At 39.0% G+C, this 72,089-nt stretch overlaps 1 protein-coding gene across 2 annotated transcripts; it reads left to right on the forward strand.

Annotated features, from left to right (window-relative positions):
* The first annotated feature begins 19,943 nt into the window (after nucleotides 1-19,943).
* LOC149011238 (Rrp15p protein) lies at nucleotides 19,944-47,665 on the forward strand. 2 transcript variants are annotated; one of them, XM_089163911.1, is made up of 9 exons: nucleotides 19,944-20,301; nucleotides 22,517-22,995; nucleotides 23,084-23,185; nucleotides 23,737-23,818; nucleotides 23,925-23,944; nucleotides 24,041-24,101; nucleotides 30,148-30,215; nucleotides 46,575-46,667; nucleotides 46,770-47,665. In XM_089163911.1, the coding sequence occupies exons 2-9, from the start codon at nucleotides 22,558-22,560 to the stop codon at nucleotides 46,830-46,832; spliced, it is 927 nt and encodes a 308-aa protein (XP_089020037.1). In that variant the 5' UTR covers nucleotides 19,944-20,301; nucleotides 22,517-22,557; the 3' UTR covers nucleotides 46,833-47,665. The 2 variants fall into 2 exon arrangements, with proteins under 2 accessions (XP_089020037.1, XP_089020036.1); XM_089163910.1 differs by having other exon boundaries at nucleotides 19,948-20,301; nucleotides 22,513-22,995.
* Nucleotides 47,666-72,089: the final 24,424 nt, after the last annotated feature.

Consider the following 72,089-nt stretch of genomic DNA (forward strand, 5'->3'; position numbering starts at 1 on the left):
GGACTCTTTAACTTTACTCATGCATCATACTCATATTATGATTATATGACAGTGTGAGATTCAATGTCTATTTCACGGAATTGTGAACATATCTTACAACCCTAATACTTTCTGGGATTATATTAACGTTTGCTTTCTCAAAGAACATAACCTCCACATGAAGCTATGTAAGGCATCACCGACTATTTCACGGGCCGTGCTTCAAAGGGGCTTATTTCTAAGTTACTCATCAAATATTATTTTATAATACTAGCCGTCACCAACAGCAGAGGCACGACTATGGGCATGCTTTATGGTTATCTAGTCCGAAGGAAAGAAAGAAAAATTATAAAAAATTTCATACTTGATATTTTACTCTAGGTCCATCCCTAAACTTAAATGGAAAAACTTACAGTGGAGGACGAGAGTGTTCTCCTTATCTTGTATTGATACGCTTCAGAATTTAGAGGTCGAAAGGAAGAAACATCAAGAGATTTTTCTTTGAAAGAGATTTTATTGCATTCAGTCATTCTACTTCTAACACAAGCAAAGGCTCGTTTATATAGACGAACAAAAGCGAACCTAAATACAGATGCAAATTAAAGTTAAATTCAAATTTACATCCTGTGGCTAACAGGCTCCTGCCTAAATCTTGTTTCCTTTATGTCGCCATCACAAAGGTTGACACGTCAAGAGCGTGTTGGGAAATCTTATCGAATCCTTAGTGATAAGGATCAAGTCACATCATGCAATATACAGTATGCTCTGACGTTATCCTGGAAGTTATCTCCTGAAGTATCTGGTGACGCCATCTTCTTCAAAAAGAGAGACCAATCTTTGCATAGCATCTTCACCGACTTCTGAGAGGAGAGAGGTGCATCCATATCTTTCTCGGGCAGCAAACTTATTGTTTATCTTTTTCTTGGTTTTTACCAAGCATCTTTTAAGTGGATGTACAACTTCCTTTAGTTTTGATTTTGGAGGCTTTCTTCTAGGAAGCTCCAATCTTACTTGAAACTGTATGGCATTCCTTGTTCAGATGAGGAGGGTCCACCATCTTCTGCCATTATCTTCTTCATATCTTCGAGCATAGTATCAATGGATTTGACATATGCTTCCATCTTTGAATAACCTTGTAGCTGAGCCTAGACAAATTGTTGGGCTGGATCTTGGGTTTTGTGATTCTTTTTTCGAAAGCTTTGTGGATCTATGCTTCATTCATCTGAAGTAAATCCTTTGCCTTGAGAAGACATGCCAAAGTGTCATGTTTTTCTCTCTCAAGCTGTGATATCTTGATTCTGGATGAATTAACCTCTTCAACTAATCTGGAACAATGCGCTCTACTTGTAGAGAGACTCTGGACTAAGTCTTGCATCTCCATTTTTGTAACAGAACATTCATCGCAAGCGACAAGTGCTCCCTTAAAATCTTTCTGATCTTATTTTTCAATCTTGGGATCTTTGTAGAAATTAATTCTGACTATTCTACGGGCACAGTCAAAAGCCTGTCCCAAATCTATAAATCCTTGGTATAAAGGATTCTTAAAATCTTTAATACACATAGCAACATCTGACCATGATGTATAAACACCAGGTAATTTCCCTTTTATAACCACATAATAGCGGTATCTTGAGGATGATCTGGATTGAGACACATTCATCTGATAGCAAGCTATTCATTGCCGAAGCAAAATGATGTCTTCTATTTTTATCAGCTAGGTTTTGGATCACCTGATGGTGTGATACCCAGAGATTGTCTAAAACAACTTTATCTTCTTGACCAACTTCAAGTAAGTTCTTGAATTGGAATCTAGGGTTGATGGTAAACAAATAATTCTGCCCAAATCGACATCTTCTTGGAACATGTTTCTCTTTTAGATTAGGAGAACCAATTTTTACGACCTTTTTATATTTAGTGGTGTGTCCCACTGTATCTTTTGTTGCTTCATCGAGCAGCTTTTCTTTCGTCCTTGGAGACGAATCTCTTTTATCTGTTGGATCAGTCCTCTAAATCACAATCAAAAGATAGTCAGGATCATAGAATAAAACATGTTCTTCAACTGCAATATTTTGAGAACATGTTATTCTGGATAAATAATCTGCAATAAAATTGTCAGTTCCTTTAACATGTTCAAATTTAATATTGAATCCTTTGTTAACTATTATATCTCGAAAAACAAGCCCTCTTCTTTGGGAAATCTTGTTTTCGTTTCAATTTTCATAGAATTTAACTATGACTTCACAATCAGTGCGAACTAAAAACTTCTTATTCTGTAGAAAGAACTCAAAAGCTTCAAGTCCTTTCATTACTGATTCTACTTCAAAATCTATTGCAGCAAGGGTTTTATTTTTATATAACCCTAATGCATATCTACATAGAACTTCAGCATTCTTGGTAGAATACTCATTAGGCCTAATTTTGAGGATCGCTCCCAATCCATCTTGAGATCCATCAGTTTCAACAATATGAAACCAATCTTCTTTAGGATATCTCATAGGTTGTACTTTAGAGATCAGTTCTTTTATCTTCTTAACTAGAGCAATATCTTGTTGGTTAAATCTTTTTGCGAGGTTTTCGCATAGAGTGGTCTAAGTATTTTTCCGAGATCTCTAATAAAATCTCTGGCTTGGTTAACTAATCCAATAAAGGATCTTATTGGGGTAACTCCTTCAAGTTTATCTGGAAATTCAAGGGCTTTTCTGACAATATAGTTTTGTAAGGACACAGTTTCTTTTCCAAAATTTAAGCTTAAGAATTTGATTTCATCTTTCCCTATTTCCATTTTCTTTTTTGGAAATAACTAAACCATGGTCTTTAAATAATCTAAATACAGGCAGCAAATGTTGAAAGTGATCTTTCTCATTCTGGGAATATACCAGAATGTCATCTATGTAAACAACTACAAATTTTCTATATGGTAAGAAAATCTGGTCCATTCTGCGCTGAAATACTGAAGGGGCATTTTTCAGGCCAAATGGCATAACTAGCCACTCATAATGTCCTCTACTTGTGACAAAAGCTGTCCAAGGAATGGAATCTTTATGTACCATAATCTGATGAAAACCTAACTTTAAGTCAAATTTACTAAAAATTTTGGCTTTATCAATATGAGCTATAAGAAAATCTCTTCTAGAAATATTATAAGCATCATCAACGGTGTTGTCATTTAGACGCTTATAGTTTATCACCATTATGCTTTTACCTCTTTTCTTTTCAGATTCTTTATAAACAATAAAAGCAGCTAATCTATGTAAGTCAAACTCTTCATCGTCTTTAGGAGTACCTGTAACAATCCTAAGATCTGTGTTTTTTTATTTCAAGTTTAATATGAGGCTTATCTTTATCCCAATATTCAAGGGGATTTATATCTTGAATAACCTTTGCCTTTTCAAGTTTTTCAACAATCTGTTTTTTTATTATTATCAATTGAGATATTTAATCTTCTAAAATCTACATAGTCTGAATCAAGCTAGTAACAAGATTCATTTTCATATTCCTCAAAATCTAAGATTTATTGTCTGAGGTAATTTTCAGAGAAATCTGTATCTTTGGAACATCTCGAAATTTTACAAGATCCAGGGATCTTGCATTTACAATCTTTTGGCAAAACTTGATACTTCATCACGTTTCACTCGAAACTCTGATGAGAAGGTAGAGTGGGTATAATCACACTCTGTCTAGTAAGCTGGACACAATGTTTATTGATGGTTAAAGCTCCATCCATCGCTAAAATAAAACTAAGGCCAATGAGTAGATCCCATGGCGAATCTCTGACAAGAATAGTTCCTAATTGTAACCATTGGCTCTGGCCACAATTAGTTTGGAAGCTAATAAGAGGATTTTTTTTTTAGCTTTTTAGTAACTGAATAACCTATATTACCTATTCCTCTAGTAACTATTGGGGTATTTTCAACTAAATCAGATGGATCAGTAAACCATTTAGTATTAATGGTAGATACTGAACATTTTGTATCTATAATTCCTTTAAGGTTACGGACTTTATTTCTTACTCGTAATTGGCAAGCAATCTCAAGTTCTTTTAGATCTGGTTTTAGTTGGAATAACTGAACTTGGTATGTTTTAGCTATTCCAACTTCTAGTTAGAAGTAGTCGGGATATCTGTATTGGTGGATCCGAATCCTCTTTTTCTCTGTATATCTAGGCCAGGTTCATAATTTGGGATAATAATGAACTGGGCAGTCTTTTCTCCTATGGTAATAGGTATGTCTTGATCTGAACGATTAAAGAAGAATATTTTAATTGGATCATCAAAATCTGCATCAATAACTCCTCCAATAATAGCAATTCCTTGACTAGCAAAGGAATATCTTTCGTTAATTAATATTCCAAATCTTGGGTTAATCTGAAATGTTAAATAGGTATCTACTTGAGTCATTGATCTAGCGGCTAAGATATGGTCAATTGGACTGAAGATATCATATTCTAGACTATACTTAGTTGATTTTTTGGGTAGCATTGTTGTGAAACCTGGCCCTAACCTTGACCCAGATACTCTTTTGTCTGTAGGTCCGAAGACCCGAAGTAGAAGTGATAGTCAACTATGGGCCATATTGGTAGAAGACATAGTGTTTGACTCTGAACCTATGGAGATTGAAGATGATGCCCCATACTTGAAGACAGTGTTGGGTATAAAGAAGAGACTACGCCTTGATGAAGAGAAGATTGGTTGATGACCTTAGAGCTTGGTGGGATATGATTTAAAGCCATTTTTTCATGCTAGGTAAGTTATAGAATATGTGTTTAAAGTTTCGTTTGATTCCAAGTAGTGGAAGACCCTCAAATCCCTGTCTTTGGATTTGTTGTCTGCCTTGGTCGACTGGGCCAGGCTACCCAGCCAATCGACCCAGAGATGCTGAACTCGAGCAGAATCTTCTATTTAGGTTATGTTGCTATATATACCCCATGACTTCGTGATTTTAGTATCCCTAGCCTCCAAAGCACTTAGAGAACCAAGGGAAACCATCTCCAAGCCTCCATAAGTGTAGAAGAAGATCTAATCTTGCAACCTTGCTAGTTCTCTCTCTTGTTCTTCAACAAATGTTAGTATTCAATCTTTTGTGTTCTTGATTCATTCTTTCCATGATCACTGTCATCTTTGAACTGAAATTATGATGAAGATGCTGCAACCTTGTAGTCATATCTTTACAATCTCTTTTCATTCTCTTATGCCATGATCATCTCATTCATTCTTAACATGATTTTTATGATTTCTTCTTAAACTATGATCATATTCCTATTTTGATTCATTCTAGCATTGTAGATGCCTCTCTATGATTATTCATACCTCTGATCTACTGTGTTCTTGTACTAGAATGAGATCTTATCATCTCTAGTTCATCTCTTTCGTTCATAGCATGTTTCCAATGAAAACCATGATTTTTACCAAAATAGAAACTATGATTTCAAATTAGTAAATAATGGTTTTAATGGTTGTTTGATGTCCAAATTATGCTTTTAAGTCTTAGACTACTGTGTTAGACATTCTCTCCAAGTTTCGTCGCATTCCGGATTGTGTAGCATAGGTTTCGGATCAAGATTCTCTTTTTGGATTCGGATTTTCTCTTGGGCAGACTACCTGGGTCGACTGACTCAGTCAACCCAGCCAATCAACCCGCAAGAACAGAATCTGATTTCCTCGTCCGTTTCGATTCGATTGATGCTTATTCTTTTAGGACTACTTCCTAATGATTGTGTGATGCTATTCTAGGGTTTGTTTGCTAACTTTGGATTCATCCTCTTGTCCGTCTGGAATATATTCAAATCTATTTAAGGTAAGGAAAGTTGTTACCATATTAACATAGATTGCATAGATTTAGTTTCTAATTTGGAAACTACTTAGATTTTCTATTGTTATGTTAGTTTCTATTATGATATGAATGCTGTAAGTACAGTAGGATCTTATTTCCTTATTTACTTTATGTACTTGGATCATGTATGAATACTTATTCATGTATGTTTATTCATTTAATCTTTTCTTATTATACTCTTTCATATGATGAGATATTTGTCGTGGATGATATGACTGAATTATGATTGTGATTGTTTAGGTATGATTTGGGATTGGGGAATGTCCTTTTGACATTTCTGTCCTTGGACCTCATTGGGAGTAGTATGGGATATTTCCAATGTTGCCCTTTGACACTTTCGCGGATTATTGGTTTTCATACCTAGGACTTGTCTAGCAGTGTTTGGCTAGGATATTCTCTGTTATATCAGACCCGATTCGGAAGGGTATTGAGACCGAATGACCTGTGGTAGCAATGGGGATTTATGGGCGCTCAAGACCGGTAACCAACCCGTGAGGGGACATGAATCACATTGTGGGGGCCATGTATGGGTAGAGTTGCATATGGATAGACTTGGGCTCATGAGCGTTCAAGACCGGTAACCAACCCATGAGAAGACATGAGAGCTTCCCGTTTACTATATGTGGATGACCTATAGGGTTGATGAGTCCGTAGTCTGGGACTATGCTGACTCTAGTGTGAATGATACCGGAAAGGATCGCCAGGGGCGAGGAATGGACGTATCTGGATCTGAATTGATGTAACTAAGTAGAAGACTTGCATTGGTCTAGGCTTTACCCTGACATGCGCCAATACTTAGACCAATGGTGATGTGAGAGAGAGGTGACCTAAACCCCTAACCAAGGAATGTCCAAGAGGGATGCAAGACCCAACTACCACCGGCAGACCCAAGATGCCAAGATGGCTGAGGGGGAGTGATTGACCTTCCTAAAGAAGTATGGTGCTATGACTTAAAGCATGTCTTCCTATAGAGACCAGCATACATAGAGTTAGACTCATACATGCATTGTCTGTCTCATATCATATCACATTATGCTTTGCTTATGTTATTATGTTATATATGCTATTATGGAATAACTTGCCTTGCTGAGTTTCTTTTGAAACTCACTCCTTTTTGTACAACATCTTTTGTTAGATTATTCTGCAGGCCTTGATGACTATGAAGCAAAATATGAAGAAGCGCAAGATGAAGAAGCGTATCATATGCAAGGTGTTGGCAACTATGAAGATTACATTGAGGATTCCTCAAGTGATCTCTCTTGTTACCAAGATTAGTCCTACTATGGAGTGGGAGCGTCTAAGCGTGATTGATGAAGTCTATGTTTACGAAGACGTTCTTTACAAATTAGAATAGACTTAGCTTAGTTAGATTATATCTTTCTTTCTTGTCTTTAGAATCAGTTGTAATCTCCTTTGACTTTCGAACTACATTCCGCTGTACTCGTGGAGTGAGATTCCGCCTCACTCTACATTTGATTTTATGTATCTATTGGTATCATTTCCGCACTCTGATGATTATCTCATTACTTTACTTTGATTCATTTGAATAATATTGTTAACCTTGATTTAGTCTTGTTCATGATTATATTGTTGTGAATGTGGGAGGTTGATTTTACTAACTACTGGATCTTGTGGACTGTGGATCACACACTCGGGTATGCCAGATAGGGTACCGGCTGGGTGGATGTGACAATTGCTATTTCAGAAAACCATCAAATATCTAGATTTATGTCAATATCCTCAGTTTTTGCATTAAGGATATCAATCTGGTCTTGTAAAAGTTCAATCTTAGTAGAATCTCTTTTAGTTTTAAGTTCTGTAATTCAAACATTTTTTTCTCTTTGTTCAACAAGAATTACAGAATTATCTAAGCACTTATTGCATCTTTCTTCCAGCAAGTTCTGCATTGGTATCTAACATCTAATCCTGGATATAATTGGCATACTACACATCTAATATGGAAACTTCATGCCCTATGTTTCCAAGTATGCTTATCCTTCTCACAACTTGATTTCATCATAGCAATATTTACTAATTGATGAAATAAATCTGTTAAATCTTCTTCTTAAGGACTCTCTGTATCTTCACAAGGTACATTTTTTGAGACAATACTATAGACTAACTCATTATCTGACATTTCCTTATCTACAACAATTAAGTATTCATTGGTATTTTCTACAACTACTGCTCTTTTGCTAGAACTATTAACTAGTTTAGAACAATCCTTTACTAGGTGATCTAAAGATTCACAATTATAACAAGCTAACCTATTTTAATAACTTCTTTGTGGATTATATCTTCTTGCATGTCTATCTAGATTAAGGAAAGGTTTCTTTCTTTTTGATCTCCTCATGTACCATTCCTTTCTTGGTATTTTTGATGTATCATGAAATCTTTCCTGATCATATTCATATTTATACCTCCTTGGTGGTTTTTTCTGACCAGTGAATCTTTTGTATTGTCTTCTAGATCTTCTTCTGTCAATATCTTGTTCTCCATATACCTGAGATGTGAAAACATCTTTGCAAAATCCAAAGTTGTTTTTCTGGAACTGCTGCTGAATCTGTATGAAAGTGCATTCTTCCATAAGCTTATTCATGATATGTGTTATTCTAATTGACACATTATCACGAATGGGTTCATTGGGTATTGGTTCCCAAGAATCTTTGATGTCCTAAAGGTCCTAGTAGCTTTTGGAATAATTTATCCATAATAACTTGACTAAAAATATTACCACTTTGGCTTGCATAGTAGTAAGATTCTCTTAGGAATCTTTTAATACATCTGTAATCATTGAGACTTAACTGTTCAAAACTAGCTAAAGCTCTAAGCTGTAACTTGGTCTGCATGCTATTTGGATCTTGTCCAATACATAGCATGTATATGAGACTAGTAAAATTATAGGGTTTTGTTCCTAAATCTAATAAATCCTTAAACTTATTAGGAAATTCAACTTTAAATCTTTCCCAATTAGCTCTAACTGTGTCACCAAGAAATGTTTCAAGATATCTATACATTTCGTCAACATTCCATGTCTTTTGTTCTTTAAAGAACTCATTGATCACGCCCTGTTTCCAGACTTCAAGGGTGGAATCCCACATCTAAGGATCATGAAATCCTAAATTTAAGAGTCTACCATTTTGTGTAGCAAACCCTAACTGTACTGGTGGTTCAATAGGCATTGGTTTTCCTCTTGGCCTAATTCTAGCACTAGGTTCCATGTCTTCTAACTAGTAATCTACTTGTTCAACCTTAAGACGAGGTCTATCTCCCCATCTCATATCTGAATTTGCTGGACCATAAGGCTAGTTAGGATCATAAGGTCTTCCTTGTGTATTCATCGTAACATCTTCAAAATTTATCTTTGAAGGGAAGTCATCAAATTAGGCTGATTCATCCTTATTCTGGCTAATTCTATTAGAGTTATCTGGTCTTCTGTATCATCTATGAATTCTGTTTTATCCTTATAGGATTCTTCTCCAATTTTATTTACTGATTTCACAAATTCTTCAAGAAATTTGTTAAATCTATCAAGGTCTCCTGAAGATATATCACACGTTTGGATTTCTGTGATAAGACCCTTCTTCTCCTATTGGACATATTCTTTCATTTCACATTTTTCAGGGGGAATATCCTTAAAACTTACTCCATAGAATATAAAATCTTTTCAGTTGCTTTAATCATCTGTCCATCTTGCCTAGATATGGCTCTTTCTCTTATCTGTCTAAACCTGAGTTCTGATATCATTAGGTTCTCTGATCAAGTTCTTCTCTAATACTTGATTCGGCATCATCTTCCTCAATCTGATCTTTATCATGGTTCTGCATATAATTATGAAATCTAAGAAGTGTATTACCACTCATATCTTTATAAAGGGTATTTTCTTGAGGAATAATAATCTTGTTATCCTTTTGGTGCACTAATTGAGTTACATCCCATTCTAGCTGCTAGCTTAATAGGATCAACCATAACTGGTTTTTGTAACTGACTATATCTAGATGCTATCCCTTGGATTACATCATTAATCTTAACTCTAAAATTTATAGTAGAATTATTGGATGATTTTCCCATAAATCGTATACAAACTAGGATATTATTTCCTTTATAATCTTCATAACCTTTAGTTAAGATCTTGATTTTTATCTTATGGATATCTTTGATTTCTTTCATGAAATTCGGAGCAATATAGAACAATCATAAATTATTGTTCATATCTATTTCAGTGACAGTCATAATGGCATTCTGGGGATCCATCCAACCATCATATGTAATGGCAACCAATACTTTGGTTCCCAACCCTTTTTTGGTCAAACCTTTAACCCCTATAACGATTATGCCTAGATGTAAAAGGTTCATTTTTCTTGATCTAATCAGGTCTTGTACTGATCTATCAGAAAGTAAGTTGATGCATCCAACTTGTCTTCCTACAACTTCAAGTGCCTGTTCATGATATGCTTGAATTAGGATTGTATCACAAACAAATCTATTATGAGCATACAACTCTTGAGGACGTAATAAGTTCAACCTTCTATTTATGAAGTTATCGATATTTTGGTCAACATCTATAACTTCTTCTAAGAACACACTATGGTCGTTAAGCGGTCTAATCATTCTGCGGAACATATTCCAACAAAAGATTTTCTTCCAAAGGAATCATAGCCTCTATTTCTTGAGATTGATCTTTCAAGAGTATCTGATCTTCTAGTAAATGGTCTGGTGATACTCATTTTTTTAAACCTATCTTGTAACCTTTTGTAGGTTGATAATCTACAAAATTTCCCTTTAGTGTTCTATCTTCATTAACCTTTAAGTTTATGAGGGAAGCATTTAAGGCATCTAACTAGCTACTCAAGTTTGTAGGCAACTGGTTAGGTGCACTAGTACTTGTGGTAGGAATCTTTGAAATTTTTTCTGAAATTATTTTTAATAATTCAAGAATAATATTATTTTGGGTAATAATTATCCTATTTGGCAATCCTGCAGCAATATATTTGGTAATTCCCACATTATCTGCAGTAAGCTGGGCAGTATAATCTTACAATATTTCAATTGCAGTGGTATAATCTCTATTGGGTGCAGGAGTATCTCCACTCATAATCCAAACAATCTTTTAGTCAAAGCTTAAAGTTGATCTATTTTAGAATCAATGATTTTAATTTTTTGTTTAAAATCTTCTTATTATTTTTCCCTTTGGAGACTTATCTTTTTAGCTTCATTTTCTAATTTTTTCAAATTAGATAATGTTTGTTTTTCAATATCTTTTGGTTCTTTTATCTTTAACCGAGTAATTAATTCTCTAATTTCTTCTTTTGAAGGTATTTTAGATAAATTAATCACTGATATTTTGTTTTTATAATCTTCAATCTTTTGATTAATATAATCTAGATTTCTTATAATCTGTGAGTTATCATCTTTTAAACTTAATCTATGTTCAATATATTTTAGTATGAGATTTTTCTCACCTCTATTGGCAAAAATTCTAAGTGTTGGAATTTATTAATATGATTAATAAATTAAATGCCCAAGGGCAATATTGGAAACTCACTAATAGGGCGGTTACAAAATAGGGTTATATATTTTGGTAACCACCGCATAAGTGAGTAAGTGTGTGATTCATTTGTACGAGATTTATCTCTAAGAAACGGCGGCTCCATCTCTCTCTCTCTCTCTCTCTCTCTCTCTCTTAGAATCGCAGGCTAGGAAATTTTTTCCTTTCCTCGCTTTTGATCTTCATTCCATTAATCCACGACATTTGGGTTGTGGATATCATTCCCTTTCCTAATGATTGTGGAATCGCCCTGGTAGAGCTTTGGTGGTTGAACGAGAACGTAGATCTAGACTTCCGCTGCGAATACTTCATAAAAGGGAAAGCGAATCCAGGTAAGGAATCTTTCCCCCGTCAATTAAACAATATTGATATATATGGAGTATTACCAACATTGGCATCAGAGCCATTGGTTCCCACGGTTCTTTGTTCCTACGGTTCTTTGTTCCTCCCCATTGTTTAATTTTATTGTATGGATCCAATGGGAGGATCAAGGGTTTAATATAAAACCCTTGGGAGAATTGATGGGGTTTTATGGAAACCCTTATTTTTGTTCGGGATCCGAGTGGGAGATTCTTGAGAATTTCCTTTGTAAATTTTTGCATGAATTGATTACCCATGATAATTAATTTTGTTTAAAATTTATTTATGGTTTTTTTTTTCATGTATTTTTGGATGATTTTTTTGGGTGAAAAAAACGTGTTTTACCGTTTTAAAAAAAAATCGTTCATAAAAAAATTGAGAAAAAAAGCTGTTTTCTGGTCACAGAATGCCAGACGGAATTTCCGTCTGGGAGACGGTCGTCCGTCTGGTCACAGAATGCCAAACGGAATTTCCGTTTGGGAGACGGTCGTCCGTCTAGTCACAGAATGCCAGACGGAATTTCCGTCTGGGCAGACGGTCATCCGTCTGGGCATAAAAGGTAGACGGAATTCCGTCTGAGCAAACGGCAGTTCGTCTGGGAGATGGATTTTTTTGGATATTGGTCTGTCCAGTTCAGAATGTGTTTCTAACTTACTGGACACCAATGGCCCGACAATCTGTGTGATGTTTGGGCATTGAGGGCCTAATGGGGCCTAGTGGGAGCTAATGAGGTAGAAGTGTTCTGTGTGAACCACCTCATAGCACTAACATGATTGCATGTTTGTTTTATTTTAATAAAACTTTTTTTTTTCTGGTCTATCAATCATGTTTCTTGCACAGAATGAAACTAGTGTATAAGTCTATGTGGTTTGCATGAGAATTTGATTGAATGTTTTTTAAGCATCTCTTTTGGTTTAAGTGCTTATCCCATAGGTTGACTATGCTAGTGTGATTTGTTGTTGCATGAGTTGTGTTTTATGCTAGATTTATTGAACTCATTCTTGTATGTAATATCTCTAGAATAAATGGCTGCTACCAAGAGCATTGTTGCTAACTTCGCGAAAGGAGATAAACTAAATGAGAGGTATTATGACCTTTAACACCGAAAGGTGCAGTATCTCCTAGAAGAATAGAACATGCTGGAAACCGTAAACTAGACCATGTCCCCACCTGAGGAAGGTACCACTGCACAGTATAGCAGGAACCTTGAGCTTTACAATGCCTAGAAGAGGAAAGACTGGGTAGCTAGGATTAGAATCCTAAGCTCCATGAGGGATGACCTGGTGCTTCGATTTGAGAAGCATAGGACTGCAAAGTCTTTGTGGGAGGCTGTGAAGTTCCAGTATGGAGGGACTTCCACCACAAGAGGCCGCCAGCTCGGACTCACCTTTGACGGTTATAAGATGCGCCAGGGTCACACCATGAGGCAGCATATAACCATCATGTCTAACATGATTAGTGAGTTGAGCACATGTGGGCGCCAGAAGACTGATGAAGAGCAAGTCTCTGCGTCATCAGGTCATTGCCTAAATCTTGGGAGCAAATGAAGATCTTCTTGACTCATGTTGATGAGGTCAAGACATTTGATCAAGCTGCCAAGCACCTTGAGCTAGAGGAGGATCGGATGTTGGCCGATGTCCCTCACACTGAAGTAGTTGCTGCTGAAGCAAGCACTGGTAAGGGTGCAGGCTTCAAGCGCAAGAAGGAGAGAGCTCAACCTCAGTGGTCTAGCCAAAGTAACAGAGGTGGGAACAGAAACAAGAGTGGTTTATGAGACATGGTTTTAGAGTTCTATTTGAAAACAATTCTTTGGTTTTGTATCTTGGTGATACAGTTTATGGTTATGGTTTTCTTAATAATGGTTTCATTGTATTGGATACAATTGATTATTCATTTAATTCTAGTAGTGCTTTTGTTTGCCAAATACTGTGTGTATTGATTCTAATTTGTGGCATGCTAGACTAGGACATATTGGCTTAGATAGGATGAACAAGTTGGCAAGAGAAGGTCTCTTAGGCCAAGGTTCACTATTTGATTTGCCAACCTGTGAGTCATGTCTAGCAGGAAAAGCAACTAGAAAACCATTTAAAAAAGCTTTGAGAGCCTCTCTTCCTTTAGAACTTATCCATTCAGATGTGTGTGGACCCATGAATGTGCATACTAGAAAAGGACAGTCTTATTTCATCACATTCATAGATGACTATACAAGGTATGGTCACATTTATCTAATTTCTCATAAGTCAGAAGCTCTGGAATGTTTTAAGAAATTCATGAGCTTAGTTGAGAATCAGTTAGATAAAAGGATTAAAACTCTTAAAACGGATAGAGGTAGAGAGTATCTCTCCGATATGTTCAAAGGGTTATGTGATGAAAAGGGGATATCTAGACAACTTACTATTCCGGGACTCCACAGACAAAATGGGGTTCTTTGAGAGGAGGAATAGAACCTTGCTAGACATGGTGAGATCCATGATGGCGCAGGCAAATCTACCCATCTCTTATTGGGGAGATACTTTGCTGACTGCGGCATATATCCTCAACAGAGTTCCAACCAAATCGGTTCCTTCAACACCATATGAGTTGTGGACCGGAAGGAAGCCAGATTTGAGTTACTTGCGCGCATAGGGATGTGCAGCATATGTTCACTCTAATTCTCACCAATATGGAAAGCTTGGACCCAGTGGAAAAAAGTGTATCTTTGTGAGATATTATGAACCCTCAAAGGCCATGTCTTCATTGGACTAGATGAGAGTGAGAGGAGAACGGAACTTGAATCTAGGGATGCAACATTCTTGGAGAATGATTTTCCATCTCTTTCAGGAGTTAACAAAGAATCATCGGAATTCTTTGAGATACAAGATAGTGGTCTTGTCACTCCAGGGATTCAAATTCTGGATAATGAACTTGGGGTTCATCCAGAAGATCCTAGTGGGAGTGGGAGTGCAGATGTGATAGTTACCTTAGACGGTGAGCAATCTGACATGCACTTGCGCCGTAATGGGAGCGGGCTAGTTCCTCGTCGACGTTTCGACATAGAGGATGAAGCCTACATGGTAACTCCTGAAGAGATCGACTGTGAGATGACTTCGGTCGATGAGCATGAACCAAAGAGTGTGCAGGAAGCTCTTGCGGGGTCAAGCTCAAAGGAATGGTTGAAAGCAATAAAGGAAGAGTTGGAGTCGATGAAAGTTAATCATGTCTGAGACTTGGTCGACTTGCCGCCAGGCCGAAAGGCAATTGGGAACAAGTGGGTTCTCAAGATCAAAAGAAAGGCGGATGGATCTATTGAGAGATTCAAGGCTCGTTTAGTGGCTAGGGCTACACCCAACGAGAGGGCGTTGATTATGAGGAAACTTTTTCCCCTGTGGTTAGGTTTGCCTCAATTCGCCTCATACTTGCTATTGTTGCTCAATTGGGAAGACCACTGTGTTTACACTAAGAGATCTGATAGTAATTATGTCATTCGACACCTGTACGTAGATGACATGCTTATGGCTAGCAATAGCAAGGAGCTATTGGAAACCATTAAGAAATGGTTGTCCTCCTCCGTATTTGATATGAAGGACATGGGTGAAGCAAGCTATGTGCTTGGTGTCAAAATTGTCAGAAATAGGCAAAAGAGATTACTGGGTTTATCTCAAGAGACCTATATTGACAATGTCATGACGAGATACCAGATGCATAACTGCAAACCAATTGATACTCCAGTGGAGAAGGGTTTGCATTTGAGCATTGATATGGGTCCTAAGACTCCAGAAGAGAAAACCAAGATGGAAAGAGTTCCATATTCCAGTGCAGTGGGTAGCCTTATGTACGCTATGATGTGTACTAGGCCGGATATTTGTTATGCAGTGGGTTTGGTTAGTCGATACCAATCAAACCTAGACATAGAGCATTGGAAAGCAGTCAAGAGGATATTGAGATATCTCAGAGGAACGAGTAATTGCATGGTGTGTTACCAAGGAATGGATTTGCGCTTAGTTGGCTATAGTGATGCCAACTAGGCTAGAGACATTGATGAGCGCAAATCAACCTCTGGATGTGCTTTCTTGCTGAATGGCGGGGCCATTTCGTGGTGTAGCAAGAAGCAGACTTGTATATCCCTCTCGACCATGGAAGCAGAGTATGTGGCATGCTCAGCTGAGGTTCAAGAGGCTGTTTGGTTGAGGAGATTCTTCGACATATTGGGATTGTGATGACATCCAAAGAGGCTGCCCTTGTCTACTATGATAGTACGACAGCTCTTAGCTATGTCAAGGACCCCAAGTATCATGGGAAGACCAAACATACACAGTTGAGATATCACTTTATTAAAGACATTACATCAAGGAAGAAAGTTGTACTTAAGCATATATCTACTAGTTTGATGGTAGCTGACCCTCTTACCAAACCTATAGCCAAGGATGTTTTTATTTCTCATGAAAAATCCTTGGGCTTGCGTAGATTGTGACTTATTTTTGTACTGAGACTTTCTTATTATTGAGTAATATGAGTTCATTCTAGCATTTATTTTATTCACTTTATGTGTGATTGTGTTCTTATAGCATAAAACAAGATATGTCAATATGCAAGAGAATGGCTCACTCACACGAGCATTCGCCTCTGGCGCCTTGGAGGCGAGCAGAGATGAGACGGATTGTGAATGACTTTGTGTATGTCAATTCATAATCATGATGTCGCCTTGATTTGGAATCAAGATGAGTTTCTCTATTGTGAAGAGAATCGACATGAATGCTCCCACTATTCATGTTGCCTATAGGAGCCAGGTGCGAGTACTTTATGTGGCGCTAGGGTGGCGACAATAAAGAAACTTGGGTTAGGTGCAAGGGGTTGCGACTGGACTAAAACCTGTATGGTGTTTAGATGGACATACGTTCTATTGTATATAAAATGCTCCACCATATCACGTATATCATACTATGTGTGCTTAGCGATCATTGGAAATGAGAGGATGGATCCCAGCTCCTCTCATTGTGTGAGTCCTGGACCTTATGGTCCATTAGTGTTCTTAGTGACTTTCGACGACATCATGAAACGAAGGGTTGATGTGGCTACTTTGGGGTGTTACCCATGGTCATGATTGATTTGACCTAAAGGGGCACTACCGGGAAAGGAGTCAATCCTAAATGTAGTGATGGTCTGGGGCGAAAGGAAATGTTTGATTCAACTGCACCCTAAAAAGTGTTTGCTGGCGCCAACTGTATGTGTTACAGTAGTGAACATTTTAAGGACAAGAAGGTGATCTCTAAGAGGGATCGAGATACCTTTAGTCTGGTGAGTTTGAATAAACCTAGGATACTGTGTTATACTAATGCTTATTTGATTTGTTCTTTGAGTGATGTGTCATTCTAGCCTTTTGGGAAGGTTTCTAGTTTGAGGCTCACGCGTGCTGGTATATCACCGGTCGCACAACCCATTTTGCCAGTATGACTTGTGGATGTTAGTGTCTGGGACACAGGTGGTCTATGTATCTGGGATACATAGCGAAGAGATCAATATATATGTATATCTGGGATATACATGTGTGTGTGGGACACATTGAGAGATTAACACTTGCCTTTGTGCAAGTGGGAGCTGTTGGAATTTATTAATATGATTAATAAATTAAATGCCCAAGGGCAATATTGGAAACTCACTAATAGGACGGTTACAAAATATGGTTATATATTTTGGTAACCACCGCATAAGTGAGTAAGTGTGTGATTCATTCGTACGAGATTTATCTCTGAGAAACGACGGCTCCATCTCTCTCTCTCTCTCTTAGAATCGCAGGCTAGGAAATTTTTTCCTTTCCTCGCTTTTGATCTTTCATTCCATTAATCCACGGCATTTGGGTTGTGGATATCATTTCCTTTCCTAGTGATTGTGGAATCGCCCCGGTAGAGCTTTGGTGGTTGAACGAGAACGTGGATCTAGACTTCCGCTGCGAATACTTCATAAAAGGGAAAGCGAATACAGTTAAGGAATCTTTCCCCCGTCAATTAAACAATATTGATATATATGGAGTATTACCAACCCTAAGAATCTTTTTAACTATTTCCCAATCTTTCTTTACATTTTCTGATAAACTTATCAAAAGATCAATCAAACAGTATATCTGATTAGGAATATCTTCATGCTTGTTACTATGCAGTTTATGCCTAAAATGCATAGAACGGAAATGACATGTAATCTTATATTTATCTAAAGAGGTAATCTTTACACCAATTGTATCTCAAGACCAAGATATTGTAATTTCTTTAATTCAGACATTAAAGATACTATAATGTTTTTGGTAGAATCTTTGCATATGTGCATATGTAATAGGTAAACTGTAAGTAAATTTCTCTATATAGTTATCAATGATTTTATCAAAATCTAGATAAATATCTCCATAAGAGATATAGCTTTTTCATAAATAAAATTTTTAATATGCAGAGGTAAAATGTGCAAATCTAATAAACTATCATAAACAATATATCTGCAATAATCATTAAAAATATCATGAAGACAATCTGGTTTTGGCAAGTGTTTGTACAGTAATTATCCTAAATGTTTGGTAAGCAAGGGTTTGTTTGCGGTGCCAAAATTCAAGTCTATCAAGCTCACACAATGTCTCTCGCTACAGATTGAAGAGTAGTAGCCTCTTCTTCTTCAACTGTCCTTCCGGTGACTTCTTCTACAGTGGTAAGTAGTATCCTCCTCTTGCTACTCGGCTGCTACAGCTATCGCCAACGTTCAACTATAGAAGCCCATTTCAGGGTTTCCTCCAGATATCTTCAGGTGAAACTTGAAATTGCAGTCATATATATGCATTATTTGTAGTACTAATTTGAATTTTTGTTCAGGCTATAATATTGTTTACGACTCGAGTTCCTGCTTTTAATGTCATACGTATTTTGGAGTTTTATTGTCGTTCTTTTCCCTGTTTCAGTCCATCAATTGGTATAGTCAATTTTATGGGTTTTTGAAAACCAATAGCAAATGGATATTTAATTGTGATAGACCAGTAAAGAAACTAACTATGGGCTAAAACCAATTGTACCAATAGTTGATTGGTTAAGCCATGTATAGGGTGGTGGAGAATAAAAAGGAGTATTTTTGCGGGGCACTAGTTACTGTTGTTGATTACCTGGGAAGTGTTTCCACTGCTCTTGAAGTTGGGCTTTCAAAGAGTTATGTGGTTCTAGAGGCAAAACTTCAGATTGATTGTTTATAACAGGTTTGTGTCATCTATCTACTGAAAAATGATCATTTACTCACTACATGTTAAAAAGGGGGAAACACCTTAAAGATGGCTAATTACTTCAAAAGCTCCATTACTTTTTTGAATTGAAAAAACCACTGCAGAAGTGTTCATTATTACAATCTTGGTTGCTTTAACTTGTCAGTGAACTTGAATGAATGTGTTTGTTTAGAATAAATCTTTCATAAGTATATGAATAAAATATGATCTAAAGAGGTGTCATGTCTTCTTGGTGGTTATGAATTACACATGTTTAAACAATAGGTGCTTGATAAAATGATTATTTATTAGCTACATGATAGGACCCCTGGTATTATACTTCATTAATTCTTATCAAGAATGCAGAAGAACAAACCACTACCTACTGGTTATGATTCTAGGATAACAGTAACAGTAAATACAGTTAGAACAACAATGGAGCAGCAGCTACATTCATTAAGCATTGTAAAAAATGCAAATACTGAATAACACAAGCTGATTCTACTAACTGATACTTAATCTGAGAAAACAACAAAGCAAACTAATATCATCTGATAACCAAAACAACTCCAACTTCAGAGCTCCTCCGAGAGGTCTTCCCTCTCCCACAAGCCTCGCTTGTTACTTCTTTTCTCCTCCCCCCTTTCCTCTTCTCCTCCTCCCTTACATACTCCCTCAATTCTCACAAACTCCTACGCATAACAAACTCTTACACAATCAGCCACTTATCTGTTGCCACCTGAATTGTTCCTTCTGCTCTCTGTTTACAATAGGTTAGGGGTTGTATGGTAAAGATTCTGACGAACTTATTTTGTGCCATTTGCCCATTTTGGCATAGAAATCAGCAGAAGTTTGTATGACAAACCAGCTTGAATTTTGTGTACTAGTTCAGCAAAATATGCTGAACTAGGTGTTTGACATACAAATTATGTGACTTGTTTGACATAAAATTGCTTCTGGTGAAAACGCGCGGGCATATCACAAGAGTTGACGGTGATCAAAGGACATCGACGTAATTTCAGTCGACTTCAAACAAAACCCTAAGGTCTCTCGTCTCTCTTAAGTCTCTCGTCTCTCTCAACTCTCTCAGCTCTCCTCTCGAATCTCTCTCGTCTCTCACTAGTCTCTCTCGAATCTCTCTCGTCTCTCTAGTCTCTGTCGTGTCTCTCGTCTGTCTGAAGCCTAAGCAAGCGCAAGAGGTCGAGGTCGCAAGCTCTCTGCAATTGATCTCTCTGTTTGGAATTTTCTCTGCAACCGATCTGTCTACCAGAAGCCGAAGCCCTCTTGTGAAAGCGAAGCCCTGTCTCTGCAACCGATCTATCTTCAACCGAAGCCGTGTCTGCAACCCACTTATTCATTTCGTCAATTGCTTCTGATTCGAGGTATTTTCCACTTCCTTATGCATATTTTGGGTAGTTCCACTTCCTTATGCATATTTATTAGTCCTGCGTTCAGAGGCTATTCGGGATTTCTTCACATTTTTTATCATTGAAAATGGGTTGTTTACAAATCATTCATCTCCTAAACTCATGCCTAAAATGATTATGGGTTGAGATTGTTTGGTGGGATTCTGGGTTCCTAACGATATAATGCCTAAAATGATTATGAATTTGTTTTTTATTTCTTTAACTGAGTATGCTTGGATGAAGACCCGACTGTGGAAGCTGGATGCATATGTCAACATTCAATCCTGACTCGACATTGATCCTAGTCTAACACCATCCAGACCTGATCCCGACCCGCCCTCGACATTGCATATTTTATCATTGGAGTATTTAGTTTTCCTGTTTGGAGTTCTGTTTGAATTTGTTTTAACAGAATACTACTTAATATTTGGCTTTCTTGAGAAGTTCTTTTTGATGTTGCCGCTGGAGGCTGCGTTCTTATCCTTCTTTGAGAAGTTGCTAAGAAAGTACTAGCCTTTTTGTTAAATGCTTTTGACATTGTTGTTGCAAATATGATATTGTGGATTGCATTTGATATTCATTACCACCTATTTTAATTATTTTTTGTTAAATTTTTGTTTGTCATGAAGATCATTCTAGCTTTCCTTGGAGTTTGATTGAGTTTTCAGATGTCAAAACTGACTAAAATACAATCTCAGTTCTGTATTGCAAATGTCTTTCTAGAATTTCTCAGTCTCAGTCTCAGTGATAAGTCGTGAGCACAGTCAGGTCCTTAGATGTTATTTGAATTTTTCTGCCTTTGCTGTCCGTAAATGAATTTTTGGTCATGGTCTTTCTTTTTCTTTGAACTTCTATCTATAACTTTGTCTGTTAGGCTCTTACTTTGATGAAAAATAAAAATATCGAGGATTGGGTTTGTCTTTGCTCCTGAATGGTCCCAGCACTCAAAAGGTTCCTTTTTTTTCTTCTCTCAGTGCTAATTCCCTCACCACCTTTGTTCAGGTTAGACTCTTTTGTAACTAAGCATGATGTGCCAGCTAATGCATGAGCAGATTACTCTATTAATCTGCTGCATGAACAAGTAAATGTTGCAAAATTATAGGCATTTAGAAGATGAGGGGAAGCTGAAGGTCTAAGTTAAAGTGTAGTCAGAAACAAATTCTCTGCATTGGGAATTCAATCTGAGTCAATCGAGGAGAGATGAAGACTGATTACAAACTCCAGTTCCCTTTTTTTTTTTTTTTTTAATTTTTTTTTATTATTAGTTTTTATTAAAAAAAAGTGCCCATTTTGGCACATAAGTTTTACATACCATACAAGATTCTGTGCCAATTTTGCCAGAGAAACGTGCCCATTTGTGTCAAACCATACAAGATTTCAGTACAGATTCTGTGCCAAATTTACCCAATTCGGCACAGAAGCATAAAAAGTGCATTCTTTGCCGAATTGGGAAATTTGACACAGAATCATTGCCATTTGCTTCTCCTCATTTGGATCCCTGTAGCAGCTGTAGGTGATATTGCGTACTCCAACTTATTCCTTCCCTTGGTTATGAGGGGCTTGTCACTACATCTGTTATTTTTTAAATTACTATTTTCTTATATATTTTGATAATTTCCATTCAAATCCACACCCCATCTATACATATCTACCATACGGTACAATATGAAGCAAACCATCTCTTTAAAATCACCCGACCGATACTTTAAACCTTGAGTCCACCCATTAGCAATCCCTCAAACTACAACAATCTTTTGTTTTACTTACTGGCTGCCAAATGCATTTCAGCATGAATACAAATTGTGCCAGAAGTAGCATCTCATTATGCACCTGCTGCCAACAGATCTCATATTAGGTTGTGAATGCCTGTTATATAGGTCCATATTTTTGCTTATAGAGTGAGCAGTCATTAAACATTCATAAAACATGTATGTATAATGCACTGGATTTTTGAAAAGTGTTATTGTCATCCAGCCATTTAATTGCGATATGTATGTTTGAGCTGTATGATTGCCGTTCCCAAACATACTAACTAGGCACCCTACTCTCAAGTCACAACACCACCATCACCTCCATTAACTCTCTCGTTACCTATAGCCATGTAATAATACCATGTTGAGATATTATTCTTCTATTTTACAAAATTACTCTTGTGGTTGAATTAATTTATTCTAATATTTTTTGTAGACAGATAAAACGAGATTTTATTTGGTCTTTTGAGTTCTATAGGCCATGGCTGAAGCAAGCCATCTGCAAGAGATAACGGATGGCTCTAAAAAGAGGAAGGCTAGGAAAAGTAAGGGTCGTAAGGCGAAAAAAAGAGTGAAATCATTTCCAAGTACTGGAGAAAGAGTTAAAATAGACAAGAAGATGCAAAAGCTGTTCCGCAGAAGGGCAAAAGAGTATAATTCTGATGATGAGAACGATGAGCAGCCCACCTCAAAAGTGGGAGAAGCAAGTAATAGGGATCTTGATCAAAAGGAGATTTCGGATGGGAATTCCAGTGGAGATGAAGAAGAGAATGGTCCAGGTGGTAGTGGAAACGAGGGCTCTTCTGAAGACGATGGAGATAGAAATCAGACAGGAATTATGAAGTTTGTGGAAGGCTGTAGAGCATTCCGAATAGCTTTTTTGAAGATTACGAAGAAGAACTTGCCAGCTAATCCCCTGGTAAATGAAAATAGCCCGAGTTGTTTGCCTCCTTCTATATTAACCTTTAATAAATGAATCATCTAACGTTCAATGAATATCTTTGCAGGGTCCTATCCTGTCGGCACAGAAAAAGCTTGTTGCAAAGAAGCTTGCTGATGAGGATGCTGAACTGAAGATTAAAGGGGATGCCAAGAAGGAGAAGCAGTTGGTAGTTTGTTATTAGTCAATATTGTGCTTTGCATATACTCTATACAATTTACTGTTGCTAGATTTCTTCTATTTCAAAATGCAAAAGTTATTCTAGGCTGGGAAGGTCGATGGTATTCTGAAAACTATCCTGGATTTGCCACATGGAAGGTTGATCTGGAAATTTAAACCAGATAGATGTATAGGCCTGTATAATTTAGCCTCTTTGAACTTTAGACTCAGATCTAATCATCAACGGGATTGTTTGTAGTTGCATCATTCCTTGGTTCAGTGGGTCAATTTTTTGTTGTTTGAGTTATGTTTCTGAACTGGAATTTCAATGATTCATTTTGTGACTTGGCCAACTCTGTTTTTACTTGGCTTGTGAGCAGTTCTGGGGTTCTACCTGTTCATCAAATCTTGGATCTACTCAATCTGCCATGTGGCAAATATTTGTGCCCGATCTAGACTTGCTGGACTAGACAAACCTTCTACCCAAAAGTAAATAAATTCAGAAAGTTTATTTTGGCATCCAATTCATTATGTTCATATTTTCATCTTCTGAAAATCCAGGTGGCAGAGAAGGGGCATGTGAAACCTGCTAGTTTCTTGGATTCACATGAAAAGTTTCTTCTGGGGGTTGCTACAAAAGGAGGTATTATTATATTTAATTTTGTTTAACATGAATTCCGTGTTTGCATCAGATTCAGTTTTGCCCTTGTCTAACTCCATTTGCCTCTCGTTTTTATGCTGGAGCTCAGTTGTTAAGTTATTCAATGCTGTAAGTTGGTTACTTATTTTATTTCCCTTATTTTCATGTTCTCTCACAATTTGTAACAATTGGCTAATCAACTCATGTGGGTGAAATGCTGCACAGGTCAACAAGGCGCAAAATGCTCAGAAAGGATTTAATGCTTCTAGATTTAAAGACGCTAAAGGTATGCTAGATTGCTTATTGAAATGGGAAATATAAATTAAAAATTAAAAATTTATTTGTTTTATATCATTGTTCTTGTAGTTGAGTTCAGAATCATTACTCTGAGAAATGTTATAATCTTGAGAATTGGTGCTTAGAATGGTTCATTTTGTGATTATTTATTTATTTTTTGTTTTTCTGTTTGCTTTTTAAGAAGAATTGTTTAATTGACACGTGGTATTGAACTTCTTTACCCCTTTCAAAAGAATATGTTTATTTCATGTTGATAAGAGAGAGAAAGAAGGGGGTGGGGGGGCCTAATAAGGGAAAAAAGGGATAAGGGATTGAGGACACTGTACCGTATGATGTTGTCTTTGACCTCAAGAAAACCAGCAATAGTTTGATCTAGCTTCAATTGAATGAGAGCCAGCTACTGAGATCTACGACAGATCTAGCTTCAGTCTCATTCAGGTCTCTTTTGAGAATGCATCGGTTAGGGTATACAGGTGTTTTTGGGCTATAATTTGGATCTAACTTAAAGCTTCTTCCCCAGGAGATGCTCATGAAGGTTGGTTGATTTCCAATGCTCCAGCTTGGTAGATCCATTTATAGATGATTTACAGAGGTTGCTTGGCAAGGTTGCAATGAGCATTAGAATGGTTTGCCTAGCCATGGTGATGCAACCCAGGGTCTAGGGTTGGATGTCCAGGACCCTCTTTAATAAGAACCAGTACTGGCTAGGATTTCAAGGTGTTTAGGTTAGGGTTTTTAAAGGTTCTAATACTGTTTGGATGTGCTGGAATTGAAGTTACAGATCTAAATTTGTATTAGAGCTTCAAATCCAGATTTGAAAAGTCAATCCTAGACCAGGTAGGAATAGGAATAAGAATAGGTTTCGGTCAAGGCTGGGAAAGGGCCTAGTGTTGAATGTGGGTGGAGACTGAACTGGAAACAACTCTGGCTTTTAATTTCAGAAGTTATCCTACAGTTTTAAGGGTTGAAATTTGAGGTATAAGAAATTCAGAAAATCTCACAAAATTCTGCAGCTTCCTCATGAAAGAGATGAAGTGCAGGTTTTCCTTAACTCCAGAAATAGGGTTGTAATGGGTAAACCGGAGTTAGAAGTCAATCCTATAGGCTAGGGCGACTCCATTGAGGGTGTGTTGAGAAAGTCGATTGTGGTAGAATGGCTTATCAATCAATGATCTCAAGCCCTCTATTTATAATTAAGTGGAAAATATACTATTACAAGGAATAGAATTTTACATGAATACAAACTCTAATTGAACTCTTAGTAGAATCCAACACTCCCCCTCAAGTTGAGACATAGATATTAGTCATGTCCAACTTGCCTACATAGGAATGAATCTCTTTCTTTTAAACCCTTAGTGAAAACATCTGCTACTTGGTTTTCAGATCTTATAAAAGGCATGCAGATAAGCCCTTGTTCCAACTTTCCTTTGACAAAAAACTTGTCAATTTCAATGTGCTTAGTTCGATCATGTTGCACCGGATTATTACCAATACTAATAGCAGCATTTTTGTCACAATATAACATCATAGGGTTGGAACTTGGACTCCAATATCTTGCAGCAAGCCTTTCAACCATAGTAGCTCACAAACTCCACGAACCATCACCCTATATTCAGCTTCGGTAGTAGATAAAGCTACCACATTCTGTTTCTTACTTCTCCAAGTAACTAGATTTCCTCCAACAAAGGTACAGTAATCTGAAATTAACTTCCTGTTTGGAGATCTAGCCTAGTCTGCATCAGTGTATGCTTCTACTTTTAGATTATCAGTGGGTGACAAAAGAATTCCTTTACCAGGAGTTCCCTTCAAGTATTGGTAACAACCTTCATATGAGCTAAATATGGATCATGCATGAATTGGCTCACTATCCTTATAGCATAAGCGATGTCTGGCCTGGTGTAGGACAAGTAAATAAGCTTCCGTACCAGCCTTTGGTATCTTCCTTTGTCCACTGGTTCTCCCTCTTTTTCTTTAAGTTTGGCTCCAGCTTCAATAGGGGTATCAACTCCTTTACACCCCAACATTCCCACTTCTGATAATAAATCTAGGACATACTTTCTTTGGGATAGGAATATACCTTTCTTTGATCGAGCCACCTCAATCCCTAAGAAATACTATAACTTCCCTAGATCTTTAATTTCAAACTCTCTGCCAAGAAAGTCCTTCAACTTTTGAATTTCTTCACCGTCATTCCCTGTGATGACACTATCGTCTACATAGACAATGAGAAGTGTGATGTTAGTATCTGACTTCTTGACAAATAGTGTATGATTAGCATTGTTTTGCTTGTACCCAATAAAAGTCATTGCCTTCAAGAGGCGTCCAAACCAACATCTAGGAGACTGTTTTAACCCATAAATTGACCTCTTCAACCGACAAACTTTCCCTGCAGTATTGTCATCTGAGAAACCATGTGGGATTTTCATATAGACTTCTTCCGCTAACTCCCCATGTAAGAAGGCATTCTTCACGTCTAATTGGTGCAAGTTCCAGTCTTTGTTCACAGCTACAGACAACAGAACTCTGATAGAATTTAGTTTCGCAACAGGGGCAAAAGGCTCTTGATAATCAATCCCATAGGTCTGGGTAAACCCTTTTGCAACTAGTCTAGCTTTCAACTTGTTGAGTGATCCATCCATATTTTGTTTAACCGCAAATACCCATTTGCAGCCCACTGATTTTTTTCCTGGAGGAAGTGTAACCAGCTCCCAAGTGTCATTTTTCTTCATTGCCTCCATTTCCTCTACCATAGCTACCTTCCATCTCTTATCAACATAGGCTTCCTACCAACTTTTAGGAACAGATACAGATGACAGAGAGGATATAAGCACGGTAGGAGTCAGACAAAGAGTTATAAGAAACATATTTAGCTATGGGATGTTGAGTACAAGATCTGACTCTTAGAATTTTCTAATAGCAATAGGAAGATCAGAAGAAGATACGTTAAGGGGAACAATAGAATTAGATTATAGAGCAGGAGACTGAAGTGGTAACGTATCACCTTTCTCCACCTGCTTTAGCCGGTTGTAATTTTTCCTCTAATAAGTCTGCACCTCCGTATTCTGGTTGATCTAGTTTTGAAATACCTCAATAGTTTGTCTCACAGGAGTGGTCTCCCCTTGGCTAGGTTCTCCACATGGTTCTGAAAACGAAGGGGAGAGGATTAGAGTCCTCAGGTATACTGGCAGAAGTCTCCCCCTGGTCAGGAAACTCTTCTGGGACTCTTAAGTTGTGTTAGTGTGTGATAGGAAGATCTAGAGTCAGAAAGAACACCTCTCCTCTAGGACTCTCCCCCTGGAGAGGTGTATAGTCAGGGCAAGACTCATTAAAAATTACATCCATGATTTTCTTGGAAGGAGGATGATAACATTTGTACCCTTTTTTAGTAGCAGAATACCAAAAAAATATGCAGCATAAGCCGCGAGGAGCCAACTTACTCTGGTGGGCGGTGATTCTGGCATAACACACACATCCAAAATTCTTTTGGGAATAATAAAAAAAGAGGCTCCCTGGAGAATTTCATCAGGACATTTAAAACCAAGTATCCTACTGGGCATCCTATTCGTAGGGTAAGAAGCAGTGAATATAGCATCACTCTAGTATTGCCCATGAAGCTTCTTTCGTAGCTCATAAATCTGTGCATCATTCCCCAACTGTCCATAGGTTTCAATAGTAGCCTTCCAGATTTGGGCTGCAGTATCAAGTAATAGGTAACCCCGGGCAATATTTGGATGCATGGAATTCAAAAGGAATGACATAATAAGAGAGTCATTTGATATCCATTCATCCTGTAAAACACCTTCGATAGTAGGTTTGACGATAGTAGGTTTGATAGTGGTGCCCGTAATGTGCCATCAAATGTTACCGAAAGAGGATGAAGAGTGGGGTAATGTTTAGATCCAGTGGGAGCAGTAGTACCATCGGTGGTTGCCATGTTGAAAGAATTGTCTGCAGTTCTTCAGTCTTCACCCCTTCAAAGTAATTGAAATGTCGTAGAATGCAATAGTCAAACCACCAAAAAAAAAAACTTATAAATACCCCTCTCTCTCTTCTTCTTCTTCCCCCCCCAACTATGAAAAATTACAAATAAGCCCCTGAAAAATTGGGAAATTACAATAAAGCCCCTAGAAATATACAGAATTGCACATAAGCCCCTATACTGTATAAATTGCTAATAGGTCCCTTAAAAACTGTAAAATTACGAATAAGTCCCTAAAATGATGCTAATTTACCAATAAGTCCTTGAAGAATGCAAATTTACAAATTAAACCCCTCAAGCATTGGTTTTAAGTTTAGGTATAAACTCACTGTTTGCTTTCTTTCTTCTGCTAGTTTCTTTTCTTCTCTCGATGGCGCAGGAAGCAGCGGCGATAGCACCGGGTGGTAGCAGCAGGGTTCCTCTTCTCTTCTTCTTTCCCACCTTTTTCTTGTTTGTGCAGCGGCAGATTTCTGTCCAAAAACTGAAGAACGATAGGTGTAGAAAATTTCAGAGAATTGAGGATTTCTGCATCTATCTATTTCAGATTTCTGTCCAGGAATTGAGATTTCTGCGATAGTTGCAGAAAATTCTGCGATGATTGCAGAAAATTCTGCAACGGTTGCAGAAGAGAGAGAAAACTGCTATGGGTTTTACGGTTGCAGAAGAAAGTTGCAGAAAAGTCTGCGATCGTTGCAGAAAAGAGAAAACTGCGATGGGTTTTACGGTTGTAGAAGAAGAAAGAGAAAATCTAGAGAAAATCTGTAAAAAATATGCGATGGGTTTTGCAAAAGGGAAAAAGAAGAAGGTTTTGCAGAAGGAAAAAAAAAAATAGAAGAGGATCCTAATCGAACTTAGGCTCTGATGCCATGTTGAGAAAGTCAATTGTGGTAGAATGGCTTATCGATTAATGATCTCAAGCCCTCTATTTATAATTAAGTGAAAGTACACTATTACAAGGAATAGAATTTTACATGAATACAAACTCTAATTGAACTCCTAGTAGAATCCAACAGAGTGGAATGGGGCTGATTTAATGAGGGAATAGATGAATCCTATTAGGGTTAGGACTGAGGATGTGGGGAAGAAGAAAGAGAAGGGGGAAGGCTACAGCTGCAAGGGAAGGGTTGGGCTTCACTAGGATTGAAGGGGAAGGGGTAAGGGATGTATGCGATGGGGTTCGGAGGGTTCTCCACGTCTGAAACAGAGGGAATGGGGGAGGGGAGGTTGCAGACAGAGAGGGAATTGGGTAGGGAAGCTTCTGGACAGAAGAAGGGGCTGTTGTTGGTGGGGTGAGGGCTGTAACTTACTTGAGAAGGCCTGGGGACTTGTTGATGGCTGCTGTACTTGTGTGGAGATTGAGAATGCTTGCTTCATTGAGTGTTTGGATGGGAATTCTCTTCACTGATTGCAATTGAGTTCCTGGGATAAAAAACACATTCTGAACTCCAAATAAAAGTTGGGTATACCACCATTGAGCAGGAGCTGCATATGAAGCATTAATTTTGGATTTTGTATATTTGGTATTTATTCATGAAACTATTGGTATATTATCTTTATAGTTTTGATGCATGGTCGACTAGAAAAATGCACCTCTTGTAAGTTGAAGGATGAAGACTCAAAGTGACAGACTGTGAATATCCCTGAGAAAGTTGAAAAATGAATGGGATAATTTGCTTTGGTAAATCTTGTTTACACTCTTTGGCATGGATGCCAAGACCATCCAACCTTAGGAGGAGATTACCGAATGTTAACCTTGCAACGTTTGAATTCTTTGCTGCCAATAATATCATTTCCATGGAGGTATATGACTATATTCTGCTTTTAATTTCTTTGGTTTCCCAATTTGTTATAGTTTGGACCCATTAATCCTTCTCATATTTGCTCCTCGAGAAAAACATAAATAATTAATATAGTTTTGTAAATGTTATTTTATGAATATATTCATGTTGATTTAGGGATCCTTTTGTCATAAAGACTGTGATGTCTCATACCACTATTTGTATTTCTTGGTTGTACATATTTTGTGTATCTTAAGTTGATATGCTGATTCTGACAGCACTGGGGAAGCGAAGGAAAGAGGCCTTTTTCTCGGAGCTACGAAAGTCACAAGATACTAGTACCAAGGTACGAATCCTCCTGCAAGCCCACACTCACACACCAAAAAAAGGAGAAAGGGTTTATTTTCTGTGTTCGCTTTTGCTTCAGGATCGCAGGGCTGAGTTAGCAAATCATAACTTGAATACTTAGTGATGCAATACTAATTGTTGACCAAGTAAATATGATGAGAGATCAGCTTGCTGTCGAATTGCTGGAAAAATGTTAACTAGATTAAGAAATTTTTAAAAAACTCAAAAAGGAGTACATGTCTCGTTAGACTAAAGTTTTGGTCAAAGGACTATTATGGATTTGGGGGGGGTGTATATTCTTGTTAATTGAATAGAATCTGTGGACAATATTTTTTTCTTTGGGATAATTACTGATGTCCCCTGTACTATAGTTTAATTACTAATCAAAACGTGCTCTTTATGAAATTATTGTTGGCCTCTGTTAGGGCCTTGAGATCACAAGATCACGCCATGTGGAGGAGAGAGAAAGAGGGTTTGTGGTGAATGGGAGTTATAAATCAGGGGGAAGGTGTGAGGAAGGCTAAGGAATGTTTTGTGTAGGTGGTTTTGGGAAGCCTATGGCTGAGGGGGAGCATTGTATGCTGTGGGGGTGACTGGCACCATCAAAACCGGATTATCTTGTTATTTTACATTTTTTGATCATTAATTTTCATAGTGGATTGCGGTATGTAACCAGCTAAGGACAGCCCAAGAAGGGCCTAAAGAGGTCTTGTTTGTTATTTGGAGTCCGAGTTTGAAAGTTATTTGAGAGTTTTAATTTGAGTGGAAGTTGGTTGTGATAAGATTCCTTATCCAAAGTGGTTATTATCCTTTTGAGTTTGTTTTTATTGTTTTTATTTGGAAGTTAGTTATTTGAGTCCTTGTTTAACAAGTAATTGAAGTTAGTTGGCTTACTTTGAAGAGTCAAGTAGGGGTTTAGTCCTTTCTATAAATACCGATCAAGTCTTTTAAGCAATTGAGCTTGTTTGATGAAGAAAAATTGAGTTTGAAGAATTGCCTTTAAGAGAAAGTTATGGGATCCCAAAAGGGTGACCTGCAGCTGGGTAACAGTGTTTCAGTGATTTGACTCATCTTCTTCTTCTTCAAGCATCCAAGCAGCAGTTCCAGCAAGCCTCTTCAGTTTACGAGTAAGTACAGGCCCTTTCCCTATTGTTCAGACAAACCCTATCCCTCTCCATACCCATCTTAGCCTTCCCCTTCCCCATGCGATAGCAGCAGCCCTTCCCCTCTGTTCGACCCATCTCCCAGCTGTTTAGACCCCATTCCCCCTGCCCCTAGCATCGCACCAAGCTGTAGAACCTATTCCTACAGTTATTTTCCCAATCAGCCCTATTTTCCCTACCCTGGAAAATTCTGCAGCTCATCTTCTACTTTGAGATTTCTGCAGAATTTTTAAAACCCTAAGATTGATAAATTTTCAGATCTGAATTACCAGTTACAACAGGGTTTTGAGCCTTAAGATAGCCCACATCCTCCCCGCCTCTGGAAGTTTCTTGGGCAAACCCTAAGTCTAGGAAATTACTAAAATACCCCTAACCCTGGACCTAGTTTACATCAAACGGGGTCTTATCAACTGGTATTAGAGCACGTTCGATCAGCGGGAAGGGATATAGGGATTGGACTATCCACATTTTCCGGCGGAAGGATGCACATGAATGGCTTCTTGGAGTTATGTTCTTTTGTTGGGAACACCAGATCGGGGATGAGCATAGGTTGGGGGTGGTTCTCCAACATGTGAAAGGAGATGCATTAGATTGGGTCTACATGAGGTGCTGGTCAGAGCTTACTTGGGCAAGCTTTAAGGAAGCCCTGGTTACTGAATTCAGTAGTGGGAATGCAACAGAGGTTGGGTATTCCTAGCATCACATTGCCAATGCCGATCCCTCTCATAAACTGTTTTGCAGCGGAACCACCAACCACGATGTTACTATTTTGAATCATGAGGAATCAAAGAAAATGAATCAAAAGGAGATAACTGGGAGAGATTGTTATAGAGGAAGAAGAGGAGGAAGATAGGAGCAAGGAGTTATAGAGGCATCGTCGGACTAGAAGGAAGAGGCGCTGGGCGGCGAGAACACTAGCAAATCCACCTTGGCAGGGGAAGAAAATGATTGGAGGCGGATCTCTTGGGGTACAATATCTGGAAGGGAGGGACCAAAATACGGCATGGAGTCAGTTCTCGCCTGTGTTCCAACAACATTTTCCCCACCATCGAGTAGAGAAGGGAAAATCACAAGCAGCAGCAGCAAATAGGAAGGAGATTAGGGTTGGGATTGCAGCAGAAGAGAGGAAGAAGAAAGAGATGGACCTGGCAGTGGTTGGACCCCTAACACTGTTTCGGTCGTTGTATTTGATCTAGTTTACTAAAAGTGGGCCATAGAAGCCTAGTTAATTTGAAATACCCACAACCCACTTAGCCGGCTTATGGGCTGATGAGATGAAACTTAAAGCAAGGGCTTGAGAAGCGTTATAATTCCAAGCCCAACCCAACAATTAGATCAGTTATTACATAGATAGGGGCCAAGAACAAAATAGCCCATCCTTTAAACATAAAGAACAAGGGTGTTTTGGAAATACCTTGTTCAATCTTCTTCTTCCTGCAACGAAAGACCTACTCTGTGAACCTGGGCAACAAACTACAGCTCGTGATTGAGAGGGAGGTCACAGTGGCTCTGACAGCAGTGGTTTTGGATTTCCTGGTTGGAGGCGACATCAAAGGATGGGATTGCGACGGTGAACACCCCAAAAATTCCATTTATTGGGAGTTTTGAAACCCTATTTGGTATCGGAATCCAGGTGACATTTGTCTTTGAAATCCTCTATTCTTGGTGGGACGATGCTTTGGGAATTTCTGGTGGCAAAAAGAGGTGGCCTTCATGGCCAGGGAGGGTGTATTCCATTCGTAGGTTCCTTCACCAGAGGTTGGAGGCACCATCGGCCCCATAGAAGCGTTCTAGGGTTTGTTGGTGACAGCAACCTCCCAAGTCTTTGAAGCTCCATGTCTTGAAGCTTACCAGGGCCATGAGCAATGGCAACTTGATTTGCCAAAAGAACTTGTATTTGATTCAACTTCAGCACTAATGAAGGACTTGATCAATGAGTACTGGTCTCTAAATAAGTCACATTGCTTGAAGAATGCTCTTGGGTGTGGGTTCCGGCCAGCATTGGTTCTCACCCTTTTTCCCTTGTGGTTGCATTAGCTTTCGAGGACTCATAAGAGGGATGAGTATTGGTCTCTAAATAAGTCACACTGCTTGAAGAATGCTCATGGGTGTGGATTCCGGCCAGCATTGGTTCTCACCCTTTTTCCTTGCGGTTACGTTGGCTTTCGAGGATTCATAAGGGCACGATACCCCTTCAGTGGCTATTGTTGTAATTTTGTCTCGAGTGTGGGATGGCAGGAGAGGAGGTTTGAAGCTTTCCAATTAATTGCAGCACATCCCTAATAGGGTAGAAATTTTGCTTGAGTTTGCAAAGGTTGAGGACATTATTGGTTGCTATGAATATACCAAGGTTTTCCTTCATATGGGGCTGCTAGGGGATTTTTTGTGGTACCAAGTCTGTTGGATTCCAAATAGGTCTGTTCTTTAAGACACTGAACTTGCGTGGTTGTGCAGCATGCATGGAAAGACCAAGCTTCTAATCCTCCTTCACCTTGAGGACAAGGTCAATATCGAGGGCTGGTAGTGTTAGGGACCCTGCGATCACGAGATCACACCACGTGGAGGAGAAAGAAAGGGAGGTTTGTAGTGAATGGGGTTTATAAACAAGGGGGAAGGTGTGAGGAAAGGTTAAGGATTTTTTTTTGGGTTTGCTGCAGCTGCTGCAGCCAGCAGCGGATCATTGTGATTACGCCATGTGTACAAAAGATGATTAGAGTGTCAAATAAAATGACAGGGATACCTGTGAGAATATGATTGTCTTTTTTTTACATTCAAAGGGTCTACTATTTTATAAATTTACAAAATGAAACCCGCCGCTGTTTCACGATCATGTCTTCTGCAGCAACAGCATTAAAGAGCTTAACATTGGGTTTGGCCAAGAGCTTGTTCACAATGTTTGATGTGAGCAAAGCTGCTTGTTTGATGAAAACGTTGTTGTATGTTCCTCATACTCGACTCCTAATTTTTCCAAGAGCATGTGTGTCGATTTAGGGATGACCATGACAGAGAAAAAGCATTCCACCGAGCCAAGAATTACTGCGGGGCTGATGTATTGTTTGGCAATAGCTACGTGGCCAAGAGTATCAACCATATCAATCCTTCTCCATTCGTTTTTATGCCATTCAAAACTCCGAAGGGCATAATCAGATTGCTCCATGTACTTCTGACTACTGGTCTACCGAATTCTATAGTCATGGTTTCTTTGTCCAAATAGATTTTGGTACTCATGAAGAGAGACTACGATTTCTCTGCACAAACACACCAAGAAGAGAAAACTAATTCCTGGAATTCTGTAGTTGTTTTTTCCTTTTAATTTATGAGAAAAATACAGATTTGTTCTTTTACCCTTCCACTTCCTTTTCTTCACATCAAGGGGGGGGGGTTACATCAGAGTGGGAGATCAGCGTTGTTACTTGAGGGTTTCGGTTGGTGGAAGGAAGGAGAGAAAGGTGGAAAAGGGAGTTGCAGCTGCATGCAGGTGAATCTCTGGCAATGTAGCGGCTGGAAGTTTGGAACCGTCATAGCTCAGATTCTTTTTGAGCCCTGATGCATTCTTTCGGGAAGATGACTTATGGGTGGGATTCTGGAATTTGGGGACAAAGCAACATAGTGAAGGGATGGGAGAATCTCCAAGTAGGGCTTGTGAGATATAGGGGATTAGAGTTAGGTAGAGTAAGGGGTTACATTTTGTAAATAAAATAGTAAACCCTTTGAATGCAAAAAAAGAAAGCCGTATGATAAGATCCCGATCTCAATAGAAGAGCAATGGACAAATTGACACACAACGATAATAGTAACACTGAACTTTAATCAAATAATCTCCAGAACAGATCACACTACAGCCGTAGGTGATCCTATTCTACCCGAGAGCAATTGCCCCCTCCCTTATTTCCCTAACAACTCAAAACGCATATTTCCCTATTTTCCCTTCCCCTACTAATAGTAATTACTTTCATAACATAATCCCTTAACCAAATCACTTCAAATCCAATCCTAAAAGGCATCTTGTATCTTAACAGAATCACCCCTCATTTAAATCTCTCTCAAGTATTTCCTTCTATTCCTGGCTGCTGTGCAGCAGATCTTGTATCTTTCTTTCCTTGCCTGCAAGTATAGACTCGTGAGATGAGGGGTCTATCAATACTCCCCTCCAAAAGTTTCACCTTGTCCTCTAGGTGAAAGTCTGGAAAATTGGACTGCAGTGCATCAAAATCTTCCCACGTATTCTCACAAGAGGGAAGTCCTTTCCACTGAATCAGAACTTCCAATACCCCTTGAGCAGAGAAGCGAATGCTGATCAAATGTTTTGGTGTGAGTTGTAACTCACCGTTCTCTCGCAAACAGGAGGGAAGAGGCTGGGGAACCATATGTTGACCAACTGCTGGTTTTAATTGCGAAACGTGGAACACAGAGTGGATGCGAGTCCCCTCTGGTAAATGTAACCCATAGGCAGCTGGGCCCACTTGCTCTATGATTTGGTACGGCCCGTAGAAACGATGACTTAGCTTTTCATTTGGGCGTTTGGCAAGCTTTTGAAAACGATAAGGCTGAAGCTTAAGAAAAACCTCATCCCTCACCTTGTAGTGCACTTCCCGGCGATTGGGATCCGCGGTAGCGTGCATCTATTCTTGGGCCAACCGGAGGTTAGATTTGAGATCATCCAGTACTTGATTGCGCTCACGAAGGAACACATCAACATCATCGACCTTGGACCGGCCATCCTCCCAACACAAAAGTGAAGGTGGTTCACGGCCATACACAATCTGGAATGGAGACATTTTAGTGGCTGAATGAAATGTCGTGTTGTACCAATACTCCGCCTAAGGTAACCAATTAATCCAATCCTGTGGTTGGCGAGCACAGAAACAACGTAAGTGAACTTCAAGGCTGTGATTCATCACTTCTGTTTGGCCATCGGTTTGTGGATGATAGGTGCTGCTATACTTCAGGTGGGTGCTTGCAAGCTTGAATAACTCCATCCAAAAGTGACTAAGGAAGACGCGATCTCGATCAGAAACAATGGATCGCGGAAATCCATGCAAGTGGATAACTTCCCTAGTAAATGAGACAGCCACCTCCTTCGCGGAGTAAGGATACGAAAGAGCAAGGAAATGGGCGTATTTTGAGAGACGATCCACTACCACCAGCACTGTATTCCCGCCTTTAGTCTTGGGTAATCTACCAATAAAATCCATACTAATATCCTCCCAAATGCGTTCCGGAATTGGCAGCGGTTGAAGGAGACCTGCGGGTTTCATAGCTAAGTATTTACTGCGCTGACAAGCATCACAACTAGCCACAATGTCCCGAACAGCAGCCTTCATTCCCACCCAATAGACCACAACTGTCAATCGCTTGTAGGTCCGCAGAAATCCTGAATGTCCACCGAATGGGGTGGAGTGATACTCGGACAATAATTTGGGGATTAGGGGGATCCTTCAGGGATGACTAACCTGTTTTTATAGAGTAATGTTCCTTGTTGGAGTTGATAGCTAGGATAGTCTTGGGATCCTTTCATCAAGGCTTGAATAATCTTTTGGTAATGTTCTGAGGCGTGAACTTCCGCATCCAAACCCTCACTTTCTTGCCGGGTTGCTGCTGTCATAGAGAGAAGCTGCATATTACCCTTAGACCGTCGCGAGAGAGCGTCGGCGGCTTTGTTCTCGCTGCCTGGACAATACAATATCTCAAAATCAAATCTCAAAAGCTTCAAGACCCACTTCTATTGATCGGTAGCCACAATGCACTGTTCCAACAAATATTTCAGACTTTTTTGATCAGTTCGTACTTTGAAATGTCTCCCCATCAAGTAGTGACGCCATTTTTGGATAGCTAACACAATTGCCATTAGTTCTTTCTCATAGACAGACTTGGTTTGTGCGCTAGGGGACAACACTTGGCTCCAGTAGGCAATTGGATGGCCATCTTGCATCAAAACCGCACCTAGCCCAAAACCTGAAGCATCAGTCTCCACCCTAAACTCCTTTGTGAAATCGGGCATAACCAACACAAAAACGGTCGTCATGGCTGTCTTTAGGGCGTTAAACGCTGTTGTTGCCTCGCAACCCCACTGAAATGCACCTTTCTTCAATAAGTTAGTGAGCGGAGCAGCAATCTTACCATAATCTTGGACGAATCTGCGGTAATACCCAGTTAAACCTAAAAACCCTTGTAGGGCTTTAAGATTTTCGAGTTGGGGCCACTCCACCATGCACTTGATCTTTCGTGGATCCACCGCAACTCCGTCTTTAGATATGATGTGCCCTAAATACTCTAGTGTAGCAACCCCAAACATGCATTTTTTCCGGTTGACGACGAGGTTGTGCTGTGTGAGGAGTATAAAGGTGGTTCGTAAATGACCCACACGTTCCTTTATGGTCCTACTATACACCAAAATATCGTCAAAGAACACCAAAATAAAATTTCGCAAATGTTCTCGAAATACTTCATTCATGAGTGATTGAAAGGTGGCCGGAGCATTCGAGAGCCCAAATGGCATCACTAGGAACTCGTAATGCCCATTATGGGTACGAAAAGCCGTCTTTTCCTCATCACCTTCCGCCATTTTGATCTGGTGGTATCCTGCTTTCAAATCAAGCTAGGTGAACACTTTGGCTCCTCCTAACTCATCCAACAGTTCGTCAATTGTTGGGAATAGGGAACTTGTTAGGAACCGTTAGTTTATTTATGGCACGATAATCCATGCATAAATGCCACCCGCCATCCGTCTTTCGAACCAACAATACCGTACTGGAGTATGGACTCACACTAGGCCGTACCAATCTTGTTGTTAACATTTCCTGTACCAACCTTTCGACCTCGTTCTCTTTAGAGTGTGGGTAACGATAGGGTCGAATATTAGGTGGTGTACTTCTCTCGGCTAGCCGTATCCTGTGGTCTTGTTTCCTTTTTGGCGGCAATTCAGTGGGTTCCGCAAATATTTGAGCAAAATCGGTTAATAAATTGGATACCGCTGTACTCTCGTGTCCCTCTATAGCGTCACATTCGGGATGCTGAGGCTGCAGCCAGTACCCATCACCGCTTGCTTGAACAGACTGTAGCATGCTTTTCAATGACGTTTCCAATTGCAGCAAAGTCGGATCCCCATTCAGTTTCATGGGTCGTCCCTGCCGCTCAAAACTCATGGTTCTCAAACGCCAATTACTTCGGACCTCCCCGAGTGTTTGCAACCATTCTACGCCCAAGATTATATCAATGCTACCCAAATTGAAAGGGTAAAATTTTGTACAAAGACCTCACCACCCAAGTGAATTGGAATATGTCGATAGACCCCAGTTCCTTTGCTAATCGTTCCATCTCCCAACGCGACCTGAAATTTTGTCTTCTGGACCTCCAACCCCAATGGCACCACCAACTCTTGAGTGAAAAAGTTGTGCGTTGCGCCACAATCAATCAAAACGATGACTTCACAACCATTTATCTGTCCCGTCAGTTTCAGGGTATGTGGTGAATCGATTCCCACCAAAGAAGTATGCGAGAGTTCTGTCTCAAGTACATGTTCCATTTCGGCTGCAATATTGTTGTCATTGAGCACTCCTACCGACGCTGCTACTTTTGGATTATCGTCATCGTGGAGTAACAGCAACCTTAGTTGCTTCAGAGGGCATCGATGGCCTTTGGAGTATGGAGCGTCGCACCGGAAACACACTCCTTTGTCCATTTTATCTTTGATTTCTTCCTGGGATAGCCATCGTGATCGTCTAGAGCTTCTTGTTGCCGCTGTGGTTGCAAATCGAGAGTGTGAGGAAGAAGACGATGGCTCAACTTTTTGGTTTGGGCGAATCGGAGTGTTAAATCCCTTGTTCATTTTGGTTCCCTAAACCATATAGTCCTTTATTATTGATGTTGGGTGGGCTGAAATTAATGTTGCGTGGGTTTGAAGTTTGGGCCGTTTGAGTGGGCTGGGCCCAAGTGGATTTCTTAAATTTCCCAACTCCATTCTTAGCATCTATTTATTACCTTGTATTTTGACTCTTGGCTTGGGGCTCATCGAGAGGAATAGGAGGAAGACAGATTTAGCCATTTAGGGTTGTTGAGAAGGAAGAGGAAGAATTTTTTTTTGGTTGCGGTTGGGGGGGGATTTTTTTTGGTGGAGGGTAGATGACGGGTTCATGGCTTTAGGTTTAGGGCTAATTTTTCCCCAAGTTGTAAGGGTAGTACTGTAATTAGACATAAAGGGGAACAAGTAGTAACAAAACTCACAGCTATTTTGGGGCTTTTGAAAAATACACGAAAATTTTAGGTAAGAGTCTAAGGGTTGTAGTAGTAATTTCAGTTAGGTTAAGGTAGTAATTAAGCTATAGTACAGGGGGCATCAGTAATTATCTCTTCTTTTTTTTTTTTTTTTGGGGGGGGGGGTGTGGGGGGGGGGAGGGGTTCAAACCAATGATCTATGTAGGCTCTAACATTTATAAGTTCAGTAATGTGAAGTAGGAATGGAACAAGCAAAAAAACTCAACAGTCTTAAGATTTAATCAATGCTAGTTGTAACAGAATATACAATATTTACCCAAAAAAAATAAATAAAAAAATATACAATATTGATTGGAAAGTTCAGATCCTGGAAATGTCATCAGATTAGAACTAACAATGAAACAGATGACTCAAATCTGAGATCAATTTTAAAATGAGGGTTGAAGCAGTCCAAGTCGGAATTGGAAAACTAGAATTTAATGGCAAGCATAGCATTCTCTGGGGGTTTACTTACACTTTCAAAAAAAGAAAAAGAAAAAGATTAATGATAAAGAAAATATAGAATGATCATGAATAGAAATCATCACCTGATCTGCTGGGCTGGAATCACCACCATGCTTGGAATGTTCCCACTAGAAGTCCTACTGAATCAGCATAGCAGGGAGCATTAGAAATCATCAGAGACTTGAGGCTGAAGCCATAAGCTCATTCATCAAATTGATACACAAGACATGGCCCTTTATATGCCAAAGAGGAATTAAACCAGGCCCAAAACTCCCCCGGACAATAGCTTAGTGGTAGCCTAATGCTACTAAAGCTCTTCCTAAAATAAGGGGCACCGATTAAAATAAGGCTGGAGTGAAAGATTTGGTCTAACCCAACTAACACACTTTAATGGCAGGCTAAGATAAAGTTAACAGCTTAAAGAAAGGTTGGACTCCGAGAGACCTAATTCAACTTAACAAAAACCCTTCATTAGAAATAATGAAGAAATTGGACTCAACTATACTGATAGAACCCTCAATCTCAATGAATCCCCATTGATCTCTTACTGCTAACAGATATATAAGAAATTATTACCTGGAAGCTATGAACTCAGAACAGCATAACATCAGAATAATATTGGAGTAACGGTCGATTTCATTAAGCATCCCTGATTGGATATAACTGATGAATACAGACTGATACTACTAACTGATAAATACTTCTGAAATTAGGAAAACTAAATGAAACTCAGATAAACAAGAACAACACAATGGCTAGGCCATTCCCCAGAGGTTTCCCTCTCCTCAAGCACTCGCTTGCATCTTCTTCTTCCCCCCCCCCCCCCCCCAAATTCTCTCCCCTCCTTCCCCTACATAACCGAAGAATTCTAACAAACTCTTACACATTCACCCACTCATCTCTTGCCACCTGGACTGTCCATTTTGCCCCTCTGTTCACAGCAGAGTAGTGGTTGCTGTCCATTGGGAGGCTGCCATCTGTCTTCTCTTCATTTGGATCCCTTTTAGCAGCTGTAGGTGATATTGCGTACTCCCCCTTATTCCTTCGCTTGTACACCCTGGTTATGAGGCGCCTATCAATGCTCCCTCCCTTCAGTTTCACTTTGTCCTCAAGGTGAAAATCAGGAAATTGGTTATGCAATTCGAGGAAGTCCTCCCAAGTGTTCTCACAGCTAGGTAGTTGCTTCCAATTAATTAGCACTTCAAGTGCTCCTTGAGGTGAATAACGGATGTCTAATAATTCTTCCGGGGTGAGTTGGAGTTCTCCATCTTTTGCTAAAGATGCTGGCAGCGGCTGAGTGGTGATGTTAAGACCTACCACTTTCTTTAGTTGTGAGACATGAAAGACCGAATGAACTTTAGAACCGGGTGGAAGTGTCAGTTTGTAAGTAACGGGGCCAATTTGAGCTGCAATAGGATATGGGCCATAGTAACGATGGCTGAGCTTCTCATTGGGGTGGTTGGCGAGCTTCTTGAATCGGTATGGCTGAAGTTTAAGAAAAACTTCCTCCCCTACTTGGTAAGTGACATCTCTTCGGTGTTGATTAGTGGAGGAGCGCATGCGGTCTTGAGCCACATGCAAATTGGTCTTCAACTCATCTAGGATGTTATCCTGTGTTCGTAGGAGAACATCAACTTCTTCCACCTTGGAGCAGTTCCCTTCCCACTTAAGCAAAGGTGGGGGTGCTCGACCATACACAATTTGGAAGGGGGTCATTTTGGTGGCTGAATGGTAAGTGGTATTGTACCAATACTCCGCCCAAGAAAGCCAAGTGGTCCAGTCTTTCGGTTACCGAGCACAAAAACAGCCGAGGTATATTTCTAACCCACTGTTTACCACTTCCGTTTGCCCATCCGTTTGTGGATGATAAGCGTTGCTGAACTTAAGGTTGGTATCCGCTAATTTGAAGAGTTCCTTCCAAAACCTACTCATGAAAACTGATCCCTATCAGAGACAATTGACTTTGGAAACCCATGAAGCCTTACTACCTTCCTGCTGAAAATCATGGCTACCTCTTTGGCTGTATATGGATGTGTAATGGCAATGAAGTGTCCATACTTTGATAGTCTATCCACCACCAAAAGTATAGTGTCTCCCCCTCGGGTTTTGGGCAGTCCACCAATGAAGTCGAGGCTGATGTCTTCCCATACTTGGTCTGGTATCGGAAGAGGCTGAAGCAACCCTGCTGGTTTCATGGCTAGATGCTTGCTCCGTTGACATACATCGCAGCTGGCTACAAACTCCTTCACAATCCTCTTCATGTGTGCCCAATACACTACTGCTGCCAATCTTTTGTAGGTGCGAAAGTACCTGGAATGTCCTCCGAAGGAGTAGAGTGGAATTCAGCAAGCAACTTAGGGATTAAACTGAAGTTTTCGGGGATGACCAGGCGTCCCTTATAAAATAGTGTCCCCTTTTTCAGCTTGTATTCCGGAAATTCTGTAAAGCCATTGACTATTGATTGCATCACCTTTCTATAATGCTCAGATTGCTGAATTTTGCTTTCTAGACTTTCGTCTTTCTCCCAAATGGCTGCTGATAAACTCAAGAGACGTATTGTGCTTTCCATTTGCCGGGACAATGCGTCTGCTGCCTTGTTTTCACATCCCAGTCGATAAATGATCTCGAAATCATATCCCAACAGCTTCATAATCCACTTTTGCTGATCCTCAACGACTAATCGTTAGTCCATCAAGTATCTTAAGCTCTGTTGGTGCGTGCGAACCTTGAAATGCCTCCCCAAAAGGTAATGATGCCATTTTTGAATGGCTAGTACCACAGCCATCAACTCTCTTTCATACACTGATTTGGCACAGGCTCGTTGGGACAAGGCTTTACTCCAAAAGGCTATGGGATGCCCCTCTTGCATGAGGACAGCTCGTAATCCCACTCTGGAAGCATCAGTTTCTACTACAAACTCCTTTGAAAAGTCAGGCATAGCAAGCACAGGTACCTTGGTCATCGCTTCCTTCAATGCTTCAAAGGCGTTAGTAGCCAAATTGTCCCACTGAAATGCCTCTTTCTTCAATAGATTGGTGAGAGGTGTTGCAATTTTCCCATAATCTCGAACAAAGCGTCGGTAGTACCCCGTTGGACCAAGTAATCCTCTAAGAGCTCGGATATTCTTTGATAGTGGCCACTTGAGCATGCAAAGTATTTTTTGCGGGTCTGCTGCTACGCCATCCGCTAAGATTATATGTCCTAAGTAGAGTCCAAAGTAGTCACGGCAAATGAGCACTTCTTCTTATTCACCACCAAGCAATGCTGTTTCAAGAGGTTTAAGACTAACTGAAAGTGACCTAAATGGTCCTTCAAGGATTTGCTATACACCAATATATCGTCAAAAAACACTAACACAAACTTCCTTAATTGTTCTTGAAATACCTAGTTCATTAATGCTTGGAAAGTGGCTAGTGCATTTGAGAGCGCAAAGGGCATTACGAGAAACTCATAATGTCCATCATGTGTTCGGAATGCTGTTTTCTCCTTATCACCTTCAGCAATCCTGATTTGGTGGTAACCCGACTTGAGGTCGAGCTTGCTAAACACCTCAGCTCCTCCAAGCTTGTCGAGCAGCTCATCTATTGTTGGTATGGGGAATTTATCTGGCATTGTTAATTTGTTAAGTGCTCGGTAGTCGACACAAAATCTCTAGTTGCCAGCTTTTTTTTGCACCAATAATACCGGGCTCGAATAGGGACTAATACTTGCACGTATTAACCCAGCAGCTAGCATCTCACTGACTAACCTCTCCACTTCATTCTTCTGTGCGTGACGATAACGATACGGCTTGAGGTTCGGTGGGTTGTTGCCTTCGATCAGCCTTATCGAGTGGTCATAGGGCCTCCAAGGTGGAAGTTCTCTGGGTTCGGCAAATAGAGACTCAAATTCATCTAATAAATCTTGCACCTGTTTATTGTAGTTGACAGTGACCTGTACATCTGCCGACATCGGTTTCAACCAAAACCCCTCCCCTTCTTTCTGAGCCATCTTCTAGAGCTTCAGTAGTGTCGTTTCTAGCCTGAGTAATGCCGGATCCCCTTTCAACTTACTTGTCTATCTCTCCACATGAATTGCATAGTTTGTAGCTTCCAATTGCTCTGAACGTCACCCAACGATGATAGCCATTCCACTCCCAATATGATGTCTACACCACCCAACTCAAATGGTAGTAGTTCCTACACAAATGTTATTCCATCGATAACGATCGGTACTCCATGGTATACTTCCTGTCCTCGGACATTCTTGCCATTGACCAACATAACATGGAAGTGCGCTTCACCTTCAATCGCTAACCCTATCTTCTATGCTATCTTCCGCGAGATGAAGTTATGGGTTGCGCCACAATCTACTAATAGTATAACCGAGACATCACTTATTTTTCCCTTGAGTTTTAATGTGCGAGGTGAGTCGAGTCCTGCTAGTGAGCTATGTGATAGTTCGATCTGTGTAATAGGAGAGTTATGGTCGTCGTTGCCATTCACAATTCCAGCGGCATCATCCTTTGTATCCTCACTCGGTTCGCCTTCGTGAAACAACATCACTTGTAACTGCTTCATGGGACAGGGACACTGATGTCCTCGAGAATAAGGGTTGTCGCACCGGAAACACAACCCCTTATCCATTTTGGCTTTCATCTCTTCTGGAGTCAGCCACCATGGTTTACTGTTACCGCCAAAAGAAGCTGCGGAGTCTCCCTTCGAAGAAGACGATGCAGTAGGGTTGGGTCCTGAATTTGGTCGTGTGGGTGTGGGTGTGGGTGGACCGGTGGCGGATTGAGTAACCGAACCAGCTGGTTTGGGTCGATGCCCATTATAGTTAGGCCGGTTCAGAGTTATAGCTCGTTGGGCCGGGGGCTGCCCCAAACTGCTAATGGGTTGTGGTATGAAATTGGACTTAGGTCCACATGATGCTTGGTTCTTGGCCTCGATGGACTGGGCCAGGTCCATAATTTGGGTTAGTCCTTTGGGTTGGAATAATTGAAGTTCCGCCCTAACATCTTCTTTTAACCCTTACAAGAACGCCCCTTGCAACCATTCGTCTTCTTTGGCACCAGCGGCGGCGACGAGGGTTCCATACCGTCCACAATACTCTACAGCCGTGCGATTTTGCCGGAGCTCCATGATCGCCTTCAGGGGTGTCTTCGCCTGTGTCGACTCAAACCTCTTACGCAGTTCATGCTTCAGTTCCATCCATGAATAGAGAGGGCTCTGCAGTTCTCTAAACTGCACCCAACCCTCAAAAAAATCAGAGCAGCCTATAACTTCTTTGCTTCCGTAAGTCCCTCTAGCATAAAATATCTCTCTGCTCTGGCTGTCCAACCATTTGGGTCATCGCCATTGAAGATGGGAAGTTCCAGATACCTGGGGAAGAAATCGCGTCGTCCTACAGAAGTTGGAACTCGTCGCTCTTGTAACAGGGTACTCTCCCATCTGTTTACGGTGACCTCTGGCGATGTTTCTTCAACCTCCAAAGACTTTCCCTTTACTAGGTATGCTCTTAACTCACTTACGAATGCTGTATGGCTTTGTTCGACCCTGTCTAATTTTGAATCAATCAATGCTAATTGGTTCTGCAAGTCCTTCACGCTAGCCTCCACAATCTCAACTCTCGACTCCATTCGGCTCTTTACCATTCCCTGGGATCAACGAGCTCTGATACCAGATTGATAGAACCCTCAATGAATCCCCATTAATCTCTTATTGCTAACAGATATATAAGAAATTATTACCTGAAAGCTATGAACTCAGAACGACATAACAGCAGAATAATATTGGAGTGACAGTCGATTTCATTAAGCATCCCTTATTGGATATAACTGATGAATACAGACTGATACTACTAACTGATAAATACTTCTAAAATTAGGAAAACTAAATGATACTCAGATAAACAAGAACAGCACAATGGCTAGGCCATTCCCCAAAGGTTTCCCTCTCCTCAAGCACTGGCTTGCATCTTCTTCTTCCCCCCCCCCCCCCGCCAACTCTCTCCCCTCCTTCCCCTACATAACCGAAGAATTCTAACAAACTCTTACACATTCACCCACTCATCTCTTGCCACCTGGACTGTCCCTTCTGCCCCTCTGTTCACAGCAGAGTAGTGGTTGCTGTCCATTGGGAGGCTGCCATCTGTCTTCTCTTCATTTGGATCCCCTGCAGTAGCTGTAGGTGATATTGCGTACTCCCCCTTATTCCTTCGCTTGTACACCCTGGTTATGAGGGGCCTATCATATACCAGTAAAATAGATGCTACATTTGTTCTTCTTACTAATAAATGGTCCATTACAATACGAACTGTTAGACCAAAGGTCCAACATGTACAGAATCTGATTGGAGTGTTATTACTTCTGAAATATACCCATACCCACCGTTATTTCTGTGTCAGTAACCTTGTTGAAAATCTTTGTTAATCATTAGAAAAATAAATAAACCTTTCTACTGCACAATAACTCGTGGTTTTATTCTATGATGCAGGATACAGAGGTTAGTGAAGCACCTGCATGGGCTCCATTGCGTGATGAGTATATGCTTACGAGTTCAAAATTAAAAGACTGGGACAAAATGCCGGTAGATCTCATTATGGTTTTGCTTAATTTGTCAGCTCATGAGAATCTTTATCGTTCTCCCATGTTAATTGATTTCGACACTTTCTGTTGCAAACTTATACAGGAGACAGCTAATACAGATGACATGCATGCGTTTCCATTGGATAACTCCTCTGATGAAGATTAACTTATTGAAACCTGGGAAAAGGGTGATAGGTGATAGGGTGAATTGGTCAATGCTTTTAGTGGTTTCTTTATGAGATAAGTGAAGTTGAAGCTGTGATGCTGGCTATTTAAGCTGTCGCATTTCATTTACTCTTGCTTATCATTATCTGTAATCAGTTTAAATTTTTTCAGGGGCAAAATTCTGTGGAATCTTAATATGACATGTACGTGGAATCTTAATATAAAATCTTAGGAAGAAACATGTGATAAAATCACAAATTCGGCATTTCAGTTATGGATTTCCGACCCACAACATACCCCCAGTATCACATGTGCTTTTTCTCCATTGCTGTGTTATATATTGCAGGAGCTATCTTGATTCTTAAAACCCAAAATGGAGTTGATCAATGGTTATGGGGACCCACAGAAGCTGGTTAACTGTAGTCTGTAGGGTTTTATTCTCTCTTGTGGGTCCCACACCTGAAGCAAATAGAGTCCAGAGAATAGTGACTTGAAATATAATCCATACTGTTTCTTCTAGTCTTCAAGCCAAAACCTAGAGTCTTGAATTCTGCTGAACTTACTAGTATGGTTGGTTGGATTCATCTGTGTCCAACGGGTCTTTGCAGGTTAGGTCTGGGGTTCGCTGTTTTAATGATTAGCAACACGATTTTGGAAGTGGTTTTGTATGAAGTAGACTATTGAATGCTTGATTGGATGTGCTTTCAGCCGTGGTGGCAGTTTTCCATGTAAATGCAATGAGGTCGAGATGATTTTGGATGTAGCTGATTTGATGGGAAAAAAAAAAATCTTGAATTGAGGGGTTTGAAATATGTATGAATTTTTTTTTGAAGGTTTAAATTAGGGGTGTAAATGGATAATCGAAATCCACTTCTGAATTTGCATCCACATTCGTTTAGGGATATTTGAATCCGTCCGATTACTAATAGGATGCGGATATGGTGTACCCTTTTTTTATCGATTATTTGTCCGATAAAATTATCTGATTAAGTTATTTATTTATATTTATTATTCTTATTTTTATAAATTTTTTACCTGTGATATGCGACTATTTTTCTAGATTTTCTACTAAAATAGTTATCAAAGTTATTAAATTCATAAATTTCAAACCTAGCCCTCACAACTAAAAAGGTAAAGATGTAAATAGATAGTCAAAAACAAAAACTTGTATTTATTCTGTATTCATGCCCATTTAGAAGAATCTACTTAAGAAAATAACTATCCGATTATAAGCCGAATCCGACAGAATTCGTCCGAAAATCGATAGGATATTATCCGAATCCGTTCAAATATAATATGATGCAGATATGGTATTACCACTATTCGATCCGAATTTGGTCGATTTACACCCCTAGTTTAAAATTCAAACTCTCAAGGGACACATGTAAGAGGTTAGAATTCGAATCTCTTTGAGGCGAGAGGTGAAGTCTTGCCTTGTATAAACATCTTTGTCTCCAATCTGTTAGAAAAGCTCATATTCCGAAAAATAAAAATTATATTCACTCCAAGATCAGAATGTTTTTATGGAAGATTCTTGTGGGAGCATTATTTTTGAAGAGTGGATTTATGTGATTAATTAACTTCAGTGAAAAAACATTATTAAGTCGGGAAGGGGAGACATATTTATGATGGGGAGGAGAAACTGTTGTTAAATTGCAACGTCAAAAAAACTAATCCATTAACTTAGAATTGGGTTGGGAAATTTTATTACCCTGCGTTTCCAAAAGTTCTGATTCTCTAGCCAGTCAATATTGACCATGTTGGTAGCCACATGAAATTTATTCTATTTTAAATCAATTTGCCGATATCTTTACTACTGGCTTACATCTAATGGGTTTATGTGATCTAAATTGTCAAATCCTCAGTTTACCCCGAAGGATTGGCTCAATTATCAAAGGCCAACCCCTTATGATACAAGGCTGATAGTTAAATATCCTTGGGTCGAAATATAAATAGTGGCTTGTAGAGGTATATGTAAATTGGTGCTGGTAAACCTCAGTTCTCCACACACTCCCCACCATACTCCCTCCAAAAATAAAAATTTCTCAGACGGTCAGATATAAAAATAATATTTACTAAATAAGATATTTTAAATTTTTTAAACTTAAATTGATCCTATTTTTGAAAATAATTACCAAATCTCAAATTTTGTAATAATTTTCTCCACCCAACTAATATTCTACCATGAACTATCGAAACCCTAAATTACCCTGAAGACGTCTTTTATATAATGACTTGTGAGAATTGATAATTCTAGTGAAGACAACATCTTGTCTTTTGTAGTTCTCAATTCTTCAACTTCATCATTTACAATAAAAGACTTGAAGAGTAATCTAGGTAGTTCATCATGGTAGAATGTTTGTTGGACAAGAAAATTATCGCAAAATTTTGAATTTGATAACTATTTTTAAAAAAAGTTCATTTGAGTAAAACTTTTTTAAAAATATCTTATAGAGTAAATTTTTTTAAAATCTGACAATTGAAAAATTCCCTGCGCCAACCGCCCAAAAAAAATAAAATAAAAAAATGAAGTAAGAGTAAAAAACTCAACTTGAGGCAATAAATATTTGATATTCTCCATAGGTGATGGGGAAAATAACAATCCCCACCTCCAATATTTTAAAAACATACTAAATAAAAAGGAATTAAAAAATAAATAAATTTGTGTTTATACTCTATCTATACTTATTTTTCTTTAATAAATTTTTAATAAGAAAATTAGGATCTTTTTTAGAATTTGGTAAACTATAATTGTTTTACTTATTTCACCTTATGATCAGATAAAAAAAAAAAAAAATAGTGAAAGTAAATCATTCATCTTATAACTTATAAACTTAAATTATATAATTTATCAAATATGTTGATTCGGAATAGTCCAAGACACGATTACTTAATTTGTCGCGAATTTCTAGTAGAAAGAGATTTCGCTCACGAAAAAGCTTTTACCACAGCCCAATACGCCCTACCCCCCCCCCCCCGCCTTTTTCCAAATATTTTTACAAGTAAGTGGCTAGTGTTATAAATAATATTTATTTATGGATGTCCATTACCCCCAAAAAGATTGTACTTCCAATTGAAGATCTCAACTACCTCAAGATTACCATATCAGAGAAGATGCTAGTTCCATTATAAATAATATGTAATGACGAATTCAATAGAAGTGCTGAACTGATATTGTCTTTCTTCTTTGTATTATTTATTTTCTTTTTATTTTATAACACGTTATTAGCACAATTCCGCTCGAAGTAATTGTGAACGACTCCGCTCAAAGTATTGTGTTTTGAGAAGAAAGACGAGAAGCTATATATCATTATGCTTTCTATTCCAAAGTGAAAAGATAATCGACTTCCTCGCGCGTTTTTGTAAACGATGGAGTTTACCTTGTCCATCTTATAATGTAAGTGCATCGTGATAAAAAAGTATGTATTTTATTGAATATAAGAATCAATTAAAATATTAGGTTGCCTTAACAGTTGAGGTTTGTCATTAACCAATAATGATTTTATTTATTGTATATAGTGGTTATTAGGCTTGCACCACAAATATTGTTAAATGCACCTGAAGTTGCAAGATTTGAAACTACAAATGAATACAGTTCTGCAGATGCACATGAAGTTGCAAGATTTGAAACTGTGAATGAGTACAGTTCTGCGCACATGAAGTTGCAAGATTTGAAACTGTAAATGATACAGTTCTGCAGATGCACATGAAGTTACAAGATTTGAAATTGTAAGTAAATAAAGTTTTGTAGTTTTTAAAATTAATTATCTATTGAAATTATGTAGAGAAAATATTATTAATGAAGATTTGCCAGCAAATTTTCAAGCTTCAAATATGTTGTTACAATAACAATATTGTAAAAGGAGTTATAAGAAATACTCTGAATGATATCATGCTTATTTGTGGCTGAGTAAAATAATGGACTATTAATGAAAAGTCATGAAGCTGGTTTTATTACTTCTGCTCTATTCCCTTAAGTGAATGCAGCAATTCATGATATGCCTGAAAGAAGACAAAATTATAATTATGGTCATAACTGTGGAAGACAACGAGATAAAAGCCGGAATAATTATCGTTATTATGATGGAAATAAATAAGAGAATAATAAGGATTCTCAATATAACTCTTCAAGGAGTGAAGACAATATTTGTTATCGATGTGGTATGAAAGCCATTAGACATGTATTTTTCGTACTCCACAATATTTAATTAAGCTTTGTCAAGCCTTAATTAAAGAAATAAAAATAATGTGAAAATAAATTGAATTTTCTAAAATCATGATACTTGAACAATTTTTGCCTATAAAATGGATGATTTTGATGGCCTCACAGATATTACACATCTAAATGTTGTAAACTCCTTTGTAGATAATAGTTGAAGATTTGATTGTGTGAGTCAAGTTCAAATAAAATAAAATTCATATTATATTAGTTTGTAATTTTTTTCTATTTATCTTATTTGATGATGCGAAAGCCAATGTTCACATAATAATCGGTAGTACAACATTGATTGGAAGCTCCGGAAGAGTTAATCTATTATATCTGGGAGATGAAATTGGCTATAAATAATTCATTATTTTGTAGTAAGTCTCAAAGAAAAAGTAAGTTTCAATACTATTTGCCAAAATGATTATCAGATTGAGATTACAAATAATGGTAAAAGTGAGTATCTATACATTACTATAAAAGTGTTAGATATTTTCTCCCAATTTGTACTACATGAATATTTGCATGGTTAAAACACATGCTTAGGTAAATCAAGTGAACATTGATTCCGACAGTTTTATTATTTGGCATGACCGGTTGGACCATTCCGGATCAAGTATGATGTGAATTTTTTTATTTATTAAAAATTCATTTGTCATCTATTGAAGAACTAGAAGATTCTTCAATTAAATGAATTTTCTTGTATTGTTTGTTCTCAAGGAAAATTTAATATTAGATATTCACCAACTAAAGTTGAGATTGAACATTCTACGTTTTTGAAACGTATAGATGGTGAGATATATGGGCCCATTCACCCATCATGTGGACCATTCAGATAATATATGATTTTAATAGATGCATCTATAAAATGGTTACATGTATGTTCATTATAAACTCACATTTGGTATTTGCGAAATTGTTTGCTCAAATAATTAGATAAGAGCATAATTATGGATTATAAGATAAAGACAGTTTCTCTTGATAATGCTGGTGAATTTACATCTCAGGCTTTAATTATTGTATAACAACTGAGATCACAATTGAATACCTGTTGCTCATGTTTATATCTAAAATGGTTTGGTAAAATCATTTATTAAATGTTTCCAAGTAATAGCTAAACCATTGTTTATGAGAACAAATTATTATATGTTCGCATCAGGCCAAAATGTTGTCATAAATTCTCCCATATATATATATGTATTTTGCTTTTATATTTTTTCCTTCTTTCCTATTTTGTAGAAGTTTTTTTTTTCTTCTCTCTCTGTCTCTCTCTTTTTCCTCTTTCGTAGGGATCCATTAAATATGATTATACATATTTATTTATTTTAACTTCTTTATCCTGTATTAGAATCCATTAAATATGATTAGATGTATTTTTCTCTTTTTTTTTTTACAAGAATCCACAAAACGAGAAATGAACATATAAATAAAAGAAATTTCAATAAAAAATTCTAATAAAAGAGGAGGAAATGAAAAAAATAATTAAAGATAAAAGGAATACTCCTAATCATGTATAATACATTTTTATAAATAGAAAAGAAAAAAAGGAAAAAAATAAAATTAAATTAAAGAGTCTTTTATGTGTGGGTCCTCTTTTTAGAGGGTAAACTACTGTTGGGTTCCCTTAGTGCAATAAATTTCGTTTGGGTCCCAAAGTAACTAACACCATCTCTTACGGTTAAGTTTTTTAAAAATTTTAAGCCTGGAATGACTGAAATACCCTTCAAGTTGTTAAATACATGATATGACTAAAATACTCCCATTACCTTGTTATTATCAACCATATAGGTGGGAGAATGAATCCCCCTTCACCGATCTTCTTTTACCCTCCTTGAACCATTGCCGGAAACAATCCTGCTAAACCACACCCCTACCTCACCCACCCACCCCCCACCAACAAAAAAAAAAAAAAAAAAAAAAAAAAAATTACAAAACCTAGACCTGGTGGATTCTAAAAGACGCCACCATATTATTTGATAGAACCAAAGGCTAATTTGATGATAACCCAAAAAGGGATTCGAATTATCCATTAACATCATTCTTTGTCTGTATACACGTTTATAAAACTTTGAATAATTGATGTTTCAATATTGAGAATGTTGGTTCTCTATCTAACATGGGAGATAGCATGATATTTCAAATTAATTATTCTACTAAGGAGAAGGATATAATCTTACCTGGATTCACTAATCTCAAAATAAGAAAATTTCATAATTGTCATTGGGCATAATTAAAATTCCCAACATCTCCCACTTGCACAAGGGCAAGTATTGATCTCTTTGTCACAGTGTGTCCCAAACACACATGTGTATCCAATATATACACATTTCGATCTTTGTACTATATATCCCAGATACATAGATCACTTGTGTCCCAAACACCAACATCCACAAGCCATATAGGTAAATGGGACGTGTGATACCTGCACTTGTGAGCCCCAAACTGGAAACCTTCCCAGAAGGCCAGAATGGCAGCATCACTCAACGAAATACATTAAATAAACATCAGTATACCACAATGTCCTAGGTTTATCCAAACTCACCAGACACAAAGTATTTCGATCCCTCTGAGAGATCACCTTCTTGTCCTTAAAATGTTTGCTATTGTAACTAATACAGCTGGTGCCAACAAACGATCTTAAGGTGCAACTAAATCAAACTTTTCCTTTTTCCCTAGACCATCACTACATTTGGGATTGACTTCTTTTCTGGTAATGCCCTTTTAGGTCAAATCAATCATGACCATAGGCTGTCACATCTTCCCTGTCGGTATGCTAATTACAATACTCGGAGGTGTGATCTATAACCCCGAAGATCAAGTCTCAACAATCATCCTCCCGCATAGCATAATAGTATAATCAAGAACAAGAACAAATCATTGTATTGATGGAATTAAAGAATAATCAACGAAGGGATCTCAGAAGTATCTCAAATCAATGATCAGATTGCAGAAAAATGATATCAATATAATCAAAGTAAGAGTAAAGCGGAAATAAACTCTAATGTCAAATGTGGAAGTATAATCAACTAAAGGTATTACAAATGGAAGAATTAAAGAAGACTTGAAAACGTTCTAAGTACTAATCATAAAACATCTCCGACTCAAAAAGGGTATGTCTAAACTCAAAGACTCCATATCCAATACGGGGTACTCCAACTCCAGAATATCCTGGTACATGCAGTCATCACACGGACATTCTTCACTGTGATGTTTGTGATCCCCAATACTCTGCAGACCGTACGGGTCACTTGACATGGCCTCAAGGTCCTGGGTCTTGATGTCATCGACACCTGCAACAAGGTCTAAAATGTTGTTGTCTCATCCCCCTAGCTAGTACCCTAACCGCGATACCCAGAGGTGTGATCCACAGTCTCAAAGACAAGTTTAGGGCGATCATATACCCACATTGCACAATAATATAATCAAAAGCAAAGAATAATCATTGTATAAATATGTTAAGAAACAATCAAAGAATAAAATGATACCAATCAAGGAAATAATTATAGAGTGGAAAAAGAACTCTATAGATCAAATGCGGAAGGTAGATCAAAACTCTAAAGTATTACAACTGAACAAAATGAAAGACTAAGTCTATTCTAATTCTTCCATAGGTTCTTTGTGTCACACCCCACTTGCCGGTCTCGGTTACCCGCCCGACAACCCGTGGGAGTAAATCGTCACAAGATCCATGGTCTTACCCATCAATAATAATAAATGCAAGTAAAAATAATCGTGAGCAAGAATAAGTCTCAATAATTAAATAAAAGGATTATAGGAGTTCAAATACTTGAATAAAATAATCAATTAAAGAATCAATGATAAAAAAGAATATGAGTTCAGCGGAAGCAAATCAAAATGAATGAAATAATCTTCTTTCTAGTTTCTTTCTCTAAAACTAAGAACTGGATCTCAAGTTTAGCAAGGTGAGGGGTTCTCCAATTCTTCTCCAGACGATCAACAAAATGTCTGGTAACTTGTCTCCTTTGTCCGTCAATGGGTGCTATAAGCGCACTCCATGCACTCACAGGAGCTCCCGCACAGGTTATCTCCATTTCCCATTGCTGGTGCCACATCCTCTTCATGTGATAAGGCTCTTTCATGGGATACCAATCCATCTTCCGGGCATATCCTCCATCTGTACAAGCTAATATAACACAGAAAATAAAGGAATGAGTTATGACGAACTTAGTAAGAACAACATAATTCTCATCCATATGCCAACATCATTAGGAATGCATATATGATATGTATGAAGTGCAAAAGTATGAATGCCACTAAGATCTAACTATGCAAGTCTCTAACAATTGACATGCTTTAAGATATACACCAGCCCTCCTCTGGGTAGGTCTAGTCACTCTGATACGGCAAGGACTGGATACCTCTGTAGGGATCCCGAGAAAAAGGGTAAGTCTACACTTGGCTCTCAAACCATGGCTGTGGTTAAGTCAACACTCTCTCACCACGACCATTGGCATGAGTACTAATCCAATGCAAGTCATAGAGGTGACATAATACATGAAGTCCAAATACATCCCCTATGACACCAACCAACTCGGTTTAGTATCCTTCACAACCTAGGAATTAGAACCCTCACGGACTGGCTACTGTTATTGGACTCCAATCCCTAACCCTATGGTCATCCACATATTGTTGGGGCAGAAAGCTCTCATGACTCCTCATGACACCCGGTCCGCTCTTTGGATGTCCATGAGCCCAACCCTAACATATGCAACCCTACCATTGTATGAACAACAGTGGACCACTGAGTCTCCGCACGGATTGGTTACCGCTGTAGGATGAAACAGAGTCACATCACCATCGTCACGGGTCATCCAACTTCAATTCCCCTACTGAAAGGGTAGTAGTATGTGGGGTACCTAGCCATGCAACTTTAGACTCTACCTAGGTATGTCATCCATTAGTTATGACAGAGTGCTGGAGACATCAGCGAGCATGTGTCCTATACCACAACCCTCTGATATCTCAAGCCAAGATATCCCAATGGAATACCCTTTCCATCAGAACCACAAACCATCATCATCATCTTACCATAATCATGATTGATAAAGTAGATATCAAGACAATGCAAACAACAAGTGTATGGTAAAATCAACATGTTATGTACAGATACAACAATATATACAGTTAAGAACAGTAATGAAAGACACTGGACTAACATGTTCAAGTCAATACATAAAGATAAGATTGTATGTCCTTACCTGTAAATAAGTAGAAATCCTCTAGATTGCAAACTAGAAACAATTGTAAAATTTTTACTGGAAACAGAGGACACCTATAAACAGGGTTACAATAATATATAAGTCAATTGGATCAAATTGGACAAATGCCAAAAGTTACTTGCTCTCTAGAAACCAGCAGGTCGCTTGGCTCAAGTGACCGCCTTGAGCAATAGCTCCAAAAACAGTGTTGCAAATTCGAAACTCAGGCTTTTGATCATTCGATTTCAATCCGATTTTGGGATGATATCAATATGAATTTCAAACCTAACACACCCATAACCAAGGGGTAACACGAAACCTAACAATTAACGTGACCAAAATCCTCCCCTTGATTAGATCCATCCTTTTCACGAAAGCAAGGTTTCGTTTTAGGACAAGATCTCATCAAAAACATTAAAAAGGGAGGTACTGTAATAGGAGGATCATGAACAACCAAAGAGGATAACAAATCTACTCTATTTAATAACTGAACAAGGAGATTGGGTGAATGGAGATTCACTTACCTCAACCATCTCAGCAAGAAATAGAGGGAAAAGCTTCCAGATCACCAGTAGCACTTCGCTTACCTTCTAGCACGTCTCTCCTGCCACCTAACCGCCAAAAACAGCAATCCCAAATATAATATTCGTCAAATGGGCGAGGGTTGCTATTTATAGAAGTCTAGGGGCAAAATAGGGAAAAAACCCCTCAACCAGGACCAGGCGACTCAAAGTTGCCCTACCTTAAACTGGCTTAAAATAAAAGGGCTTAGGCCTTTATTTAGCTCTTGCTTACTGACTTATAAGCCTGAAAACGAGCTTTCTTTACTTTTACTCACTGGGTTCTTTACATGGGACGGGGTGACTGCCAAGAAGAAAGTCGATGGGCTTACCATGAAACTATAAGTCAAGTAACTTAGACTCGATCTCAAACTGCCGGGAAAGCATTAACATTAACAATCAAAGCGCTTTCAATAGAGAGCTATTAGACCAGTCGCTTGGGGCGGTCGCTTAGTCCAATCAACCGCCACCAGCAACCGCCCCCTAATATATTGCTAGACAAGGGTGCTTTGCTCATGGGGTTGAAGTCCAAGTACAACCTAACACTAATTAACACAAGAGGGAGGTCTTACCTTCATTCCGGACATCTCCAAACACCACTTGCCTTCAAGAGATCCAACTTCCAAGCAAGGTAGGTTCTTCATCATGAGAATCCAGATCCATGGGTTCAGGGTATGGATCATGGACTTCTATCTGGAAGCTGCACAAATTAACCCGGCTAGACCTTCGGGTTCTCAAACTTGCAATACGGATCCCGGGTTAGAAATATGGGGGTTGTTATTGTCACATCCACCTAGCCGGTACCCTACCTGGCATACCCGGGTATGTGATCCACAGTCCCAAGGATCAAGTATTGAGCAACCATGCCTCCCACATACACGATAACAAAATCATGAACAATAATAATCAAGGTTAAAGCATATAATAAAAGAAATTATGAATAAGATAAGAACAAGATAATTAGAGTGCAGAATTAAATGATACCAAGGTATACATATAATCAAAAAGAGAGAGAGTGAGCGGAATTCACTCCCTCGGTAACAACGGAAAGTATGATCAAGTCAAAGTTAAGTTTATAGATCTAATACTTAAAAAGAGTATAACAATATAGAAGTCTAAACTAAGGTCTCCTCTATCTTATACAAGATGTCTTCATAATCATAAACATAGGAGACCAAACTCAACCTTTCCCACACTAAAGTTGAGCTAATCCGGGTACGGAGTGTAACCACCCTCAGGATCTTCACTATGACCTTCATAGTAGTATGAGGCCTTTGGGTCCGTCTCGAGGAAGGAGCCATCAGGTTCTTCAATACCTGTAGAGTAATCTAACAAAACAATTGCATAGAAAGGAATGAGTTCGAGAGAACTCAGCAATGCAATTATTCCATAATACATAAGTCACATGATACAAAACATAACATGATGCAAGATGATATGAAACAGATGATGCAAATATGATTCTAACTCTACATATGCTAGTCTCTATGGTAGACATGCTTTAAGTCATATCACCATACTTCTCTGGGTGGGTCTCAAATCACTCTTCCCTCAACCATCTCGGTATCTTGGGTTCTCCGGTGGTAGTTGGGTCCTGCATCCCTCGGGACAATCCATGGTTGGGGTTTAAGTCACTGCTCTCTCACATCACCATTGGAATAAGTATTGGCGCATGTCACGATAAAGCCTAGCCCAATGCAAGTCATCTACTCTGTCGTAAAATGTCAGATCTGGATACTTCCCCTATGGCTACAACCAACTTGGTTTGGTATCCTTCACACTAGAGTCACATATCCTATGGCACCAACCAACTCGGACTACGGACTCATCAACCCTATTGGTCATCCACAATAGTAAACGGGAAGCTCTCACGTCCACTCACGGGTTGGTTACCGGTCTTGTGCACCCGTGAGCCCAAGTCTAGCTATTTGCAACCCTACCAATAAATGGCCTCAACGAGTATCCATAATCTGATCTATGTCCTCTCACGGGTTGGTTACCGGTCTTGAGAGCCCATAAACCCACATTACTACCATGGGTCGTTCGGTCTCAATGCCCTTCCGATTCTGGTCTGATACAACAAGGATGTCCTAGCCAGCACATCTAGACAAGTCCTATATATGACATCCAATAATCTGGAAAAGCGTCGATGGGCATCTTCGGAGAACATCCCATACTATTCCCTCCAATGTCCAAGGACATAAATGTTAAAAGGACATTCCCCAATCCCAAATCATACTTATCCGATCACATTCTCAATTTCACCATATCATACATACATGATACTTCATCATATTAAAAGATAAGTCATAACATCACATGATCAATCATATATGAAATTGACAAGAAATAATAATCATGATAAGCAAGAGTATGTAAACATGATACTACTGTCATAAAGTACCTACAACAGTCATATGATGTCCAAATACATCCAATAAGCTAAGCCTACTAAGTTGTCAACATCAATGAAATAATCACATAGTCTATTTTATATGGTGATAACCGTCCTTACCTTGAGTCGATGATGATAATCCAATAATCTCAAAAGAATGATCCAAAGATGGTATTAAGACCCTAGACAAACATAAATGAAAGATTAGAAAAGAAATCATAAAAATTGGAGGTCGAACAAATCAAATCGGCGAAGTACACAGTACAACAACCAATTGGTTGACTGACTTGGTCGACTGACCCAGTCGACCAAGTGAACAGTGCTGGGCTGAATAGTGAAATTTGATCCGAAACCTAGCTTCCGGGGCTCGGATCAATCCAAAACTTGGAGGGATTGATTGTAACAGTATAAGAACACTATTAAGCAAGTAATTAGCATAATCTAATGGTCTAATTAGGAATCCCCAAATTGAAACCATAAGTTCTAAAGACAAGAATCAAATGAAATTGCAAGGGGAATTAGGGAATTAGCTAGGGGAATTGATAAGCAATAGATTAGGACCATATGCTAGCATAGAAATCAGACTTAGCATGCTTCATACCTCAGTTTAGGACAAGAATACAAGAAGTTAAGAAGAGAATCATAGAAATGCATATGCAAAAATCAAAATGAAAGCATAGCATAGGTAGAAATGGTATGAGATAATGGATTAGCAAAGAATGAACACTTGAAGTGGTGGTTGCAAGGTTGCAGCACCAACTCCGAGGTTACAACAGCAAGAAGAAGAAGAGAATAGAGTAGGATAGAGAGCAAGAGAGAGAAATAATACATTGTAGATGATAATGGAGATAAGAGGCAATGATTGGCAATGATTTGAATGGAATCATCTTCACCACTACCAAGGAAGTGCTTTGGGAAGCTCTCCCCTTTTTCTCATCAAGCTTAAAATGTAAAATAGGGTTCAAGACACGAGCTTCCTTAAGTAGAGAAGAGAATATCCAAAAAGCATCAAATTCTCGGATTTGGGCATCCTTTGGTTGACTGGCTTTGTCGACTGACCCAGTCGACCAATTCAGTCGACCAAGCAAGGATGACAAGCTTGATTCAGGGAAATGATGGGCTAGAATGATCCAAATTGAGGTGGCTTTTCTCCTACAAGTCAATTAACAAGTCTAGATTTGAGAAATACCTTCGAAACAAGACTGAAGCGCATCAAGTACTTCAACTAAGCTTCCCTTCTTCTAAGTGCAGTTTCTCACCGAACACTAACAATGTATCCAAGTAAGGGGCATCAATGTCAATATCAATGGGCTCAAAATCTAGCACCAAATCTTCAATTGAGAGGGTCCACAAGTCTCTCCTTCTTCCATTCCTGGTCTTTGGACCTACAAACATCAAAGGTTCTGGATCAGGGACAGGGTCAGAATAGGCTGGGTTTCACATTCTCCCCCCTTTAAAGGAAATTTCAACCTCGAAATTGAAAGCGTACCTATGCTTTCAAAACGATGAGGAAACTTCTCCTTCATGTCTTCTTCTTTCTCCTATGAAGCTTTTCAGGGGTACACTGAATCTTTACCAAAGGAATTGTCTGATTCCGCAACTGTTGTCATTTTTTGTCTAGGACTTCGGTTGGCTCTTCATCATAGGAAAGATCAGCACTAAGTCCTTCAGGTGCTTGTTGTAGTATGTGTTCCGGGTTCTCTATGTACTTCCAAATCATTGAAACATGAAACGCATTATGAACTCCAGCAAGAGATGGGGGGGGGGGGCAAGGCCAAACGGTATGTGACAGGTCTAACCTTTTCCAGAATCTCAAAAGGTCCAATGAAACGAGGGCTAAGCTTTCCTTTCACATTGAATCTCATCACCCCCTTCATAGGTGATACTTTGAGGAAAACTTTCTCTCCAATTAGGAATTCTAAATCGGTTCTTCTCTTATCGGCATAAGATTTCTGTCTAGACTGCGTAGACTTGATCCATTCTCTAATCATATCAACTATTGCACTTGTAGCTTCAATCATTTTCGGACCCAAGACTCTTCTTTCATCGGTCTCAGTCCAATACAAAGGCGTTCTACAAGTGTTACCATACAAAACCTTGAATGGGGCCATGCCTATTGTTGCTTGATAATTGTTGTTATAAACAAACTCAACCAAAGCTAAGTGTTCATCCAAATTGCCACCCATATCCACCACACAAGATCTAAGCATATCTTCCAAGATTTGAATTGTCCGCTCAGATTGTCCATTAGACTGTGGATGATGAGTTGTACTCAGATTCAATTGGGTTCCCAAGGCTTTCTGCAAGCTTTTCCAAAACCTTGAGGTGAACCTAGGATCACGATCAGAAACAATACTCACCGGCACTCCGTGTAGATGAACCACATTGTCCACATAAAGCCTAGCTAGCTTATCCAAAGTATGAGTAATCTTCATAGGAATATAATGGGTTGATTTGGTCAACCTATCGACGATTACCCATACAGTGTCATTACCTTTACTTGTCCGAGGCATGCTAGTCACGAAGTCCATAGAAATATCTTCCCACTTCCAACTAGGAATAGGAAGGGGCTGAAGTAATCCAGATGGGGGTTGACGAACGACTTTCATATGTTGGCAAGTCTCACACTTGGCAACAAAATCTTCAACATCAGCATTCAAACCAATCCACCAAAAATGTTCCCTTAAGTCCTTGTACATCTTGGTACTTCCAGGGTGTACTGTAAAGATTGACTGGTGTGCTTCCTTCAATATTTCCTTCTTGATTTCTTCAACAGTCGGCACACAAAGTCTATCTCTAAACAATAAAGCACCATCCATAGACATACTAAAATCAGGGTCCAATTCGGGATTCAAAGAAATCTTCTCAACCTTCTCTTTCAACTCTTGATCGGAACCTTACAGAGCAACTATTTTGTCTTTAAGGGTGGATCTTGCTGTCATAGTTGAGAGGACAAAATCCGAACCTTCAGAAACAACTTCCAAACCAAAACCTGCCATCGAAGACAACAAGGGTTGACTCAAAGCATTCAAGTCCAACACTTTCTTCTGACTTTTTTTGCTAAGAGCATTAGCAACAACATTAGCCTTACCTGGGTGATACTGGATGTCACAGTCATAATCAGAGACCAATTCTACCATCTCCTTTGTCTCATATTCAACTTCTTCTGGGTAAAGAAGTACTTCAAACTCTTATGACCTGTGAAGATAGGGATCTTCTCACCGTACATGTAATGTCTCCAAATCTTCAACTCAAAGACAACGGCGGCAAGCTCTAAATCATGAGTGGGGTAGTTCCGCTCATAATTCTTAAATTGTCGAGAGGCGTATGCCACTACCTTACCATGTTGTATCAACACACAACCCAAACCAATCTTGGAAGCATCAGTGTAGACTGTCAAACCACCAAAACTATCAGATATAGTCAAAACCGGAGCACTTGTCAATCTAACTTTCAGCTCTTCGAAATTCTTCTCACAAGTTTCGGTCCACACAAACTTCTCTTCCTTTCTAGTTAGCATAGTCATATGAGCAGCCAACCTAGAAAAGTTCTCAATAAACTTTCTGTAGTAACCCGCCAATCCAAGAAAACTTCTTATTTCAGTCACAGTCTTCGGTCTTTCCTAATCGGCAATTGTTTGCACTTTTTTGGGATCAACAGGAATACCTTCGGCTGAAACTACATGGCCGAGAAATACTACTCTTGCTAAAATTAGAAATAGAGCTTCTTTTCTCTCAACCTTTGCAATGTGAAATTTAGGTGTTTCACATGTTCTTCTTCATTCTTCGAATAGATCAAGATGTCATCAATGAAGACGATCACAAACTTATCAAGCATATCATGAAATACTCGATTCATGAGATCCATGAACACAGCCGGAGCATTAGTTAAACCAAAAGGCATAACTTTGAACTTATAATGTCCATATCTTGTTCTAAATGCTGTCTTGAAGATATCACTTGACTTCACCTTCAACTGGTGATATCCAGACCTCAAATCAATCTTCGAGAACACAGCTGCACCTTTCAACTGATCGAAAAGATCATCAATATGGGGCAGCGGGTATCTATTCTTGATGGTCAACTTATTCAACTCCCGGTAATCAATGCATAGACGCATGCTACCGTCCTTCTTCACAAACAAGACTGGAGTTCCCCAAGGTGATACACTAGGCTGTACAAAACCTCTCACTAAGAGCTCATTCAGTTGTGTTTGCAACTCTTCTAACTCGGTAGGTGCCATTCTATACGGAGCTTTAGATACCAGAGCAGCTTCAGGAGTTAAGTCAATGGAAAACTCAACTTCTCTATCAGGGGGTAGTCCTGACAGATCATCTGGAAACACATCAGCAAAGTCACAAACAACCTTGACTTCTTCTAGCTTCTTCCCTTCCTTGACCTTGCTTCTAGGTGAAGCACTTTCCACTAATGCACGAACTTGCATCAATGCGGTCAAAGTCTTCTTACTAATCATTCCCTTCTCACCTTGGAACTAAAAAACTGAATTCTCTCTCACTTGAAGCTGAATTCTCTTTGAACAACACAAGATTACATCATTGTGGGATGTCAGCCAGTCAATTCCCAAGATTAAATCAAAGTCCTTCATATCGAACAACACTAAGTTCGCCTTCAAATTCTTTCCACAAACCAACACTGGACATTCTTCTAACACTCTATCTAGCTTTACAACAGACCCAACAGGGGTACTAATCAACAAACAACTAGATAAACACCTGGGTGTTAGGTTAGTCTTCAAAGCAAATGTAGATGAGATGAACAAATGAGATGCACCCATATCAAACAAAACAAATGCTGGAAAGGAAGCAACTAACAATGTACCTGTGACAACTTCATGACAAGAATCCTGATCAACACCAGACATGCTGAAAACTTTGCCAGAGGGAGGGGCAGGGGCAGGGGCAGGAGCACTTGTCACAACTAAGGCATAAGGCTGAGCAGGTCTCTTTGGGCAAGTACGAGAAAAATGCCCAACCTGCTTACAGTGAAAACATGCAAGGTCTCTCGGTCCAACCGGAGTCGCTACAGCAGGAGATCTCTGAAATGCAGGTCTAGGATTAACAATCCTAGGCCTAGAAGGATGTACAACTCCTGCAGGTCTAACTTAGCTGGGCTGACTATGCTGGCCCACCTGAGTAACACCGGAACTCTGACCAACACTCCTTGGCTGAAAGGTAGGAGTGGGATATGGTGCAGGTCTCATGAAACGACGCTCAGGGCAGTCAACATAACCAGGGTTCCTTGGCTGCCAAGGCCTCTGGACACGAACATTTTCTCTTTCTGTCTCTTCAAGCTTCTTAGAATTCTGAACTACCTGAGTATAGCTCTCATGAGGGAGAACAGTGAGATATTGTCACATCCCGCCCAAATACACCCAGCCTATACCCTATCTGGGTTACCCGGGGGAGTGATCCACAGCCCAAAAGATCAAGTTTAGGAACGATCATATCCATTTAGCACAATAACATAATCAAAAGCAAGAACAAATCATTGTATTCTAATAAGTTAAAAATAAAAGTCAAGAAAGGATCACAGAAGGATCACTAAGGAATATCAGAGTGCGGAATAACAAGATACCAAATCAAAAGACAACCGTAGAGTATAGCGGAAATATACCCCACAACATATGCGGAAGGTAGATCGAAATCTAAAGCAAGCTCTAAGCTAATACAAGTAAAATAAAAGTCTAGAAGAAAAAAGAGAATCTAATCCACATCTTCAGTCGGCTCTTCTTCTTCTTCAGTCCTCATCTTCTTCACTTTAGGTTCATGCTCTTGAAGCTTCAGATCAGCAACTAGCGCACGATACCATCGACGAATAAGACGATGCCGGCTGCCATCAATGGGAGTCGTCAGTGCAGCCCAAATCCGAGTGTTGGCTGCCTCGCTGTTCATTACCTTGTCCAAGGACATCCGGAGCCATGTAAGGAAAGGTTCTTCATGCTGGTGCACGGGTTCTCTTTCGTACCTGCAATGTCATCTAAAAACAAGTCCCCCGAAGGGTAAGCGCAAAAGAACTTAGCAAGTAATCCAAACACAATAAGCATCTTCACATGCATTCACAAACAAACATATATGCAATGATATGAAACAATATATGCAAATATGCTTACTCTATATATGTATGCTGGTCTCTATTGGCAGACATGCTTTAAGTCATAGCACCATACTTCTTTGGGTAGGTCTCATCTCACAATGCCGGTTGGCAAAGGGTCCTTCATCCATCTTGGACAATCCATGGCTGGGGGTTAAGTCACCGCTCTCTCACATCACCATTGGTCTAAGTACTGGTGCATGTAAGGGTTAAGCCTAGCCCAATGCAAGTCTTCTACTTAGTCATATCAACTCAGATCCAGATACATCCATTCCTCACCCCTGGCGATCCTTTCCGGTATCCTTCACACTAGAGTCAGCGTATCCTATGGCTACAACCAACTCGGACTACGGACTCATCAACCCTATAGGTCATCCACATATAGTAAACGGGAAGCTCTCATGTCTTCTCACGGGTTGGTTACCGGTCTTGAACGCCCATGAGCCCATGTCTATCCATAGGCAACCCTACCCATAAATGGCCCCCACAATGTGATTCATGTCCCCTCACGGGTTGGTTACCGGTCTTGAGCGCCCATGAATCCCCATTGCTATCACGGGTCGTTCGGTCTCAATACCCTTCCGAATCGGGTATGATATAACAGGGAATATCCTAGCCAAACACTGCTAGACAAGTCCTAGGTATGACAACCAATAATCCGGGAAAGTGTCAAAGGGCAACATTGGAAATATCCCATACTATCCCCAATGATGTCCAAGGGCAAAAATGTCAAAAGGACATTCCCCAATCCCAAATCATACCTAAACAATCACAATCATAATTCAGTCATATCATCCACGACAAATATCTCATCAAATAGAAGAGTATAATAAGACAGGATTAAATGAATAAGAAACATACATGAATAAGTATTCATTCATGATCAAGTACATAAAGTAAATAAGGAAATAAGATCCTACTGTACTTACAACATTCATATCATAATGGAAACTAACATGACAGTAGCTAAATCATGCATTCATGTCATAATACATAAAGACATGTAAATAGGCATATTGTGAGTTGGAATACTCACCTCAAAATCCGAACTTATAGTCTTCAAATAAGAAATCAGAGAACAGATCCAAAATCACCTAAACAAGCTTGACAAAACATGTATAGGTCATAAGAAGTGATTCCAAAATATTGGAGTCGAAACGAATCAAAAACAGAGTTGCTGTCATTGCGGGTTGATTGGCAGGGTTGAGTGCTCCAGTCGACCCAGACAATCTGCCCAAGAGCAAATCCGAAAATAAAAAGAGAATCTTGATCCGAAACCTATGCTACACAAACCGGAATGCGACGAAACTTGGAGAGATTGTCTAACACAGTAGTCTAAGACTAAAAAGCATAATTTAGACATCAAACCACCATTAAAACCATTACTTACTAATTTAGAATCATAGTTTCTATTTTGGAAAACAAGACTTTCTAATTTGGAAAACAACATGGTTTTCATTGAAAACAAGCTATGAATGAAAGAGATGAACTAGAGATGATGAGACCTCATTCTAGTATATGAACACAGTAAATTAAGAGTATAAATGATCATAGAGATGCATCTAATATGCTAGAAGAAATCGAAATAAGAACATGATCATAGTTTAAGAAGAAATCATGAAAATCATGTAAAGAATGAATATGAAATCATAGCATATAGAATGAGAAGAGATTGTAGAAGATATGATTGCAGAGATGCAATATCTTCCTCATAATCTCAGATCAGAGAAGAGAATGATCCTAGTAAGAATGAATCAATAGCATAATAGATTGAATACTAACCTTTGATTGAAGAACAAAAGAGAGAAAGCTTGTGAGTTGAATGTAGATCTTCTTCTACACCAATGGAGGCTTGGAGATGAGTTCCCTTCGTTCTCTAGCTGTTTTGGAGGCTAGGGATACTAAAAACACGAAGTTATGAGGTATATATAGCAATAATGACCTAAAAAGAAGATTCTGCTCGAATTCTGTTTACTTGGGTCGAGTGGGTTGGGTTGATTGTGTAAAACCCAGCCCTAACCTTGACCCGGAAACCTTGTTATTTGTAGGTCCAGTGACCCGAAGTAAAGTAAGAAGTCAGCTTTGGGCCATCCCAGTGGAGGACTTGGTGTCTGGCTTTGCATCCATGAGAGTTGATGATGAAGTTCTATTTATGGAAACTGAATCTTGATGAAGATCGGATTAGTTGATGGACTTGGAGTGCTCTCTATCATGGTTTGAAGGCATTTCTACCTATTAGGTAAGTCACTTGTTATGTGTGCAAAACCCCTTTAGGATTGGATTTGATCTGGGTCTTCAATTCCCTGTTTTGGAATTGCTGTCTGCATTGGTCGACTGATTGGTCGACTGGACCAGTCGACCAATCCACTCGACCAATGGGTGCTGTCTTTGGCAATTAGGTTTTGCTTGCTCTATTTAAGTCCAATCTCGAGTCTACTTCGTATTTGCTGCCTCCAAACTCTTTGGAATGAACCAAAGACCTCTGCAAGTCATCTCCCTTGCATCCTTAGTGATTTTCTTGACGGATCTTCGTCAAAACTCTTCCTTTTTGCATCAAAGGTATGTCTACACTCTCTTCTTCTCCTCCATCTCTGTTTTTCTTTCCTTTTTGAGTTGAGACAGTAGAGGAGATGCTGCATTCTCTGTTGCAAACATCTCTGGACTTGTCTCTCATGATCATCCTAAGGATTAATGGCTAAAACAATGATCTTAACCATGATCATTGCAAGCTTTTGAAGGAATCATGATCAAACCATGATCTAGTCTTTGTTTAACTTCTGATTTGAATTCTGATCTCCTTGGATCTTCTATATTGATCATGTTAGTAGTCAATTGCTGTGTTTTCTTTTCATGATCCATGATCTATCAATCTCTAGTTGTTTCTCTTCTACCATACCATGTTTTCTTCATGAATCATGATAGTTACATATATGGTAGGTTTTGTTTCCTTATTTAGATTTATGCTCTTAGGTCTATTTTCTTGAAGATCTAAGTATGCTTTTCATGATACCTTTACCTGAAGCAATGATCCATTCTCCTATTGTTCTTGTCTTTGATTTCTATCTTGAATTCTTCAAGATCCATGGTTGATCTAATTATGGTAACTTTTTGTTTCCTAATTTGGATCTTGATGGCTTGATTGGATTAGTGTTTTGAGGTCCCCTTTATGTTAGAATACTACTGATGTAGTTTACCCCTTGATTAGTACCCTTTTGAACCACCAAATTCGGATTTTATATCTTAAAACTCTGTTTTTTTAGGCTACTGTCTGCATTGGTCGACTGGACCAGTCGACCAATCCACTCGACCAATGAGTACAGTAACTCCAGAATTGGTCTGTGTTGGATGTTTTGGTATCTTTTCTGTTAGGGATCTTTTCTAATATGTTGTATACACTTGTTTAGGACCTTCTTCTCAAGTTTGCCAAGATCTTACTTGATTTCTTAGGATTCCTTTGCGAGTTATAAAAGGTAAGGACGGTTACTTCTTTAACAACATAAATTGCATATCTTAGTTTCTATATTTGAATCTTGTTAATTTATTTCTTTAATTAGATTCTTATAATGTTATACTACTGTGGTACTATCTTGATATCAGTAGCATTACTTAATCATATTGAATTGACTCATGTATGATTTACTTACCAATTATATACAAAGTGATTGTAATTATTGATTTCTTTCCATATATGAAGTTACCATATATGTGATGATATGAATTGATGCATGTGTATGCTTAAGTATGGTTTGGAAAGGAGAGGTGTCCTTTTGACACTTCTGTCCTTGGACTACTACGGGAATATTATGGGATGTTTCCGGAGATGCCCTATGGACACCTTCCTAAACTGTTGGATGACATATCTAGGATTGTCTAGCAGTGTTTGGCTAGGATGTCCTGTTATGTCAGACCCTAATCGGAGGGGTATTGAGACTGAACGACCCGTGGTAGCAATGGGGATTCATGGGCGCTCAAGACCGGTAACCAACCCGTGAGAGGACAGGAATCACATTGTGGGGGCCATTTATTGGTAGGGTTGCATATGGTTAGACTTGGGCTCACGGGCGCTCAAGACCGGTAACCAACCCGTGAGAGAACGTGAGAGCTTCCCGTTTACCATATGTGGATGATCAATAGGGTTGATGAGTCCGTAGTCAAGGACTATGAGGACTCTAGTGTGAAGGATACCGGAAAGGATCGTCAGGGACGAGGAATGGACGTATCTGGATCTGACTTGATGTAACTAAGTAGAAGACTTGCATTTGGCTAGGCTTTAACCTGACATGCGCCGGTACTTAGACCAATGGTGATGTGAGAGAGCGGTGACCTATACCCCCAGCCATGGAATGTCCCGAGGGATGCCGGACCCATTACCAACTGATGATGAGTGATTGAGACCTTCCTAAAGAAGTACGGTGCTATGACTTAAAGCATGTCTGCCAATAGAGACCAGCATATATAGAGTTAGATTCATTCATTCATTGCTTGTCTCATACCATATTGCATTTATGTTTGTTCTGAAATCCTGCCATTTATGTTATTATGGATTTAATTGCCTTACTGAGTTTCTTTGAAACTCATTCCTTTATTGTACAATGTTTGTTAGACTATTCTGCAGGTACTTGAATATTATGACGGTCCCTATGAAGAAGCGCAAGGCGAAGAGGCATATCTCCAGGAAGGTGATTGCGGTTACAACAATTACACTGAAGATCCCGCGAGTGGTTATGCTCCGTACGATGCTTAGTCCGACCATTGAGTGGAAGCGCCCTTGTGCCGTTTATGAGATTTATACTTATAGGGATGTTGTCTATAAGTTGAGAACAATTTAGTTACCCATTGTACTTGCTCTTGGGATTAGATTTTGTTTTGCTTATTCTCTTTTAGAACTACTTTTCCGCTGGTTGTAGAGTGGGATTTTGCCTCACTTTACTTATCTGTTTTTGACACTCTGATTATATCTAGTACTCTGATTTATATATGATTCATTCTTTCCTTATTGGAACTATGGTTTATCTTCCGCACTTTTATTATTATTGTTCATGATTATGTTATTGTTTATGTGGGAGGTTGATTACTCGATACCTGATCTTCGGGCTGTGGATCACACTCTCGGGTATGCCAGATAGGGTACCGGCTGGGAGGATGTGACAGATTGGCCCAGTCGACCCAGCCAGTCGACCCAGGCTGACAGATAGCCTAAAACAGGGATTTGAGGGCCTTTCTCTTATCAGAATCAAACGAAATTTTCTACACAACAACTATAACTTACCTAGCACAGGAAAATGGCTTTAAATCATATCTAACCATGCTCTAAGGTCATCAACCAATCTTCTCTTCATCAAGGTGCATTCTCTTTTCTAAATCAACCAAGCTCTTCAAGTAGGGAATTCCATCATAAATTTTCTATGGGTTTTCAAATCTACACTAAGGGAGAGGTCCGACTAGACTTCCTAGGACCTTCTAAACATATCAACACCATACTCAAGGTCCAACTTCAAGGTCAAACATCAAATAAGTTCTTCTTCATCCAAAACAAATAGGGTGTCTAATTTAGGTTTTGGGCTGGATTTCACAGATATGCCTTTATCGATGGCCGCAGACCTTTGAAAAACTTCTTTGCCTTAGCATTGTCAGGCTTGATAGAATTAGGGGCGAAAAAGAATAGTTCATCAAATTTCTGCTGGTAGTCCAGCACAGACAACGAACCTTGAACCAATGCCATGAATTCCGCTTCCATGGCATCCTTTACAACTTCAGGAAAGTAGTTCTTACAGAAAGCATCTTTGAACACTTCCCAAGAAACAACACCTGCATGAAGGTCTTCAAGGATGGGTCGAGTAGAAGTCCACCATGCATCTGCTTAATGCTGAAGCTTTTGCTCGGCAAAGAGAACTTTCTGGGCATCTGAACATTGCAAGTTCCGGAAGGCCTTCTCTAATTCCCGTAGCCACTTGTTGGGAAAGAGAGTATCCTTGGTTACACCGGTGAATGATGGTACTTGCAATTTCAGAAAACTTTCCATCAACCTAGTATGCGGGGTCCCAGTGAACCTCTCCACATACGGGGCTGCTACATTCGGGTTCCCTTGCCCACTAGCATGAGCTTCGCCTTGAAGTGCCATAAAGCCAGTCATCATATGATTAAACTGGGCTGCCTGCTGCTGCATCATGTTACTCATGACACTAGCAATATCTCGAAAGCTTTCAATTTTAGGAGCACCCGGAATGTCATTCGTGGTATGATTGTTCTTTTGAGTCTGCTGGTCAGAAGTACAAGCGGGCGTCTCTCTATTTTCAGTCCTTGCAGAACCCATGAAACGGCTTCTTAGGACAACCATCTGCAAAACCGACAACAACACCGACATCGAAGATTCGTCAACAACTTCAAGACCAAGTGATTAGAATGCTTAAATCATACTTATAATCATCAATATAGCAAGAAAACAATCAAACATTGGTCAAAAATTGGAAAATCGAGCCGAAAATCCAAAACAGGGCATTCTGTCTTCCTTTAGTCAGTCGACCAAGCAAGCCCATAATTTTAATTTCAGGCTTTTAAGCTTCAAAAACACTTCATTTCTCACTTCTAACTCAAATTTCTCAAGAAAGGGCTTTGGAGAACCATCTTGCAAGATTTCCAAAGAGATTCAAAGTGCTTAGAAGCTTCAACAACAACATCACACACTTAGAAGATCAAAACAAGGTAAGCACTATTCATCATCTTCTCAAGTTGGTTTCTTTGCTTAGATTCCTTGAAAAAACCATGTTTAA

The sequence above is a fragment of the Hakea prostrata genome, chromosome 7, assembly GCF_041222555.1.
Source record: "Hakea prostrata isolate BN-2017 chromosome 7, UWA_Hpros_2, whole genome shotgun sequence".
Lineage (NCBI taxonomy): Eukaryota > Viridiplantae > Streptophyta > Magnoliopsida > Proteales > Proteaceae > Hakea > Hakea prostrata.

What these genes read in the sequence shown, in the direction of transcription:
- LOC149011238 (XM_089163911.1), top strand. Translation starts at nt 22,558, where the DNA reads ATGGCTGAAGCAAGCCATCTGCAAGAGATAACGGATGGCTCTAAAAAG. An exon ending in CCAAGAAGGAGAAGCAGTTG is followed by an intron (nt 23,186 to 23,736) that starts GTAGTTTGTTAT and finishes CTGAAAATCCAG; the next exon opens with GTGGCAGAGAAGGGGCATGT. An exon ending in TAGATTTAAAGACGCTAAAG is followed by an intron (nt 24,102 to 30,147) that starts GTATGCTAGATT and finishes TGATTCTGACAG; the next exon opens with CACTGGGGAAGCGAAGGAAA.